The sequence below is a fragment of the Manis pentadactyla genome, chromosome 1 (genome assembly GCF_030020395.1).
Source record: "Manis pentadactyla isolate mManPen7 chromosome 1, mManPen7.hap1, whole genome shotgun sequence".
In the NCBI taxonomy this organism is placed as follows: domain Eukaryota; kingdom Metazoa; phylum Chordata; class Mammalia; order Pholidota; family Manidae; genus Manis; species Manis pentadactyla.
Window position 1 is genome coordinate 13,985,062 of NC_080019.1, and position 72,089 is coordinate 14,057,150.

Below are 72,089 nucleotides of genomic sequence, written 5' to 3' on the forward strand. Positions count from 1 at the left end.
CCGTTTCCGATTTCACACAGCTGCAGCCCCCACTCCTACCCCATCCCACCCACTGACTCAGCCCCTGCCAGAAACATCATCTTCTGAAACAGGCCCTGGAATGAAGGATGAAGAGGGGCACCTGCGTCTCCCTTGGTTAACATCCCTGGGTGTGTCTCAGGCAGGGGGATATAACTTATCTGTGAGGTTTCTTAAACCTGGCCAGAAAAACCTCTCTGTTTCAAGAGGCTTTTATAGATCGATAGGCTGTGCTTGCGGCTGTTTTATGTACCAAAGTGCTCTCAATGTGTGGTGTCTGAGAAAAGAGAGAGATCAATAAGGCAAGGGCAGCAAGAGCACATTAATTATCAGGAAACACTGTCCAACCAGTCACAGCGGTCACTGCAGGGCCAGGAACCGACTCCAGGGGAGTGAGGGTGACCTGCTTCCCTTGGGCACCTCCACCTGCCCCCTAATTAATCAGTCTGTGGCTAATTCAGATGTCTTCGGTTTTCAGTCCTGTAACGGCGTGTCATACCTGAGTGCACTGGTAGGGCAGGTGTCAACGCCAGGATGAGGAGACAGTGCAAGCGTACCTGCCCGTCAGCTTGACCTTTGCAGAAGGCCAAGGCTTTGGGATATCCTAAAAGTGGGGTTCCCTGAGCCCCAAGGAACCTGCGGGGCCAGAGGACAGAAGGGATACCTGCCACCCTCTAACAGTGCCCTGCCATGCTGTGTGACCATGTTACTTACAACACAAAACAGGATACTTTCAGGAGTGAAAGAGGGAACTATTAACAACTGCACTGAGATTTGTCCCAGGCTAGCCAGAATGTTGTCCTGTTGTCCTTTTTTTTTCCTTCTAAGACAAACCACTTCCTTCAGGTGCACACATATATACACATAAGCCTGCATATGCTTGTATCAGAAATTCCAGTTATCTTGCCAGGGGGTTTGTCTTGCCAGTGGGTTTCAGCCCCAGGCAAGTTCACTCTTAATTCAGTGCAACCAAATCATGACAATGGAATGTTCTTGAGGTGAAAGGGTTTATACCCAAATTTGTTCCCATGGGGCAGGTCAAACACTGAGGTAGGTCCATCTCAGAGCAAATCTGCCTGCAGCAAGCAGGTCTCTGCCTCCCAGCCTCTCTGCCCCTGCAGCTGTCTCAGTCTCTATCCTTGGCCTGCCACCACTCCAGCCTCTGCTCTCCTGCAGCTGTGCAGCCCAGAGCACTGCGTGGAGCTCTTTATATGAGTCAGTAATTAAGTGGTGCCCACACGTGTGTAGCAAGCAAGCCGACCAGGGTCAGGTGAGAATCCTGGCCATGGGAACTTTCATTTTCTCTACATCTATATTCAGGTAGGTGAAGTTTGGCTTGATAGAACTGGGAATAAATTGAGGGTCATCAGGACACTGAGCTCAATGTGATGTAATAGTGAAGAGCTACCCTCTGTACCCATGACATATTAGGAGGCAAGATACAACTGCCGCATGTGCCCCACTCCACACTCCGCTATCCTCCACCCTCTACCTGCCCCTCACCCTTGGCAGAGAATCTAGATTCCTACTTCACTGGGGCTTCCCAAGCCATAGAGGGGGTCTTTCCCAATTCCCATCTCAAAATTGAAAAGCCCGTCTTTATCTGGTCCTGCCCACTCCTGTCACCAGAGAAAGGATCCCCTTCCTCAGAGAAGAGGCCAGTTCCTGCAAGTAGGCTCAGGACCCAGCCCACCACCTCGTTAGGAGCCTTGCTGTCATCAGCTCCCCTGCATCTTCAACCTCTCCACCCTCTGAGATCGATCTCACTTGCACTGGGGCACACTCCAATCTCTGCCATTAATAATAGTAATGATACATTTTTAAAGAAATGTCTAGATCTTACACTGCCCTCTAGCTCTGTAATTCTCTTTCCTTTCAGAGCTAAATGTCTCAAAACACAATATTGTTTATACTCTGTGTCTCTGCTTCCTATTCATGCCTCAATACGCTCCAAGCTGACTTCTGCCCCCAACTCACCACCAAAACACCTCTCAGAAAGCCACCAACAGCCTCCAAGCCACTCAGTCCCTTGGACACTTACCAGATTTCCTGGCACTTGACCTCTGAGTAGCGTTCAACAACCCACTTGATCACTTCCTCCCTCCTTCTTAAAACACTCTTGTCTCTGGGCTTCTCCAGCACTACAGAAAATTTTCCTGAATTTCATCATACCTTTCTGCTCACCTCTGCAACTCCATCTCAGCCTCCTATCTCTCTACCCAACCTTTGCCTGTTGGCTTTTCTGGACTTCCCCATGCCCTTTTCCTCTTTTTTCTGTGATTCCATACCCACTATGGCCAACTTTGTGTAGCATCTACACATCAGCTTTGTACCTGTAAGATCCAGAGCCTGAGAACCACATGTCCAAGGCTGGCTTGGAATGTTCTGCCAGAACCCCACACTATGCCAGAACTATTCAGCACCTCAAACTCAGCCTTTCTCTGGCGGGCCCCATCTCAGGAAGCATCACTTTCCAATCTTTCCAGTGAATCATGATAAAAACACAGGATGCGTCCTTCAGATGCCATGTGAATGCTTATCAGCTAATCCAGACCTTGTCTAGCTGTTCTTTCTAAATTTCTCTTAAAACTATAAACTCTTTTCTAACCCCATGGCTTCTACTCCTGCAATTCTAATCCACCTTCATTACGATTCCTTGCCTGGATTTATGTAATAGCACCTTCCCTCCTTGTCTTCTGTATCTACACATCCCCAGAATAAAATAATGTATAAAATAATTGCTCTTTTTTGCTTAGAACTTTTCAAAAACTGTCATCCTGACTACAATCTACAAATTCCTACAGATCTATGACTCCTTGTCCATAGCTCTAAACTCATCCCACAGCCCTCTCCCCAAGTCGTTATTTTCCAGAAATGCTGCCTTTCAATATCCTCCACATTCAGACTTCTAACCTCAAGGCTACTTCGGACTCTAATCCTCTCCACTCCACTCTCCCTCCAGTCTTAGCTTAAACCCTTCACTTATCTACTCTTGATTAAGTGCCTTTGCATTTTGTTCTTATGATATCCCATAATCCCATTTTGTCACACACATAATAACCATGCTAAAACATTATTTGTTTATACGTGTCTTTCTTAGGAGACTATAAACTCCATGATTTATTTCACCTGCATATCCAATGTTTGTTACGTAGCAGATGCTCATGAAAAAGTTGATAAATGAATTAATGTTATACTTCAGTAATGATGGAAATAAACTGGAGTCTGTACAGAAGAGACAGACCATAGGGTGAAGAGGTCTTAAACAATGTCATGATAACAGAAAACACTTCAATAATACATACTATAATCTAGGTACTGTACTAAGAACTTTATTTATGTTGTCCTGACTAATCCTCAGAGCAATCATTTAGGAGGGTTGCTGTTATAATTCCCATTTCTTATATGGGGACATGGAAGCAAAGCAGGAGTAGGTTCCTCAGTGTCCCCCCCACCACACACCCAGTTAATAACCCAAGGGCAGGGCAGGGCGAAGGGGTGCAGCACAGACAGCTGACCCTGAGTCTGGGCTCTTACCAACCCCACTGCACATTCTGTAGGAACCAGTGGAGATGCCCCAGATGAGAGAAGGAAACTTTCTCTAAACACATGAAGTACTGACATGTGGAAGAGCACCATGTTCTATGTTAACCCAAAGGACAGAATTAGAACCAATGATTGACTGAATACAGGGAAACAAATTTGGGCTCACTATAATGGGGAAAAATGTATGATAACTAGATCTGTCCCAAAATAGAGTTCACTCTCTCAGGTGGAGGCACTTAAGTAAAGGCTAGAAATCAACTGGACATATAAAAGACAGACAGATACTAAGACGGCAAGTTGACAGAACACCTGATGCCTGCTGAAACCCTGACAGTCTGTACAATTGATCACCCACACTTGACATATCTCCACATATTGTGCTGAACAATGATAAATATTTTTAGCACCATGACCATGAATTTCAGTTATCAATAAAAATATTCATTTCCTTTTTAATAAGGTGACTTCCTCAGATTCTTTTTGAATGAGGCTGAGTCTGAAATTTTTAAGTAATGAATTAAATACTAATAGAGGTGAGCGGGCACTTTTCAGAGCAATGTGCAATAGGATAAAGGTTGTCTGGTTAACCTGCACCCAATCAGAAACTAAACTTACCCAAGGAAGCCTTCCCCCAGCATTTCAGTTAATCCAGAGCCTTTTTTCCCATCTCTCATCTTTTCGCCGCTATGTCTGGAAGGAGGTTAAATTCAATATCAATTTACATGTTTGTTTACAAAGTACATTGTAGACTAGAAAAAAATCTAGCCTGTCTGGCTTGTGGTTCCTCTGCTTCGGAGGTAATTTTGTGTTGGAGGTTGGAGTGTCAGGGAGAAGAAATAAAAAAGAAAGTGGGAAAAAAAACAAATAAAGGGGCTGGTGGGAGAGGCCTAAACACTGCAATTTCCCAACCATTTTCATCCAAATTGTCTGCAATTTCCTGGTGGCCCAGGCTCCAAATTGCAAGGGGATGCTGCAGCAGCCCCAGCCGGAGCCCCAGGGCCACCACCATGACGACAGCCGGACTCCCAACAGAACACACAGAGCCACACCCTGTAAAGGCAGAGTCTGTGTCTAAGGCCTGAGCAAGCCGAGGGAACATTGCCCGGATCCCTCCTCTCACCCTCGTGCTTTACAGACAGTCCTCATCTGGACCCTCAGGAAACCGCATCAGAAGAGCCCATTTCAAACACTATCAGCTCTCTTCCTCCATTCCCTCTCTTTCCTTCCCTTTCTGGATGAGAACACTGAGGCTCAGAGAGGTGAAGTGACTTCCCTGAGGCCACACACCGAGTCACGGCAGCAGCAAGGCGCAGACTGGGGGCTCCTGGGCTCTGCTTTCTCTGCCTCCTTCTGACTGACACAGGCAGAGATCTTGAGAGAACTCCCCTCTTTGCCAGAGCACCTTGCCTATTCATGTGGAAATAAAAGGAAAATAGGAACAGCATCTAGAAAATGTGGTGATCTGTATCTGTGAAGGTCAACTCCAGGACCCTAGAGAATGAAATATATCCATAAATGAGGAAGAAGACACACACCTAATGGGATGTGAGTGTCCTGAACCATTGAAAGTTCATTAAAATTCATAATGAAGCTGATAATTAAGCACATAAATACATAGTATGGCAGGCATTAAATCTAATTATGGCACCTCTGAAAATCAATTGGTGCATGCTGTTATTAATTTGTGCCTGTTGTTAATTACCAATGACAATTACCAATGACAAGATCAATATGCAGCTCCATCTTGGCTGATGCTGCACCCTGTCTGAAGAATGGGTCTGCACTAAAATAATGGTGATGCTGGGTTTCCTGGAGAGTTCTCTATCTCTGTCATGAATTTGGCCCAGCAGGAAGGGTTTGAACATTGGTTCAAGAGATCTAGCTTTTCCACCACTGAGGTGTGTCCCTGCGTGAAATGACCTTGGTGGTTCTGATTCTATGTGCAGCACCTGGAAACAATTTTAAGATTACCTGGGGATGCTGGAGTCAGTTAGATACGAGCTCCAGTCTCTAGCCATCCACCTCCTCCCTTGGGGTTCCTGGCTGGGTTGTTTAATCACTGTTTCCTCATGTGAAGCAAGAGGGTTGATGAGGGTGTCTGGAACACACATCCAGAACACAGCCAGGCACACAGCAACCACGAGTATGGTTCACCGGGTTTCCTCGGCCTGATCCTCTGCAAAGGTGAGGTTTCATTCATAATAATAACAATACAAAATAATATATACAATAAGTGGAAGTTATTATTATGCTGGTTCTTCTGACCTCTCAAGGTTGTTGGGTGGGTTGGGGGTCAAGGAAAGATCATGTGTAAAAAAAAGTTTGCAAACTGAAAAGCACTCTAGCAACTGAAACGGATGTTTCCTCCCGATACAGTGGGGAGGGGTACCTTGAGGATCCAGGCTCAGGACTGCCTCTCCTTCTCTGCCAAGTACTTGAGATGGGAAAGAACGGCTGGTCCAGCATCCCTGTGAAATCGCTAGGAGGACAACTTGAATCTCTAATGGTTAAGTGTTAGAACCAGACAGGGTGAGGCTGTTGCCTATGAAAAAAGACTTAGGTGATGGCAAAAGGCACTTTCACCCTTTACAGTACCTTTGCTAAGTATTTTCTGCTAGGGAATTTGTTTCCAGGACTAAAAGGGGAACCCAGATCTCCTGGTACTGAAAGGCACTGACAGTACGTGGCAGTAAGTGACTGCTCTCAATGCTGCAGAGAATTAAGGAAAAGGCAATGTGAGAAGAGATGATGAGTCTTCCAAGTGGCAGCAGGAGGACTCACAGAATAACTCTCCCATCGTCCAGGGTTTGCCTGGGTGACACAGTTAACAGACATCGGCCTGATCCACCCAAGACTCCCCTGCCTGCGTCCTTCGAATAGATCAAGAACACATCCCTCCCACTCCCAGGCCTTCCTCTCCCACCCAGCCCTGCACGTGGGCTGTTCTCCGCAGCGTGGAGTTTCTGGAGGGCACACATCCAAGCTAACAAGCAACAATACTCCCAGAGTGCTTGATACTGCACATGATCAAATTGGTTTTCCTGGAGAACCCAGAGATTAATGAAGCCACCCACTAGCTCCCATCACCCCCTGCCTGAAAAATGCCTTGTTTGATTTTTCACTTCAGGGGAGGAAAATGAGAGAAATATAACCTCAGATGGAGCTAAAACACTTGTCTTATATCATCTCCTCCGGACGCAGCTCACTGGGGCTGGCTGCACATGGCTTCTCCATCTGGGAACATGGAAGCTGAAATATCTCCGTGCACACAGTGGCTTGTTCCTGAATCTCTGGCTTGAGGATTCCAGAGGGCAACTCCTTCCACCAGGAGTAACATGTGAGTTAGCATGCTAGCCTTATTTTCTTATTTCCTTCAAAAGAGAGAGAGAGACCATCCTTGCAAAGCGCCCTGCTCTGTTAGAGGTGCCAGAGCCTCTAGATTTTTCTTTGTACCTGTTCATGGCTTGTTACAGTTTATGCGCTGGAAAGTGTTTCTCTTTTAATTGATACCAAGGGGATGCTTTCTCCTTTAAAATGATTCAGGACTGGCACTGCTCATTAAAGGAGAGAATAGAAGGTGGGGCTGAGATGTAGCTAATTATGTCAAGTTTGAAAAAGAGGGCAGGTGAAGGCTTCTCATCCAGGACCTTTGCAGATTGCTAAATTAAAAGAATGTCTTGTGCTGATAAACAGGTTGGAGCCAGGCAGTGGAGCACAGCTATGGGGAGGTCAAGGCCAGGGCTGCTGAAGAGGTTTTTACTGTCACTGTGAGCTCTAGGAGATGGTGAGGGGTGGGGGTGTAGGACAGGGGGCTCGGGGGAAGATACACTCCCTCAACTTCTCTGTCCCCCTTCCCATACACATACAAGCTTTAAAATCACGGGCAGATAAAAAAGAAGCCAGCCAACTACAGCCCACAGGCCAAACCCAGTCCGCAGCCTGTTTTTACATATTTTAGTGGTTGGAGGGAAGAAGGCTGAGGAATAAAAATGGGAAAAATATTTCACAACATGTGGAAATTATTTGAAATTCAGATTTCAGTGCCACAAATAAAGTTTTATCAGAACACATATTACTGACACAATGTCTGTGGCCACTTCCGTGCTATGACAGAAGAGTTGAGTAGTTGTAACAGAGACTATGTGGCCCATAAAGTCTGAAGTGTTTACTATCTGGCCCTTCACAAAACTCATGTGATGAACCTGCTCTAAACTCAAGGAGAACAGTGGGGGTAAGTGTTGGATGCTAGCTGTGAGGTGTGGAAACTGCTTTCTGCTTTGGACCTGGGGTAAGATCTGAGTTTGAATCCCATCTTCAACTCTGGAAAAAAAAATCATATACGTCCCTGAGCACAGTATCCCCATTTGTAAAATGGAAATAAATAATACATATTTGTGGATGTTACATAAGATACATAACATAGATGCTCAATAAATAAAAATAGGCAGCATTATTCACAGTAGTCAAAATATAGGAACAACCTAAGTGTCCATCAATGGATGAATGGATAAAGAAGATGTATATATACATATGTACACACACACATACATACACACACACAAAGGCACACAGGAATATTATTTAGCCATGACAAAGAATGAAATCCTGCCATTTGTAATAATGTGGATGGTCCTTGAAGACATTATGCTAAGTGAAATAAGTCACAGAAAGACAAATACTGTATATCACTTATACGTGTAATCTCAGAAAGTCAAACTCCTAGAAATAGAGAGTAGAATGGTGGCTACAAGGAGTTGGGGTGGGGGTGGGGTGGAATGGGGAGATATTGGTCAAAGGGTAGAAACTTCCAGTTATAAGATGCATAAGTTCTGAGGGTCTAATGTACAGCATTGTGATTATAGATAACCACACTGTATCATATACTTGAAAGTTGCTAAGACAGTAGACCTTAAGTGTTCTTGCTACAAAAAAGAAATAATAATTATATATATAAATATATCAAGTCAACACCTCACATACCTTAAAGTTACATAATGGTACATGTCAATTATATCTCAACAAAGTTGGGGAAAAGAGAACAGAATGAATAAAAGAATAAATTCACATGTAGCCTTGATCAAAACCCTGCACATCTTTAAAGGTCCCATTTTGGTTCCATTTCTTCAAGGAAGTTCCGTATCTTCCCAGCAAACTTCATTCCAAATGATCTCCCCTCCTGAATGTCTGCAATTGTCCCTGTCATTTTTATCCCTATATGACCTCTTGATGTTAGTTTCCACAGGCGTCTAGCTCCTCCCCTCCTTCAGATTGCCAGGTTAGGGTCAGGTTGACACATGTGCTGTGGTCCAGGAACTAGCTGAGAAGACATGCATGTGCAGCTCTAAGTGAGTACCACTCAATATGGCGCCCAGACCACACACTATAGAATTTCATACAGAGCTGGATGAGCAGCAGAGGGCTCACAGTGGAGGTCGGGCTGGAGCTGAGCATCGTCTCTCGTGATTTTGCTTGTGCAGAATTTCTCCCAGATGGAGAAGCATGGCACAGGCCTTCTATGCTGTGGCAGAAGCAGAAGCCAAGGCGTGAAGCCTTATTTCGGGAATGGCACAATTAGATTGCAGTGGACAGTGGGGACTGATGGCAAGTGACAGGATGTGTGGGGCTTCAAGCAGCAGAAAATCCAGCTCAAACTGGATTAAACCTAAGAAAAATGGATTCTCACATAAATAAAAATCTAGAGGTAGGACTCCGGTTTGGTTTCTCCACAGTCTCTCTTGTCTCTGCCCATCCTTACCTTAAATCTGATTTTCTGGCTAGTTTCCCACGTGGTGTCAGGATGGCTGCCAGCAGTATCTGACATCACAGGCTCTCACATCTAGTGAGATAGAGAGGAAAAAAATTTCTCTCCCTTCACCCTGGAATGAATCCCTTTCCTTCACTCTGATTGGGCCAGCTAGCACCACATGACTATTCCCAGCCCAATAGCAACCTGGCTCCCTGAACGAGTCTCTAGGGTCAAAAGTATTACTGTGACTGCTGTAGACCAATCAGGATCCCCCAGAGCCCAGCCTCCAACCCCTCACCACTAGCCCAGTCACATAGGCTGCGGGGAGAAGGGGTGAGGTGGAAGGCGGGCTAGACGCCAAGCAACTATCATTCTCCTCTACAGATCATAAATCACTGGAAAAGGCATATTGGAACCAGGTTGCAGGAAACAGTGACATCAAGCTCAAAACTTCAGATGATACCTTAAAGATACAAGTGGGTCCGTGTGACTGCTTCCTTCCGCCGCCAGCTCATGCATGGGTTTGTAACAGCTAAAGAAACCTGGGAAAGGCTGCACCAAAATACTGAGGAGAGGAGGACACTGAAATAAGTTTTTATGATCCACATTTCACGTTGACTTTCTGGCAGCATAGACAAAAATCATGTCAAACAGGCTTCTCGCAGCACCCTCGTTATTGGCCCGCAAGTTAGCATCAGTCTTGTTATTACTACTGTCCAGGAAAAAAAAAAACTCTGTTTGGCTTCCTCTCTTCTGGAGCTTACCGAGAATAACACATCTATATATTTTTTTAGAAATGACAGAAATATTCCTGGTGCTTGGGTTAAGTAATTAAGATTTGCTGCGGGAACACCAAGGAACCCCATAAAGTGGCTGCGTGGCTTGGTAAATGAATTACTTAGTGTTTAATTACTAAAAATTACTATCAATTACTAAATGTTACTGCAAATTACTTGCAGAATAGACACATTTGTTTGTAGCTATTAATGATTTCAATTACTCCTCTTAGGTAATTGTTTTCTGCTCGCAGATGGGCACCAACTGTCGAATAGGAGCTCAGCAATAAAAATGCTAAGCCTCTCTGGCTCAAAGCTGAAATCTTCAGCTCTGGAGCCACCTTTCCTCTGGGTTTCTTGGCTACTTGCACTGCCTGCCTTGGGACTCCTAGGGCTGGAGACCTTCTCTTTCCAGGTGCAGAGGAGAAAGCAGGACCCAAGAAGTCAATGGTCACTCAAAATCACATCCCTAATCCCACAACATAGATGAACATCAAAAACATTCTGCTAAGCTAAAGATCCCTGTCACAAAAGACCACAGATTACATGATTCCATGTGTATGAAATAACCATAATAGGCAAATTTATAGAAAGAGAAAGTAGATTAGTGGCTGCCTGCAGCTGGGAGAGAGGGGAGGAGATGGGGATGGGGAGGGGAGAGGAGTGACTGCTAATGGGTACAAGGTATATTGAGGGGCTGACAAAGATGTTTTAAAATTAGATTATGGTGATGGATGCACAACTCTATAAAAATAGGAAAAGCACTGCATTATGTACTTTAAATGGATGAGTTTCATGGTATATAAATTACATCTCAATAAAACTGCTAAATCGGATATGTTTAATCATACAATAAGATGGCAGGAGCGTGCTAGAGCAAGGAGCCAATATTCCTGACTCCCACTTTATTGGTCTTTCCAGTGGACCATCCTGCTCCAACACATGCCTAACTTGCTAGAAGCATAATTCACTGAAGATGGCTATTTAGACTCATCAGTGAAAGCATGGTCTTATTTATGAAGGGCTCACATCCAGCCATTTGTGTATTATTAAGAGGACATAAACTATGTTTATTAAAGTAGCACAAAATGCAACCAGAAAAATGCACTTAATAACAGAAAACCAAATAAAAGAATGTCTTTGCTCAGGTTCCCCCTGAAAAGCAGAGCTTATGACAAGGGCTTGCAGGGAAGTAGTTATTTTGAGAAGTGATCCTTAGGGAATATGGTGGAGAGGATGGGAAGAGTGAAAATGGAAAGAAGTCAATCCAAGGGTATATTATTGAGTGGACTCATAGCTGTGAACTGGGACTGAACCCCTAGGGATCTCTAAAGTATTGTGTACTCTGTGCTTCAGAACTGTGTGCCCAAGAGATGGAAAGCGAAATATTTGTTTGCTGGCTCCTAACCCATCTGTCAAGGATTTTTCCAGTGCAAAGATGTTAACTTCCTTGGTTGTCCAGATTGGCATATGATCCAGCACAATAGTACGTGATCTTACAGCATCTTCCGAGATAGAGACAGAGAAGCCCAAGGACAGAGAGTGAAGAGGTGAGCTGTGAAGCTCAGTCAGTCTCCAATCAGGCTACAGGTACATGCAACCTGTCGCCACAGCAATGACCAGAACCAAAAACTGGTCCATGGACTCCATTAAGATTAGCAGCTTCTGCTCTGTGAAAGACAAGGTCTAGAGAATGAGCCATAGACTGGAGAAAATATTTTCAAAAGACACATCTGATAAAGAACTGTTACATAGAGCCAAAATATACAAAGAACTCGCAAAACTTACAATATGAAAATAAAGAATCTAATTTAACAATGGGCCAAAGATTGAAGACATCTCATCAAAGAAGATACACAGATGGCAAGGAAGTATATGAAAAGATGCTCCACATGAGTCATTAGGGAATTGCAAGTTAAAACAACAATGAGAATCCACTGCACACTTATTAGAATGGCCAAAATCCAAAACACTGACACCAAATACTGGCAAGGATGTGGATAACAAGGATTTTCATTCATTGTTGGTACAGCCACTTTGGAAAATGTGGAAGTTCCTTAGAAAAGCAAACATACTCTTACCATACGATCCAGCAGTTGTTCTCCGTGGTTTTTAGCCAAAGGAGTTGAAAACTAATATACACACAAAAAGCTGCACAAGGATATTTCTGGCAGCTTATTCAAAGTTGTCAAAATGTAGAAGCGACTAAGATGTCCTTCAGTAAGTAGGTGAATTGGATAAATAAACTATGGTCCATCCAGACCAGACAATGGAATAGTATTCAGTGCTAAAAGGAAATGAGCTATCAAACCACAGGAAAACACAGGGTAACCTTAAAAGCATATTGCTAACTGAAAGAAGCCAGTCTGAAAAGGCTATATACAGTATGAGTCCAAAAATACGACAATCTGGAAAAGGCAGTGTGGAGACAGTAAAAAGATCAGTGTTTGCCAGAGGTTGGGGGGAAGAACTTTGGGTGATAATGATGTGTCAGTGTAAGTTCACTGATTGTTACAAACAACACACTGTGTTGCAGGGTGTCCAGAGTAAGGGAGGCTGTCTGTAATTGTGGTGGGGAACAGTGGGACAGAGTATATGGGACTCTCTGAGCTTTCCACTTAATTTTGCTGCAAACCTAAAACTGCTCTAAAAAATAAAGTTTAACTTAAAAAAACCAACAAGAAAGATGAGTCAAGAGGATGTGAGATGGGGCATCATATAATATCCCATATAAGAGAGATTATAATATCAGAATTATAATTATATATTGTGATAATAAAACCTCCATCAACAACTCCAGCAAGAACAACATGTTTAAAAAATTGAGTTGGTAATGAGGAACAAGAAGGAGAAAATCGAAGGAATAAATACCCTGACTTCACTCTCTGATCTCCTGTTGGTGTCTCCCACTGACTGAATGAACCCAAGTGCAAACCAGAGGGAAGAAGTATACATTGATGCAGTCCCTACAGGTCAGTGTCCCCAACACACAGCAGGCACGAGGGTGGAGAAAGGGTCTGGAGGACAAATGGAGAAGATGTGGCATCAAGTCTCAGTCTAGAAAGAATTCAGCTATGTCTGGAAGATTCCAGAGCTTTAATGGAATCCTATCCTTCCAGCATTTTTGGACATTGTTACATTGATCAAAGTCCTGCCTGCCTTCAGTGCTCAAATAATCACACTCAAAGACGAGGGCTTGCTCTATGCTTCCACTCCCCAGCCCCCTCTATATTCTTAGCTCCTGTTGGACTGATTTTATTCTCTGGAAACTTCGCTTTAGATGGGCTACCCAATACCAGGTCCACATCTCTCACCTCTGCACACATCTTCCACCTGCCTGCTCTGGGCCTCCATGTATGCTGTTATCTCTTCCTGGAATATCCTCCCCTCCTTCCCCTTCTCTCTCCCTAGACAGGGCTGCATGGAAGGGCTTTACACGTCTTATCTCATTTACTCCTCATCACAAGCCAATTAGGGAAGTACTCTATGGGTCTCATATTGCAGGAAATCAGGACACCTAGAGGTTAAGTAACTTCTCCAAGATCACACAGCTGGTTAAAGTCAAGTCAGGATGTGAATCCACAGTCTTGACTGCAGACTCTACACTCTTAACCACCATGCATACTGCTTCATAGGTGTCAGAGCGATAAAGGAATGCTTTAAGAAGTTTAATTCAGGAGTCATTTACAAAGTTATTATGAGCAAGGTTAAGGGAATCCAGCAAGGGACTGTGAAACATCCCGAGGCAGCACCAGCTGTTCCCACCCCTAAGCCATAAGGAGTGAGTGGTTCCTGGAACCTGAAGAGAGCTGTAGGGGAGGGCAGTCCTGTGGGAACTGTGGCCATGGACAGAGAAATCATCTACCAGTTTGCAGGGCAGGAAGGAGAAAATCAAAGGAATGAATACCCTGACTTCCCTCTCTAATCTCCTGTTGGTGCCACCAACTGACTGAACCCAAGTGCAAACCAGAGGGCAAAAATATGCATTGATGCAGTCCCTGGGGATAGTGTCCCCAACACAGAGCAGGGACAAGGGTGGAGAAAGGGTCTGGAGGACAAATGGAGAACATGTGGCATCAAGTCTCAGCTAAGATCCAAATACTAGTCCGATTCTAGTGCTCTAGTATTTTGCTAGAAAGACTAAAAGGGAACAGCTGCCCGGATCCTGCGTCCGACTGACCAAAGCCCAACCTAAAATCAGAGCAGGTGCGGCATCTGTCCAGCCACCTAACGGGCATCATCAGATACTCTCACCTCAGGTCGGTCCAGCTTGGCAGTAACGCCCCGGCTCTTTCTGCTAACAGACATGCCTGTGAAGGTTCTGCTCACTCTAAAGACCAGAAACATCTCTGATGCACAATCTCTTTAGAAAATGAGGCTGACCAGAATACCTGTGTGGGGTACATACAGCAGGTCTCAAGTTCTACTCTAATGAGCACAAGAGAGGACTTCTAAGTCTTGACTATGCAGAATTAATTTACATAGTTCCATGCCAGATGACTTGTAAGACATTATTCTAAAATTTGTCTTAGAATCAGACAATTTTTTCCTGTTCTAACTTGAATGAGTCAAACTATGGAAGAAATGAAAGGGTGACCTGACGCTGGTTTTCTCTAGGCCCTGGGAACTATGAGCAGGTCCTTAGCAAGCAATGGCTGCCCACGTTCACTGAGTCCCCACTGTGTGCCAGACACGGTGCTGGGCACTTTCCTGGCATTGATGGCCACAGCCCTCATGCCAGCTGAGCAGAAGGCATTAGTTTGAGTCCCATTTTGTGAACAGGAAAACTGAGGCTTATGGTGATTAAGTCAGAGACGTCATCTATGTGCTGCTCGCTGGGCAAAGATGAGGAGACAATGACCAGGTGAAAAATGGGAAATCAGTGAACTTCAACTCTGCTGAGAAGAGGAGACACAGTGGCGAAAGGGTGAGGTCTCCAAGGTTTCGGAAAGCAAGCGATTGGACGTGGACAGTCAGGAAGGTTTTGCTCAGGTGGCAGAACTGAGCTGAGGACCAGGAGAAAGGTGTGGGAGGAGCAGGCCTGGGAAGGAGCTGGACGTGGTGGGCATGACCAAGACGGCCAGGTGCTGGGCTTCTGGAGGAGCGGCATCAGGGCCAGGGGGAAGGCTAGGAGGGGCCCTCGGCGGCTTGTGGCCATTCTGCCCCCTCGCCTGCTTCCAGGCCTCTGTCCCTCAGCTTCACGCAGCCCAGAGCCAGCTCTGCTGCTCCCTGTCCTGCCTCTCTGAGTCCTGACCAGTCCAGCCTGCACGCTCACCACTCCCTGAAGACTCTGTCTGAAGGGCTGTAAATAGCCTGTTTGAAAAGTGACTGCATGTTCGGGACTGGTGTTTGCCATTTGTAACTGCTCATTCTTTCCCTAGCACTTTCTCTCTTCCGATTTCCCAGGCTTCTTTCCCAGGAAGCGCATCCAGGAGCTTTCTGGGCAAGTGACTCTAGAAGATAATGAGGCCCTCTGGGCCACATAATTCAACCAGACTTTGCTGACCAGGGAGCTGCTCTGGAACAACTACCTGCCTCAAGCCATAGGACAGAAAAACTGCATGGACTCCTTCCTTGCTAAAAGGTTCTCTGAGCAGCAGTGGGCCGGCTGCCGAGGTGCCTGCCCTGACCTAGGGGTCATTGCACCCTCCTTCCCCCAGCAAGGAGGGCAGCAGAGCCTGCTCTCTAATGCTGTCTGCCTACCACACCCCTCCCAGCCCCCTGCATCCCTCAGACACCTCAGAATCAGTGTTCATTCTGAACATCTGCTGCATTCAAGGCCACCCTAAGTGTTCCATTTGACACATTTTCCCCACAAAGTTAAGAACAGCACTATTGACCCCAGACTCTACACTGGGCTCTGATGGATCTGCATCTCCTCACCCCCATCAGCCTAATACTGAAGAAAGACGGCTGACCGATGGCGGAGCAAGCCCTATGGGTGACCCACCATTTTCAGCTGGGGCAATTTCCAACCATTAGCACCTGAAATTCTCTGGCTGCCGTAGCTCATTCTAGCTGGAAGTGTTAGGGAATTGGTGCCCCACCAAGGTAGGCCTTGACCAACAACTGATGGAAGTTGGTGGATAAATACCCCTCCTCCTGCACCACTCAGGCAGGATGACTTTGAGGTCCATATTCCACACTGGCTTCTACAACTACCCAGCCCAATCGTGCTGCAGTAGCCGAGAGGGCACCCTTGCTTGAAAACACAGTCTTCATTGGCTGCTCCTCTTCACTGTCTACTTCCCAGGCACCTGCCAGCATCTGGTGACTTCAAATAGCATATGTGAACTTATACCTTTGTCTCAGGGCTTCTCTCTTGGGAAATTTATACTAAGACCATTGGTACCAAAAATGCTATTAGGAAGGATATCTTCAGACTGGGATTCTGAAGTTAGATCCCTTGTTGGCCAGATGACAAGGACCCTGTTACTGGTAATAAGTGGGGTGAAATAAGACTTATGATGGTTGTATACAATTCAAAATCTATGAAAGCCCTTATCTTCTTCAGATGGAAAGAAGACTGCTAAAAATCAGGCCTTCAATCTGATTTTCAAATGTCACAGAATTATAGATATAACTGAATTCACAGGCTTGGTAATTCCTTTCCTATGCTGATGTCAGGAAAGGAATGGAATTCTAAGACCTGAAATAGGGACACCTGGGCAGATCCACTTGAATAGCATAGAAATCAGAGCTGCTGAAAAGTGACAAGGACTCTGGGTACCCTGGAAAGACATGTGCACTGGTTATCAGGAGGTCAGTCTGCAAAGGGTAAGGAGCCTATTACATCACTGAAGATGTAGGAGTCTAGTGGTCTGCAGCATGTCAAATCCTGTCCAAGGGAGAGTTTAAGTTACTGAATCTCACACGTCCTACCACTTAGAAAAATACCCGGCAATAGGTAGGCTTCGTTGGATTTTGGATGACAGCACACATCATTCTTAGGATTTCTGTTGTGACCCATTTACCCAGTGACTTAGAAGGCTGTCGATGTTGAGCAGTACCCAGAGAGAGAGAGGGCTCTGCAACACTTGTGTTCAAGTGGCCCTAATGAATCATATGATTCATTAGCTCCCATGGCTTCTGGAGATGTCCACGGTAGAGAAGGATGCTCTAGGGCATTTCCATATGCCTAAATTGCAGAGTTGAGGTACAGATCCCCAGGGCTCTGGAGCAAGACCACGCTGTCTGCAGCAAACATTACTTGCCATTTGAAAAGCAGCTCCTGGCATGCTACTAAGGCGCTTGACCATGGGACACCAATGACTGTTTTAGAGTAGGTGTCTTGGATAAGCTGAGTATGATCAGACCCACTAAGTGATAACCTTCAATGGGCACAGCAGCCATAATTATACAGTGGAGGCATCAGAACTCTCATTCAGCTCATTCCTCTGGCCTCTTCATCTGACTGGAGGGAAGACCACCCAGGCTTGGCTCGCAGAAGGGCAAGCTCACTGTTTCGCTCTGGGTGTGAAAGGGACTGGTGATGCCATAGAACAGCCCCCACGGGAATAGTCCTGAAAGATAGTGGTGAGTGGAAATCCCTCCGGTGGGCAGAACACCGAGCAGTAAACTGGATGGAGAGCAAAGCACCTGGGTTAAGGATTTACATAGGCTCCTAGGAGGTGGCGAACAGACTGAATGTTTGCTAGGGTCCTGGAAGGAGCCATTTTGAAAGGTCAGAGGCAGAAGCCTGGGAAAGACGCACATGTGTGGCCCCACAGGAGTGAGCAGAGCGTGCGGAGACAGGAACACTCATGTCAGGAGAAGCACTCAACAGGACAGGGGAGCTCGTCCCGCCGAAGTCCACAGCCCAGCCGCGGCTCTGATCGTGCACAGGCCCAGGCAAGAGGCAGTCGGGCAGCGGAGCTCCAGGCTACCTCACCAAGCCTGCTAGTTGCTGCGCTTCTGGATGTCTGCCCTGTTAGTGATAGAGATGGATGCTAAGCCCCAGGTATGGGCCCTCTTACAAGGAGACCAAACAGCCACCAGTGTAGACGTCGGTCAAGTCAGATTCCTTTGCCTGCAGGGGGTAGTGATTCCAGATAAGAGACTTCATACACACTTTGGGTGTTGCATTGCCTTTCCACCCACAGTAAATTTGCCAGCTCTACCATCTGAGACTTAACAGAACACCTGGTGTTTCATAAATCCCTCCGCTAACATTCCCTCAGACCCAGAGGTCCACTTTATGAAAAGGGGCCATGGCAATGCGCACAGGAGCCCTGAGGAAATAGGCTCAGAGTGCGCACAGTCAGAAGCGACATTCAGAGTCCTCCAGAGATGGTCTGGTAAGGATACCACACCCCACAGCGAAACCCCAGACCGCGCAGCTGGTCTGGCTCTGCTGGTGCTGTGCAGTGACTTTAACTGCAGCTGCACCCAGAATTGGGACATTTCCACAACCTCTATCACAGCCAGACGACAGCATACTGTCCCTGCTTCTGTATCTCACCACTCCTGACTCAAATCTGCAGCAGATGTGTCTGCGGACCACAGCTGCACTGGGAGGAGTCACCCAAGCTGCAAAGAAGCCTGGAAGAGCAAATATGTGGCACTTTCAGATTCTGTGACAGAAAATGTGCTCTCCTTTCCAAGATTCAATAAAATGTGTACTCCTTGAACACAAGAAGGGCTATTTGACCCTGGACAGGATCAAATCAATGGCAAATGTCCAAAACATATCCTCTTTCAACCTCAAAACAATTCAGTGTGCTAGCTGTTAGAGATCCCTCAGAGCCCCCACTTCCTCCCCTGCAGAGTGGGGGTATCTGCCTGGCTCAGGCTTACACAGGAAGACGGTAGCAGCTGCAAACTCAGCCTGCCGAGCACTAGTCCTGTGTGCATCCAAGACGCTCTGCTGCCTTTCCTGGGGGGTAGGGGAGGCTCCCCCCTTTGTCCCTCTTGCAAGCATAATGCCTGCCCCTGAAGGTATGTTCCCTATCTACTATCTTCCCATTGCTCCGGATGGGTGCCGTGGGGGGAGTCCACAGTAAGAACCAAAGCGGAGGACAGGTGACCTGCGTCCTGACAGTCCCAGGGAAGCTTCTCTGAGTCTCTGAGGTCGTGAGTCCATGGAAAAGTCTCTGGACTTCTTTACGGGGCTCCGCTCCCTTGCTGCTCTGGAAGGCTCTTCCCTCGCCACTCATCATGGTCTCTGCAGTCTGGAAGTTCTGTGACCAAGGTTCATGTAACTGGGAGTATATTTATGACAGTCTATATTCTTTCGTAGGAAAATATTGATTTTCTAACAACAGAATGACCGTGGAGTCATTAAATCAGACTAGCCTATCATAAACTCCAGGATTAACCAAAGAGCACTTGCACCTTTTCTTTTATTCTCTCATGAGCAATTGGGAATAGACACGTCCACATAGGCAGGATGGGCTCACAGCATTTGTTACCAGATTTGAATGAACCCTGCAGTTCCCCACCCCAATTGCTATGTAAGTAATTAACCATTCTGCTCTCATTTTAAAGACTGACTGACAGGAATGAGGAAGGCCAAGATGTACACACAAAACCCAAAAGCTCCTGATGGATGGGAGGTGCTAGGGGAGCGGATGGGTTAGCTGGCAGCAGGGCCGCTTGCCTGTCCCCGCTCTGACCGGAGGACGAGGGCTCATTATCCGCCTGTTAAACGCTTAGTTAGAAGAACAGTCAGGGAGGTGAGGATTTCTTTTTTTCCTTTTCTGGGAAGATCTCTATCTTTCTTCTTTATTGATTGCTTGCTTTTCATTTTATATCCTTTCTCCCTTGCCTGAAATGAGAAAAATGAGCTCTTGCCATGGGCTTTAAACTTTACACCCAGACAATATCTCCCCCTTATCTAATGCTGGGCAAGAAGCTTCAGCCCAGAGGACCCTGGGTAACGCTACAACAGATTATGTCATAAAATGGAGAGATAAGCAAAAGAACCAATCTAAAAGACGCAGCAAAATTTACCTTTCCACCACCCTCCGCTCCTCTTTTAGAAGAAGGCTTTAAATCAATCTGCCTTTGCCATAAATTCTCTTTCTAAAATTTGATAACAAGTGCAATATTTTCCTCGGAGATTGGGTTCTAATAAGATGGAAGTTGGGGGTGGTGAGCAAGCAGAGGTTAGCAAGGTAATAAAATGCCATGATTGATCCTGGTCCATGGGGTTGCTTGGAATTACTGCTATTCTTGGCTGGTAAGCATAATCCAGCCGAGTCATAAATTTTGTTTCTTCCAGTAGACAGTCGAGTCTCTGTATTGATTCCGATTTGTTGTTCTGTTCTCATGTAATTGCTCCCCATGATTAAGACTCCAGTTCAGGAAGGAAGTTTGGCCAGGCCAGGAGTGTAAAGGGAATAACCACAGGACTACAGTGCACTGTGCCAGCCTCACTGTAGATACTGAGGCTGAAGTGGAACCTGAGCAGTTCTGGGGACCCAGAGCACCCAGGGCTGGGCTAGGGGTCAGGACCCCGACTCCACCAGTCAGCCCTCCTCCACGTGCCCCACTAGTCAATGCCTGTCTGCATACTGGACACTTGCAGTGAGATTCCTTAAACACACATACAGTGTGGGGCTCCTGGCTGCCTCCGCACCCGGCATGTGAGACTTCATCCTCACCTCAGACAAAAAATAGAGGCGTGGGCCAGAGAGGAATGACTCCGCGGTCACACACTAAGCAGAGATGCTCCCACCCGATTACTTCACCAGCAAAGAAGCCTTCCAGGCTAAACTGGAACCTGGTACAAGAGAACCCACGAGCAGAGGGTCAGGCCCCTAAGTCAAGTTTGGAGCTTGAGTATCCTAGGTCACCTATTCTTAAACTAAAAAAGTTTATAGGCACATCATACACAATACAGATTGTGTACCCATCATCAGACGTGTGCTCACAGCATCACCATACAGACTGGCCAGAATGCAAGCATACCGTTTCTCCCTACTCACTAGCTGCAATGCTAATCACGTGGCCCAACATCTCTGATCTTCAGCGTCCTCATTTGCTAGCTGGGAATAATATTACTTGCCCCATAAGGTTTCTGTGAAGATTTCAGTGAGATAACATAGGAAAGTACTTGACAGAAAAAATAGTGATGATGATGGTAATGGTAATTCGCAGTTTAGATTGCGCAAACACCGTGCAGGTCCCAATAGACAAAGAAGTTTGTGGTACAGAGAGATTCGGAAACTTTCTGAGCAAAGGAAGCTGTTATAGTAGAAGAAACTGTGTAGTTTGATCCTTTGGAGTGGCTCAGCCAAACCCTGGGAAACTAACTTAAAGTAAGGTTATGTGCCTTTAAATAAAAACTCAAATAGATTTCCTAACACTGTGCTGTCAAAAGTCAGTTCAACTTTATTTAGTTCCAGTCTTCTTGGAGCTGGGAACGGGAATTCCTCACACCATGAACTCGACAACATTGCAGCTAAATCATCTGTATGTGATCTGCTTGTCTGGTGGAGGGGCCATTTGACTACGTGCTTTAAAGAAAATATTCCTCAAGCCCAGAGCAATTTCTGCCTTCTGCCTTCTTTTTCTTTAAAACGATGGGGGAGACTGGAGCTGTTGCCAGGACCGTCTGCTCCTGCTATTCTCTCACATCCCCAGGCTGAGGCACAGGGCTGCCGTTGAGAGGCTGGGCCCGTCCCAGCCCAGTATCAAGAGGGCCACCTTTGCCTCTGGGTCCCAGCACAACCCTTCTTTCTCCCCTTCTCCTACAGCCCTTAGATCCTCCCACCCATCAAACACTGCTTAGGTAAGAATGTGCTTATAGCCACAGGGTAGGGAAGTGGAGAAATCAGACCACTGGGAACAAAACCTGACACTGGGGCAGGTTGACTTAACTGTTCTGTGCTTCAGTTTCCTCTTCTACCAAACTGGGACTGTAATACCCATAATTCCTATTCCATAGGGCTGACGTAAAGCCTAAATATTTATTTTAAATGCTGGTATGAGCTGCTTTGGGGCAGTGGTGGGGAGCAGTCAGACCCACACCCCAAGGAGAGGACGGAGGTCAGTAGAGGTGGAGCACAGAGTCGGCTCTCGCGGAAGGGTGGCTGTGCAAAGATGAGAACGGCCATTGTCTGCCTCACCCAGGGAACCCAACTCTGTCATGAGATGCTTTTTCCATCTGGCCTTTTTGTCAGGTAAATCATCTCTAAATATTTTTGAAAAAGAAGAGATTTAGAGGAAATACCCCAGTTGTGTTTTGCCTTCTCTCAAAAGGGTTGTGAATTGTGTGGCATTTTTCTTATGGCCATGCCTGGATGGGGAGATAATGGGGCCGCACAAAGCTTCAGGATTCCATGGAATAAACATACTGGTCCTAAAAATGAAGGCACCTTCCTTTGCGTCTCGCTGTCCTCCGTCTCCTAGAGATAAGAGCAGGAATTGCCCAGGGGTCCTCTAGAACAGTATTCTCAAATTTGGGTGCTCATCAAAATCACTGGGGGAGTTGAAAAAATATAGATTCCAGGCTCCCCTCTGAAACTTCTCATTCTGTACATCTAAGGGGGTGGTCAGAATTCGACTTTTTTCAAAAGCTGTCAGAACTTTGTGACCAGGCAGTTTGGGGGGCTGTGTTGACGCAGTCCCTGCAAGCTGGTTGGGCAGGGCCTCTGTCTCACAGAGGTGAAGGCCCTGACTTTGCTCCCCTGCAGAATCAGGGTGCCTATTTCCTTCCTAGGAAGCCAAGCCCAGTCAGCAGCGGAGACCACTAAGGGGGAGAGAACACGGCGCCTTCCCCCCACCCTGCAAGTCCAGACGCCACCTCATCTGCTTGCTCATCCTCCGTGAGGGCAGTGGAGGTGCTGGGGACAGACGCCAGCCCAAACTAGGCACCGGTATCAAGCGAGGCATTGACGGGAAAAGAGCAGAGCCACTCTGCCCCGGACTCTGTGCAAAATCAATCAGTCATAGGCATTTATCTCAGAGAAATCATTTTTGTTCACACAAAAACTTGCAGATAAATATTCATAGCGGCTTTATTTGTAACAATCAAAACCTGGAAACAACCCCAGTGTTCTTCAACGTGTGTGTGGTTAAACAAACGGTGGTACATCCATACTGGGGAATACTGCTCGGTAATAAACAGGGAGGAGGTCTGATACAGGCGCCAGTTTGGATGGCTCTCAAGGGAATGGTTCAGAGTGAAAAGAAACCAGTCCCCAAAGGCTACACTGTATGGTTCCATTTATATGTCATTCTTGAGATGGTAAACTCATAGCGATGCAGAGAGAGGGCTGACTGAGGGGGCAGGGCAGGGGGACTTGTGGCGGCTCTGAGGAGGCAGCATGGGGGCTCACTTCTTGTCATGAAGACACTTTCCTGTGTCTTCCTCATAGTGCTGGTCACACAAATCTACCCACGCGATGAAACCATAAAACTGCATTGAACTAAACACGCATACACACGTGTGCACAAATGAGTACACATGAAATGGTGAAGTCTGAATAAGATAGGTGGATTATAGCAAGGTCAGTCTTCTGGTTATGAAACTGTACTATGGTGATGGAAGATGTTCCCTCGGGAAACCTGGGTGAAGAGTGCACAGGACATCTCTGCATCACCAGCAGACATGTCCACGATTATCTTAAAATAGAAACTCCATCAGCCCCAGCTTTGTTCCTTTCTCCTTGACTATGGGCTGGACTTAGTGGCTTTCTTCCAAATAATAGATTAGGAAAAGAAAAGAGATACTACCTTTCCAGTCAAGACATCTGGCAGACACCACCTTAAGCAGATGGTCAAGGTCAGCATTGCCACATCTTGTGGATCGTGTACCCCTTGCTATGAGTGATGGGAGGGCACTTCCCCTCAGTGGTGTTCTCCCCCAAAATCCATAAGCCCAGTGTAATTATGAGAAACTATCAGACACAGTTGAAGGGCATTCTACAAAATACCAAAACTCTTCCATGACCTTGAGTTTTCTGAAAACAAGGAGAGAAAGAGAAGTAATCACAGATCAGGAGAGAATAAGGCAACACGAGGACTAAATGCAATGTGGTCTCCCAAACTGGACCCTTAAACAGAAAAACAGCATCAGTGGGAAAACTGGGGAAATCTGAATACACTGAGTAATTTAGTTAACAATATTGAACCAATATAATATAATATTGTTCATCCTCCCAGGCCCAGCTTAAAGTCTCCCTCCTCCAGGAAGGCTCCCTGACCACTGATCTCTCCCGTCCCTGTAGTGAGGAAACACAAGCTGATGAGTTATTTTTGTCTCTTCCTCGGAGACCCTGGTGCTGGTTTGGCTGGGGCTTTTCTGCACTTTTAATCTGCTAGATTCAAGCTCAACTAAATATGTGAAGAACCTAGAGCTAGCCTACTGGATAATGAAAGAAACATGAACCATCTGCCACATCATCCCTGAAACAGCGTGCTGGCCACCAGCCCATGAGTGGGGCCATCCTAGATCATCCAGCCACTAGCCAACCCACCAGCTGACCACAGACATGCATGGAGATCCCAGCTGACAGGAGCCAAGAAGGACAGAAGAACTGTACATCGGAGTCTGGTCTGAATTACCAACTCACAGAATTGTGAGCTAAATAGATGGTTGCTTTAGGTCATTCCAAAAAAGTAACCATTATGTTCAGCCCCTGACATAGCTATATGTCTAGATTTTTATCTATATCTACCTATCAGATACAAAGTTGAATTTTACATTCATCCTATCTTTCATTTATTTCCCAAAATAATCCTGTGTGGTTTGAATTATCATTTCTGTAGTACAGAAATGTGAGGCTCAGAGAGGTTTAGTGACTTGCTCAAGATTGCACAGATAGTAACAGTGCTGTGAGTTGAATCTGGGTCTTCTGAGGACAAGTCCAATGTTTGATTGTTTCACGTTTTAATCCCTACTTATCTGCTACCTTATATTTTAATACAGTTTTATTAGTGTATCCTACTTCTCCAACTAGACAACAAGACCTTCCAAATGTTGTATCTTAATCTTTTTATTACCCTCCATAGTATCTAGCACATATAGACCTCAGCACACTCTAGTTAAATTGAATTAAATTGACCTCTCAAGATCTTCTGTTAGTCTCCTTTTTTCGTAGCCTATCCCAGTGCGTTGGCTGGAGTCTGTTACCATTTGCTGGAAATATTGATAATGTCTGTAATGTACTCTGACCTTTGATCCACTGGGTATAGAGAGGCTAGGGTGCAGCTGGTATTCAAAAAGAGGAGAGTACTATTGGACTTCTCTCCCTTCATAAAATATGAATGTAGCTAATTAGCCTGCATCTTTCTTTCATTGACCAAAGCTGTGCAGAACAGACAAGTGGCCACCGCAGTGAGAAGCTGGGGCAGGTGGACTGGAGGCTACAGTGTGGTCCCTGGAGGTGGGATTGACTTAATTTAGAAAAGTCTGGTTAACCCAGCTTAGGTTTGAGTGACAAACAACTTGGATACATATCTGGAAACTGCCACTGACTGCTGTGTGACCATATCCAGTCACTCAACCTCTCTGGGACTCAAAATCTCTAACTGTAAAGTGCTGTGAGAATGTAGATGAGACCCCCACACACCTGGAACATAGTCACCAGCCCCTTCTCAACTAAACTCTTGCAAGTGTGTCCACTTTTTGATAATGAACAATTTTTTCCCCATTTCATCTTTTGGGTACATTCAGATTTCCATTTGTAACAGCCAGGATTCTTAAAGTAAGGTTGATACCTTTTCCTTTCTGACTTTTCCCAGAATCAAGGGTTGCATGTGGCCAGGATCATAGACCCAAAGGCTGTAAGTGCACGTACTGAAAGCAGCACCATCATTCCTGAGCGGAGCCCCTCCAGTGGTCTGAGAAAGCAGCTGGTAAACTAAAAAGTCTCTGCCCGGTTATCAGAAGCCTGCCTGGTGCCCATACCTGCAGTAAGGACTGCTAACAGATGGCCACACCTGCATTATGGAGCCCTACCTGCTGCCCAGCGGCAGTGAGAGCACTAACTGGTGCCCATCCCTGCAGGAAGGTTTGACAGACCAGGGAGGACCCTCACCTCACTGCTTCTCCCTGAGCATCGATTGCTGTCACTGACTGAATTCTGCCACCAGGGTGGCCATTCTTTGGGGGATCAGAGCCATTATGTCCTCAAGAGTCTAAATGCAAACCACAGAGTGCTGGAAATGCAGCAGCTCCAGGAGCTTTGAGACGGCACCTGCACAGAGCAGGGTTGGCAAATTTCATTTGTCTGGAGGGGAAGGAGGATGCAAGACCAGGAAGGAAAGATCTTCCAAGGAGGAGGACCACTTACCTGTTTGACAGTTTTGCCAAGAGTGAGACTGGAGGGTGGGATGAGCTCAGTGAACTGTGAGACGGAGCCAGAGCCACATGTGCATTCCTAGTCCACTTGTGAAGAGCACAGCGTGTCAGAGCAATGATTTATTTCTCCATCTCTTTACTGTGTTAGGAGTCAGTAATAAGCCAGATCTTTCTTGATAGTTCTGAATTCTTGTCTTCTTTTCAACCACCTTGGCTTTTTCTGTTTGGAAAATATCAATGGAGGGACACCTATAAGTTTTCCACATTCAGCGACCTTCCACCTTGCTCCACTCTTTTCCTCCAGACCTGACTCTGTGCTCAGAGCACGGCAGGCACCTAGTTGGGTTTTGAACTGCACTGAACTATTAAACTGAACTTCTCTCGAAAAGAGCTGTTCCCAGGATGCATCACAGCCTCGGCATGCTGTTGTCCTCCAGAGATGCAAGCTGTGTCAACTGCAGGGCTTGGGAAGGAAAGCCCTCAGGCTTGGTCACAGATGAAGGAGAAGTTTCTCTGAGATCTGTTGCCCAGCCCATCTCTGCCCCAGACCCACAGTGTGGGCTGTGGCTGTCAGGAGAGAAACTGCTGGAACAGTGTTGAGATGGCTGGATGGCCGCCTGGGGCTGCTCTCTAAATCATCTCAGCCAATCAAGCACTTAATGTTCCCTGTTCCTCAAGAATGTTGCACCTCGGCGCTGCCCATGTATCTTTCAAGTTTTATCTTCAACATCTTATAAATCATCCATTAAATACCTCCCAACTAATGCACATGGCTGTTGTTCTCAGCTTGGACTGGAAAGTGCACAAATCAGTTTTATTGCATATTAGTCCTGCCCAGTGGGCTCTAAAAAAAAAAAATTCGAGAAAAGCTGGAGGGAAGGGCCATGCTCGGCAATCCCCATGCAGCTGCTGGTGTGGCCTGGACGCCAGTGATGGCGGGTGATAAAGCAAGGTGGCAGTAGTGACACCAATCACAAACAGCATCCCTTCTTAACACAGATGCCTGGGTCACTTGTCCTGTCATGCAGTGGCCTGTGGAGCAGAATGCATCCACACACATACTTGTTGGGCACCGTTTTGACCAAGGCAAAGAGGAAACGCTTTGCTGGAGCAAAGGGTGCTGGCACTGGACATGGGTGTGGGTTCAAACTTTCACAGCATCTCCAACTATCACCCTGCATTCCTACACCTGCTTCTGCATCATGCAAGTGGGAATACTTCGTATCTCACAAGGAACTTTGATTTTAATAGAATGATGTCTGTGATAACATAGCATCCGTAAGAGAGTAGGTGCTCAGTGCATGCAATGAAAGAAACACCAGTCTTGATGTAACCTATGAGCAAGCTAGACGCCCATCCCAACTGGACGGAGGTGCCAGCCTGGCCTCTAGCCACACTACACCCCGTGACAGCCTCCCCCCACCCCACCTCTGACTAGATCATGTGGCTTTAAGCAGGCTATAAATGTGTTACCTGACCTGTCAGTTGAGCATAACAACACTTTTGCCTCACTTCAGTGTTAGGGACAGATGATTCCTACTAATGGGTGCCTAATGTGTCCAGATCTCAGAAGGAGAGAGAAAAAGCCTGTGTGGAGCAGTAGAAGTGCTGAAATCCAGCCTAAAGCCCTGGGTTTGAGCCTGGCTTCCTCATGGGCGCCTAAGGTCCTGAGGCCGCCACCTCAGCTTTCTGAGGCTGCATTTCAACAACTATTCTATGACAGCATTTGGCTACATCACTAGTTTAAAGAGGATATTTAATCCCAGAATTCTTGTTACCAAACAGACTTTTGTGGAAGGTCAATAAATAGGACAGTAAAACTGAAGCCGCTCTGATGAATACTGCTTTGGGGATCCGAAGCCCCATATGCTTTCTTTCTCTGCCTTCCCCTTAGACACTCAACCTCCAAGGTCCCTCTGATGAATCCCGAAGACCCCCTCCAAACACACTTTGCAAACCACTAGTCCGTAAAGAGCCTGGATTCCTGTTACTATGGGAATTATTCAGGGCCCCTCACTGTACCTGCATGATGAACGACTGACTACTCAGCAATTGGCAAGACTAAGGCAGCTGTGGATAGAGCTGCTGGGAAGGTGCGCTACTAGGTGAGAAGAGCCAGGGGTGGGACAGGGCAGGCAGCAGCAGAACCCCACTGTATAGGACGCATGACACACACAGACACGCAGCTCCGAAGAGTACACACTGAAATTCTCACCACGCTTCCCTTTGCCTGGGGTGTGGGGGGCGCTTATGACGTCATGCTTTCATTTGGTCTCTAGTGTCTGAGGTTCTCTTTTTACCAAAAGAGAAAGAAGGAAGAAAAGAAGGACAGACAGAAAGAAAGGAAGGGTGGGGGAGAGAAAGAGAGAGAAAGAAGGAAAGAAAGGAAGAAGGAAGGAAGGGAGGGAGGGAGGAAGGACAGAAGAAAGGAGAAGAAACTATGTTCATATATTTTATGATTTTTTTTTTTAAATAGTACTGAAGGGCCTTTCGGTTCTATGGTTCATCTGGCTGAGTGAATTCTTGAACTCATTTTCCTTTTCACTATCACTTCTGAACTCACATAGCACTGTAGAAAGTCAGTAGCAGCTCAGGGAGCACCCAGGTGTCACTAACTGGAACCGTGAGGCACCCTGTCTCGGGCTGAACGGGCCTCTCCCTGGGCCGTGTGACTTAGGAGGTTCCAAGTGGCCCAAGGCTTGCAAACAGCTCCCCGCCAGCCTGCCATTGTGCCCCAGTGCCCGGTGACCCTGAGTACTATTCAGCCTCCACAAAAATGCACACAGCACCAGGACGCCAAGGAGACGCAAACTCCCATGAGCCAGCGTAGGTTCCCACGCTGTGTCACTGGAAAGGGCACAGCAGAGTTTTGGCATCAAACCCTTCTGCAAAATCATATCTGACTTAAGACTCAATGTGGCAGAAAACATCACAACCATGGTAATCTTCTAATTACTGTTACGTATGGTCCGTGTCTGTGCTGTGTCCTAGGGTGAGCCAGCATAGAATATTTAGGCTCTGGACAACCAGTATTTATATTAAAAAAAAAAAAAAAAAAAGAAATCCCCCAGAAGTAAAGCTGTAGAGATGGAGTTGTAAAGAAATGTGCCTCTTTCTGAGAATTCACTCATTCAAAAGAAAGGCAGACATTTACAATGGGAGAGAGGAGATGTGTCTGCACACGTCCAGGAGAGGCTGCCAGTGGGAACAAAATTCTTCAGGTTTGCCTCAAGTAACATTTATTCAGCAGCTATTATGAGACAAGCCCTGCACTAATCACTGTCACGTATGCTTTGTGCCTAAGTTTCTTCATCTCTAAACCCGACAAAAAGCCTTTTGCAGCAGAAATAACTCAGGTGTCTCACAGGCTTTGTGCCCAGAGGAGGCAAAGAATAGCTATGGACTAGGAACCTGTCAAGACTGAGTTCAGAGATGTTCAAACTGGGATCAGAGGATGCATTTTGAACCCAAAATGGAAAAAAAAAAAAACCTCTGTCCAATTTATCAGTGAAAGTGAAGTCCAGCAGCTGTGGGAGCCTTGGGACAATGGCACTGTACCTGGGGTCAAAATGTCATCTCAGGAATAGAACCACCCGGGGAGGTAGTCTGGCCTCCTACAGGTGCTCTGTGGTCATCAGGGGGCAAGTTTCCATCCGGCTTTCAGCTCACCAACCCTAGCTGTGGTCTGAACCAGTGATGCAGGGGTGCTGCTTGAGTGCCAGATTAAGCAGCAGATGGAGACAGAAGGAAGGAACCTTTCGAGAAGTCCCACACACTTCTGTTCTGATCTCGACCAGAACTCAGTCACATAACCACGCCTAGCTGCAGAAAGCTGTGGTCTTTGTGTTTCCTAGATATTTTCTCCTGGAAATGTGCCCAGTTAAGAAAGTACTATTTTGGGTTGAAGGAGAGGGTGAATATTGGGTAAATAAATAGCAGACTCAGCCATAGCTGGTGACCAGGAGTTGAGAGCAAGAGCTCTAACCTAGTGCAGAGGAAATGCTCAAACACTGTGCATTCCTGTGAATAGAAATGAATTGCCTAGAAATAGAGGAGCAAGGCCAGTGATCCCCAAAGTGCGACCTCTAGGGATGAAATCCAAGGCCAGTATCTTGGGGCACGAAGAGGTAACCCACTCCAAGATGAGACAAACTGCAAACTATCTGTTTGAGGTCTGCCTTGCCCTGTTGTCACGGGCTTTACCTGGACGTTTCAGGCCTCAAAATTAGATGGGGGTTGGGGGGTTTTGTTCTGATATCAGGGATGGTGTCTTTTTTTTTTTTCAACTCTTTTGTTTCTTAATTATTCCTGTGGTTGCCTACCCAGATCTGAATCATGTGCTTATACAGCTATACAGGTTGTACAGATATACAAAGTATCCGTTATAGTCTTTCTGTTATGATAGTTGAAAGTTTAGAAACATTCCAGTATCCTCTCCATCTTCCCTCCCAATATATGTACACAAGGGATGGTGTCTTTTACAGCCTTGGCTAGGATGCCCATCTTCTTGGAAAAAGCCTGTTATAAGATGCCCACCCCTCTTTATTGGTTATTACCTTTTAGTATGAATGGAGACACATGCTCCAACTCTACAGAACTCTTGAATCGTCCGTGGTCACCAGCAGCTCCCACTTCCTCCATCCTTCTCTAGACTCAAGGCACCATGAATCAGGGAGCTCATTGATCTAACTTTTGTGTGTCAGCATCTAGCACAGTGCTGGGCACCCAGTAAATAACTTTGATAAATGAAAAAAAAATTTTTTTTACCTACCAGCACATGGATCCTCCAAAATGTGTTTGTCACTATTCCACTCAAGAGTATCCAAGTGACTCCCTATTTTGCAAATAAAATCCAAACGCTTCATACCCATCTTCGCATGCCCGCTCATGCAGGTCTTTCTCCCCACCTGCTCCCAGCAGGCTGGATGCCTCTTTGCCCCTCCACATACCATGTTGAATGCAGAGCTGTCTTTATTCCCAACTCCACCTCATCTTTCCACCATGCCCCACCTCTGAGATCCATGCAAGATAATGTTACACACATTTCCATTCCTAAGTCCAGCCAATAGTAACTTCCCCTCACTTCAGATTAAAATCAGAATGTTTCTCATTTGCATTGTTGTTTACAGGCTATGTAAAGTCTCCTCACAATTAGTATTCCGTTATTCTACATTCTAGCTCTACTCTACAAAAGAGATTCAGAGAAGTTGGGTGACCTGCTCGAGGTCATAGCAGAGCTAAGACTCCAGATTTGGCCATTGACAACCAGAAGCTGTGCTTTCTACAGGGTCCCACGCTCCTCTGCTGCTGGACCTCCTGGTACATGACTCCATAGTCCAAGCAGCTGGATGACCTTAGGAAAGGCACCTCCCCACAGGACCTCAGTTCCTTAATCTGCAAATAGGGTGATTGAATTAAAGCTCTCTTAGCTCCCCTTTCAATTAAAAGATGCTCTCAGTGACTGAACTGTGTGCTTCTAGTGTCTCAGTGGCCCCTTCAGGGGACATTCCCAAAGCACCCTCACCACTGTGCTCATCACCCCCTGCATCCCATCCCTGCATCTCCAAGAATCTGGATGTGCAGTCATGTCCCAACGTCACCAACCTCCTTTACAAAACGTTTCTCTGGCTAGCTGCTGTGAATGCCAGAGCCTCCCATGTTCACAAGCCAGCCCTCTGAAAGGAGGCCCGAGGGGCATGTGAGATCTCAGGGTCATACTGTTTGCAAGTGCTGCCACCTCCTGGATTTTCATCTCTGGGCACTCTAGCTGGAGAGCATGCCCAGATGCTGGCCCCTGGAGCAACCTGGGACCAGCAGTGCATCACGGAAAATGCACTTGTTTGTTATTTACACTATCGTCCCCAGGACCCCATCTGTTACCCTGAACCCTCTTTCTGATGTAATTGAGATTTTTTAAAGTTAGATGCATGAAAGCCCCATGTCTAATCACTCACCCTGCATGCCCAAGCTCCAGGCTCCAGGCCAAGCTTCCACAAAGATAATAAATACCAGGCACTAAAACCAGCCCGTGAGTCCCTTGGATAAGTGTTCTGGGAGCCAGAGAAGCCTGCAGCTTGGATCTAGCAGGGTTTTCTCGTGTCTCATCCTGGAGCCAGGGCTGGGGCAGCTTCAGCTATTCAGTCCTGCTGGTGATGTCCTGGAAAGCCACAGAGAGAAGAACAAAAGGTGGCAGCCTCACCCAATCTAAGGCTGTCTTCAGCTCCACCATGATTAAATCTGTAATCAGCTTCTCACCTAGGGAGGCCCTGACCTAGATGCTTAAAAAAAAAATGGGTAGTGTAAGATGACAGTCTTAGAAGTATTAGAATCTCAGAATGTTAGAGCCGGAAGGAACAGCAGAGATCATGTGAGTTCAAAGAATGCAGATGACAAGTCCTCAAAGCTGTGAGTATCTTCCCAAGTTCAGTCGGCAGTCACTATCGAGCTGAAACAGGGCTTAGCATTGCCTGGTATGCAGCCCGGGATCCTTCCCCGTTCCCCAGTGAGAACTTGATGTCAACAGAGGCAAGAGCAGATGAAGCAGAATCGCATGTCGACTAGAATAAGAAAACCTGGACTCTGATCTTACCAAGTGATTTGGTGCTAAACTGAGCTTAGCTTCTACATATGCAAAATGTGCATGATGTGATCTTGTACACAAGGTTGTTGGGTCTACTAAATAAAATTTAAAAATATAAAACACTTAGCCTAATACCCTTTACACAATAAATGTTATATATATATATGTATATATATATATAAGCTTTTATTTATTTATACTAGTTTGTATTTTATTTACTATTTATTTATCATACTGTGGATAAAATGAGAGTTCCCGTGGCCAGGATTCTCACCTGGCCCTGGCTGACTAGCTCACTGCACACCTGTGGGCGATACATGGCTGTTGACTCTATATAAAGAGCCCCACCCAGTGCTCTGAGCGTGACACGGTGGCAGGGCTGCAAGGCGGCAGGAGAGCAGAGGCTGGAGTGGTGGCAGCGCCGAGGACAGAGGCCCAGAGGACGGCTGTGAGGGACGACTGTGCAGAGAGACCCAGAGGATGGCTGTGTGGACAGAGGGGCCCATAGGCAGAGACCGGCTTGCTGCATGCAGACTCGCTCTGAGTGAACGGGATTTTAGTGACTGACCTGCCACCGTGAGAATAAAGTTGGGTATAACGCTTTCACCCCAAGAACGTTCTACTGTCATTTTCTTTGGTCACACTGAATCCATAGTGAACTTGCCGGGGGCTGAAACCCATTGGCAAGACCAACTCTAATAATCCTGCCCATCTATTTAGTCAAAAACAACAGGTCGATGCCTCAAAAACACTCATCATTTAGATAAAAGGAAAAGCTCCCATTGTTCTATGAATAAGGAAGGTAGGAGCTACAGGGACCCACCCGTAACATTTACCCAAAAAGACCACAGCTCCTCCCAGGTAACACAGCAATAGCCCAACCTCAGGTGTCTGTTCTAGCCCAATACCTATGAGCTCAAACAACAAAGGTGAAAGTCTGTATTCAAGTCATTAATTCTATGATCAGATTTCTATGAAAACAGAAAAAGGCACTTCTTTAGCAAAGAATTACATAGCACTTACTATATGCCAGGCACTATTCAAAATGTTCTACAACAATTAACTCAATTAACCAACCCAGCTTAATTCAATGAGAAAATTAAAGCAATGAGAATAGAGAGCTGTGAGTTCCCACCACACTTCATCTATCCACCCGCGCCCGTCTGCATTTGCACTAAGGCCATTCCTTCCCTTGGCACCAGGTCCCACCCCCTCTCTCCTATGCAAAACCCCGGCTCCAGTAACTCCCCCCATCCCCATCACATGGATCAACTAGATCATTCAAAGCAGCATACATCTGCACGGTTCTTTTCTCCCATTGCAAAAAAACAAAACAAAAAGCACAAAAATATACCTTTTGATTTGACTGACCTCCAACCCTCCCTTCATGTCTCTCCGTTGAACAGAATTACCTGGAAGAGTTCTCTGTATTCACTTCCTCCAACTTGTCTTCTCAACACAGTCCAGTCTTTCACTCCCAATACCCCACCAAAACTCCTTGTCCATGCCACCAGGGAGCTCTTACTTCAAGGGTCGATTTCAGTTCATCTTCTTTGTCCTATAGGCAATGTGTGACACAGTAGATCACTCTAACTGGCACCCTCCTCTCAGCTTTCAGGATACCACACACCCGGTTCTCCTGATACCTCTCTGCCTCTTCCTTCTCGGATTGTATGCTGATTCCTCATCATCACTTTCACCACTAAATGTTATCATCATGGCTTGACTACCGCTAGCAATTTCAAATGCATGTGTTTATGAATGACCTTTCTCTGACTTATAGATTCATTTATTTAATAGCCTTAACATGTTCAAAAATTAAACTCCTAAAATTTGTTCTCTCTTACCCCATATTTGATCCATCAGCAGCCTCTGTGGGCTCTAACATCATTTAATTGCTTCTCATCTAACTCAGAGTAAAAGTCAAAATACTACAATGACTATAGCTCCAGAAAAAAAAAAAAAACTATTTGAACTAATAAGTGAATTGAGAAAGAATGTCTTATACAAGATCAATGTTCAAAAAATCAACTGTTTTTCTACATACTACTAATGAACAGTCAGAATGTTTTAAAAATCTAAGCACTTTTATGGTCGCTTCAAAGCCTGTGGCATACATGCATACATGGGGATAAGTTTAACAAAATATGTACACAGAAAACTACAGATCATTGCTGTAAGAAATTAAAGATGACTTAAATAAATGGAGAAGTATATTGCATTCATGGTTTGAGAGACTCAATACAATTAAGATGTTAATTCTCCCCTAAACTTATTTATTCAATGCAACCTCAGTTAAAAGCTGAGAAGTCTTTTGGTAGAAATTAACAAACTCCAAATAATCTAGAATAGTAAAACAATTTGAAAAAGAGAAAAACTTTGGAAGGCTTTAAGTACTGTATTTCAAGACTAACTATAAAGCAATAGTAATCAAGACAATGTGGTGCTGCTAAAAAATTGACTTTGAGGTGAATGGAATGGAATAGAGTTCAGAAATAGTTACACATTTATGGTAAATTGATTTTCAACAAAGGTGCCAAAGTAATTAAATCAGGAAAGAATAGTCTTTGTTACCAGTTGTGCTGGAGCAACTATTATCTGCAATGCAAAAAAAATTAATTCTAACCTTCAAAGCATACCAAGTGACAAGATTAACTCAAAACAGATCATAAATCTAAAGACACAATCCAGAAGTAAGAAAGTTCTAGAAGAAAACAGGAAATCCTTAAAACTCTGAAAACCTCCAAGATCTAAGAATAATTTATTAGGACACGAAAAGCATTAACCACAAAAAAGTGAGTACATTTTACTTCATCGAAATGAAAACACATACTCTTTGAAAGGCAGCATTAGGAAAAAGAGAAGGTAAACCACAGACTAGGGAGAAAATATCCACATGATGCAAATGCCTGACAAAGGCCTCATATCCAGAGTCAGCTTTCAACTCAGTAATAAGAAAAAGTCTAGTTTTAAAAACAGGCAGAAGATTTGAACAAACATTTCACAAGTGATGGTATATAAATGGACTGCAGCACGTGAAAAGATGTTCAACATGATCAGTCATTAGATTGATAAAAATTAAAACCTGAGGGCGATACAGCTACACACCCACTAGGAGGACTTAAATTTCAGACAGCCAGTCACAAGGGGTGATGAAGATACAGAGCGGCAGGAGTTCACACACAGCTGATGGAGGTGCAAAGGCACCACTGTGGAAAAGTCTGGCAGTTTCTTTGAAGTTACACATATATTCGCTCTATGGACCCAACAGCTCCACCCCTAGATATTTATACAATATAAATGAAAACACATGCCCGTGAAAAATGAATTGAACACAGTTGTTCACAGCAGGTTTACTACTTAATAGTCCCAAATTATCAACTACTCAATTGTCTATTGGTAGGTGGAATATTCAACAAATCGTGCCATATCCATTCAGTATGTTTAATTCCATTTATATAAAATCCTAGAAAAAGCAGACGAATCTGTGATGACAAGAAGCGTATCAGCTGCCTGGGGCCAGGAACAGGAAGAGACTGACCATAAGTAGGGGTGAGGGGACTTCTGGGGGTGAAGAAATGTTCTGTATCTTATCGCGGTGGGGGGTTACATGGGTGTTTGCGTGTATACATTCGTCAAACCACAGCAAGTAGTGCACTTAGAATGGGTGCATTTTATTTTATGTAAATTATTCCTCAATAAAGTTAATTACAGAAAAAAATACAAGATCATATTATAACCTAAATAGCCCAACACCATCTGGCCTGACCATTACCTCTCTGATCTCATCCCCTAGAATCCACCCAGCTTCAGGGTCTTTTATCTACTATTCCTTCTGCTGGGGATGCTTTTTATGTATTCATGTGGTCAGAGCCCTCTTGTTCTCCAATTCCTTACTCAAAATGTCACTTTTTTAGAGAGGCATTCTATGACATACTGTCTAATTGCAAACTCTACCCCGCTGTTTCCTATCCCTGTTCCCTGCTTTAGTTTTCCTCTTTAGTTCTCATCACTTTGGAGCATACTCGTTTATCTTATCTGTCTCATCCCATGGAGAATTCAAGAATTTCAAATTCAAGAATTTATGCCCCATGAGGACAGATATTTTTGTCTGTTCTGCTCACTGCTATATCCTTAGTGCTTGGAACAGTATCTAACAGGAATTTAGACTGTCGGCTATCCCCCAGAGATTCTCTTCAAATAGATCTGATACTGTGTCAGCTAGGGACTGCATTTCCCAGCCCACTTCCTCCAGGTTTGGCCACAGGACACTTCCTGACAATGGGGTGTTAATAGGAGTGATGTATGCCACTACTAGGTGGAGGTGATTAAGAAGTGGGTAGGAGATGCCCTTCATCACCCTCTCTTTCCTCAGTCACAGTAGAAATGAAGGAGTCTGAGAACCTAGTGGTGCCGAAGCCATAATTTAGAAAGACCCTGGATTCCTGAATCACTACATGAAAGGCCACCAGCTCAACCATAAACCACTTTTGCACTTTGGAGCAAAATATTAACTTCAATTGTTTGAAGCCACAAAATTCATTTACTACAGCAGCTATTATTACTCCAATAATAGGCACAGAAGTGGTACTCAGTAAATATTCTTTGAATGAATGAATAGATGACACTAAAGAACAATACATAAATTTGTCCTAACTACATTATCTGATGTCACACCACATAATATAAAATACCATAATGCATACTGATGAAACATTACCCACTGATGACTACACCTGGAAGAACAATTAGCAATTTCAAGAATTAGACTCTAGTGAAAAATAGTAATATATTCACCTAATTACAACTTTTTCCTCAATTACAATTGTTAGTACCTTGAAGTGTATAGCCTAATACCAAGAAACAGTGAAAAGAAAATGTAGTAATGATAACACTTTCCTTACTTTCATTATTCATGGAAAATAAGGCAGAAAACTATTTAAATTCAAAAAATTCAATATCAGATGGAAGTCTACACAGGATCCCCAATATTGTAACCATTAGTGATGAGGGGAGTTCTGTGGGTTCAACCACCTCTCATTCAAGCACACACCGTACAGATGTAATACACTGGGATCTGCCATATTTGAAACAATCCCTGCCTCCGCACCAGCATACTGTGGCAGGGAACTTCTTCGATTCCATTATAACTGTCAGGTGAAGTTTCAGGACTTTAGGATACAAAGATTAGTTAAAATGAGTTTACTGTTCCTTCATTCTCATTTGAGAAACAAGATAACCACCATTCAGATCATGTTTGCACTGATCCTAATCCTTGCTGAAACTGAGATGACTTTAAATCATGTCATCAAGTTGAAGTATTTCGAAGATACTTGCTCACACTCCAAAGCCAAGTTCCCTGGGAGTGAGACAATAGCTGTTTCAAAGGGGACAGTGTCTAAAAGCGTCAGGCCAGAGATGACGAGCAACCACTGACTCTTTGACCCTGTTTGGGGCACAATATCATCTCTGTTCTCCAACAGAAATATCAAAAAGGAAGTAAGAATAACCAGGACAGAAAGACTTTTCTCAAGGACGTTGCAAACCTTGAGTATTCTTTCTCTTTGTTTCATTTATATATACTGTATCTGCTTAAATGGAGTTGAATGATGCAGATTTGGTAGCTGGAAAATTCCTGAGATCATTGAAAAAATAACAAACTGTTTCTTGTCTCTGATTCATAAAATTATTCAAAGCATTTCCTCAATCATTAAAATTTACTGCCAGTTCTGAGTGGCTTTTTAGCTAACCTGACAGTTTTGATCTTCAGTCTGCCTTTGTTCACGGGGAGTAGGATTGGTAACATTTGAGGAGATGGTACCTGTCTGCTTTGTGTGGCTGTTTGAGGGACTGTCCCATCAGTGAGCACGCTTGATGGCTGTGGAGAAAGACTCTGGGCTCTCGCTCAGATGTGTCCATCATGTACCACTCTCGGAGCTATTGTGGGTCTAAGTGGCATGAGGTGGTCAAAATTCTAAACTGTGCAGAAACATTGTAGCAAATGCAATGTGCTATAAAAACTTAATACAAAAACTCAATTTAAATACAATCTCTACATTGTTGAAATATGTGTGTGTGTGTGTATACACACACATATATTTGGGAAAGAGCTCCACAGACCTTAATGAGACCAACTTGAGAAAAAGAGACAATAGTTAGAGTTCATTGATACTGTATCATTCCCATGAGAAAATAGGAATTATTATTTACATAGTAGGTGTCAGGTGTCTACACACTCATAGATAGGGATTTTTTTTTCTCAATAAAGTGAAGTTGTATTAGCAAATTGTGAGATCGGGGACAACACTTCACACCTTGTATGCTTTTCTGTAGAGCCTAGCGCAGTATTGGATACAGTAAATGCCTGGTACATACGTGTGGATGCATGCATGCACATTTATGACTACTCATGCTGTTAGACTTCCAACTGTAGCCATCTAATGTCCACAGCATGGGAAAATTTACCCACTCATTGGTAAGGCTTTGGTGTACATTTTCTTCTAATTGCTTGTTATTTAGTACAACCTGTTAATTAAGACCTTTGGTCCTGATCAGAGATGTTAGGGCGTGAAGACATTTGCCAAGTCAGCCTCCTGGGGTGATATATGGGGTGTGGGTACATGAAGCGCACACAGCATTCATGGCTAACAACCCATAACAAAAGCATAAACTCTTCCTTAGTCAAAAACTAACTTTGGAAAGAAAACTAACCTTGGAAATCAAGTGACAACTCGTGAAATTCTAGTAGTCTTGTTGGGTGAATGTGGCATTCAAATGTCACCAACATCTCATCAACTTGCAGAGAAAAATTAAGTCACAAAAAATCAATAGCTTGGAGTTCTTTCTCTCCTATTCCTACCAGTAGGAAGTTCAAAGATCCCCCATCACAACTAACCCCAGGAATTTCTAGAGATTGTCTGACGAAATAAAAGTTCTGTGGCTGATGTGGGCTAGGGAGGAAGAGCGAGTCTTTTCACTCCCAACGGTGGCCCTTCCGTTACATGTGCAAATGGAACAGTCACGTGGGAGATGTGCCTACAAGCGGTGACACCCAGGTACGATGAGAAACGTCCTAACCTCAGGATACTGGTCCCACCAGATCTTCCAAGGAAAAGCTAAAGGGAAGATTGACCAGTTTCTACACTTTTAACAACAAAGTCTTACCTTATGGTCATTGTGGAGAAGATAAGGAAACAGCCCACCCTTTTGGACTGGTTGATTCTTTCTTGTGACCACCTCGGCTGCTTGCGACCCAGGAGACAGGGGCAACCACTTCCTTCAGGCCATTTAAATCCCCTCTCGGCTGCCCCAGGATCTGTCACACTGTGTTTCACCTCAGCCCTGGTCCTGTGCCAGCCCTGCCGGAGCCCTGCGCTCCTTCCCCAGCTCTGAGGACTCCGTCTGCTCCCACGTGCTACAGAAGCCGCTCCTTCCAGCCTTGCCACCTGCTGCCGCCCCCACGGCTCTTTCCCATCAGCTCCAGCCAGAAAAGCTTCGTGTCTCTCCGTCTCGCTGGTTTCACAAGTACAGTTGGGTCTTTTCTTATTATTTACTAGAAACACTCAATAAATGTGCAATGCTTCAAAGAAACACCAGGTGCTAAACACCCTTTACAACCAGCATCCCTTTATATGCTGAACCTCTAGATAGAATAAAATGTCACTCCCCATCACTCTGTCTCACTCCTGCCGCCTCTCAGTTTCATCACTACAGGTTAGATTAAATTTTAGCAGCTTAAATGTTCCCCTCGCTGCTTCCTTTGAAAGTTAAGAGGGAGACTTTAGAGGACCACCTTTGACCAGAAATCTAGCATTCTGCTCAGGAATTTTCAGTACAATTAAATGTTACTGTAAGGAGGAAGGCGAGTTCCTGTGCATGCATGCACACACACATACACACATGCACACGCACACTTTGCAAAGCTAATATCTCCCTATGCTGGGCTGAGCGCCCAGTGAGAGGACCCATCTCTCATACCTGATGCCTGCAGTCAGTCCGTTACTACCTGCTCACACTCTGAGACAGGAAGAGACTGCAAAGAACTTCCCTCAGTCCTGTTGGGGGTGCATTTCTCCTGCCCTGATGCTTAGATCTCCCAAACTATGCAAGGAAGAAAACATGTGGTATGCAGTTTTAAAATGGTATCCAAGATGCTTTTCATTTGATACACATTCTAGCCCAGACCTTTTTAGTCAGAAAACAGAACTTTAGCTGGCAACTTTTTTTAGGCCACACTACTAATTCATTATGGTTACAAAGAAGGACTCAGAACCTGGCACCTAAGTGCCCACAGTCCCTGTCCAGAGCTCTTTCTAAGCACACACCTGGGACAGGTCACCCCCAAATCAGTGGTTCATTTGCCACCTCTCTGCCATAGCCACTTAGGAACTGAGGGAAGCTCCATTGACTACAGGAATGGCTCTATTCAAGCAAATCTGATTTATGAAAAGCCACATAGAAGAAGAAGAGAACTTGAGAATGGCTATTTGCCTTACAAAAGGATTCTCTATAAAATGATGCATTCAAATGCATTCACTCAAATATGATCCTCTTTACCAAAACTCAAATTTTACACAACTTTTCAAGAACATGTTATTACTTGGGGAGGTACAGAGCTGCCTAAATAGTGCCCAGGTAACATCCCTGGGGTACATTCTATTGTAGAACCAGTGAATTTGCATCTGTGTTGGTAAAAAGCACCTCAAAACATATTCAAAGGGTATTAACCTGATCTGAATCAATAGATACTTAAAAAAAAAAAAAAACTCTTGCTTGTAAATAACTTAGGTCAATTCCAGTATTGCTCCCTCCCTTTGCAACCAGCTGTTGTGTACTCCAGGAAGCAGTTATGAGGTCAGCTGGAGCCCCATGATGGAGGCACCCAAAGGGCAGTGCTTGTTCCAGACTGAATTCTTGTCCCATCCCTGTCTCCCAGTGTACGTGGGACACACTCTGCTAAAACAAGGGGTAGTGCCAGAGATCCCTGGTGGGCAGAGACGCTGTACCTCTCGAGGGACAGACCAGATGGGAAGTGTCAAAGCTCCTGGCACAGCTGGCCTCTGTGTCCTTCCCCCGATCTGACGGTGGGCAGAAGGCTGAGGGGCCAGCCCTCCTTCAGGCTGGGAAGCCACACGCCCTCCCTGCCCCTGAGCCTCCATGGCCATGGACAAAGCCTGAGGCAGATGACTCTGTGCACAGCTCACCTGCACATTCCCTCATCACCTCTGTGTCAACAGCAGCCCCTCCCTCCTGACCATCTTTGCAGTAAACACGACACCCAGAAAACACGACAGCCGAGAGGCTATGCGTCTCCCTGGGTACAGGGTGATGGTGCACACTACAGCCTGGCCACAGCCGCCTCGTCTGGCTGCCTCCACCAGCCATCGCTAGGGCTTTGCACTTAATTGTGCTTTTTCCCAGCTTTCTTCTGCTGGTGCAGTGGCTCCTCGGCAGTCTCAGTCCAGAAGAAATCTTTTCATTATGGCTCACAGCTGTGATCCTCGGGTTAAAAGAAATTACTCATGAAAGGGCAGCCTGGGGTAGAAAGCCGAAGCATCAGAAGAAACCCAGGCTTCCAAAGGAGAGGGAACTTCAAGGATTTATTGACATAAGGGAGATCACAGCTCTGGCTTCGGGCCTGGCTGCTGACATTTGTGATGGATTTAGGCACTGCAGTGTGGCTTGGAATCATTTTTTAACTCAAGCTAAGAGGTCGGAGGTGTTCTGATCTTGCTGGTGCCCAGGCAAAATTAGGAAAGAACAATGAGAACTGCCTCCTCTCTCCTCTCCCCCAGCTACTCCTTGTCCTCCCCCACCCTTCCCTCTCCCTCTTCCATTTGAACCCCTTATTGTAATTTGTCTTCTTGTTCTTCTCCACTCAACTCTCCTACCCTTACCTCCTCCTGCCCCCACAACAGGTTATCTGGAGTGGCCCCACAAGACGAGCAGGACAGAGCCACTCGCAGCTGTGAAACACCGAACCCTCAGCCCAACACCCTGCCCAGCGCCCAGCCCCAGGCAGCGAAAGCCTGCACACAGGAGACGGGGCGCCCACACTGACCCCTCTGTATGGTGCTTCTTATTTTCTTTAGAGTCTTCCCGAACATTGTTATGTCTTTAGAGCTTTACTGCCCCAAGTAAAGCACCAAGGTTGCTAATGCTCCCATTTCAGTGTGAAGCCTGAAGACTTCCTCGGAGGAGAATCTTCTCAGAGCCAGCGGGCGCCAGACCTCCCAAGAGCACTGCCGGTCAGGGTGCTGGATCTGATGTGTCTGATGTTGAAATCCTAAAGTCAGAGGTTAGATAGAGCATGGGAGACTTTCCAGGCTAGCTACTGCAGCCCCCTTGCTTTCCAGGCAAGGATGCTGAGGCTCAGAAAGGGAGAAAGGCTTCTCCAAGGTCACACAGCAATTCTAGGACAAGGCTAAACCAGAAACCGTGTCTGCTCTCTCCCACACCAGGAAGAGAATCACACATGGTGTTTCTATTCCCCGATACTCCTTAAGCGACACAAGAGGCCCCACTATTGGCGAACAATATGAAAAAGATCTTGTATATTGATGCTAATGCCAGGCATAGGGCGTGTTCAGGGACATCAAATGTTGTGTCCCTTCTCCTTCTCACTGTGCTGTGAACTCTGTTATCAAATTTTAACATCAAAGCTAGAAGCTGTTAAGTGATTTGTTCAAGATCTCACGTAATGAGTGGAGATCTGGGACCCAACCCCACCCTGCCTCTTTCCACAGCCTCAGGACTGTGGACACCACTAACTGCTGTCCGTAAAAGGGATGTTCCAGAAGAATGTTTGTCTCTCAGATCAAACCATTCACTCCTGAGGACAGCCAGGTGCAGCTGTGTTTAGAATCCAAGGCATTGTGCTTGATGGAGAGTGACAGCCTGCTCCAAACAAGTTTAACCCCCTATGCCTGGCCTCTTGCTTCTGGTCCTCGGGAGAGGGGAGCTGAGAGGGCCAGGGTATATGTCTTCTAGCTGCTAGTGAAAATGTCTTTTTGGGCTGTATTTTGATGGCTCTCAGTGGGATGATTTATGGGATGATGGAAAACGACTGTTCTGTTTTTCTAGTGGATCCTGAGAATTTGTCAAGAGCTGCTGTGGCTGCTACTCAAACGGCTTTTTCATCGATGTTCATGGCCATGGGTCACTTGAGCATGCTGTTGTGCCTCCTCTGTCCAGGGAAAGACACCCCATGACAGGACTGGGGCCACATCTACTGCAAGCCCTGGGCCCTGGAGCAGCCCCCTGCCTGGGCATTGCTGTCTGAAAGCTGGTGTCTTCTCAACAAGCAGGCTCACAGCATTTAGGAAGCCACAGAGAAGCGGTGACCATGTAGGGAAAAATAAAAGAAAATCTTTGCATCTTCTCCTCACTTCCTGTTTCAGTTTTCTCCAAATTGAACATGCCTCAGGATTGCCTGGGAAGCTTATTTTCTGGGTCCTGTCCTCCCAGTGACTCACTGAGGAGGTCTGGGGTAATGCCAGCACTCCCACGAAGGTCCCAGTTAATTCTGATCACTTGCCTGAGGGGCCACAGTTTGAAGGTCCACCCCTGAGGGCTTTAAAGTGGGACTCTGAGTGTGGCTGTGCTCAGAAATAGGAAGTGGAGAAAGTCCTGGCCTCGCTGGTAAGAGGTCTGGGCCTCCATCCAGCCAAGCTACTAAGGGATCTGGGAAGGGAAGCCCTGGGTCAGTTGTTTATCTTTCCTCCTAGTGTCTTGGTCTAGTCATCTATGAAGTGGAGTGCCTCCAGGGCCCTTCCAGCTCCAGCACCCACGCCAGACAGCCACAGAAGTCATTTCTGGAACTAGAGGTGTTATTGGCAAGCCAGGTTAGGGAGAGGGAGGGAACGGGAGCCGACGATAGGATGATCTTTATGTGACAGTGCTTTACACATATTATTTCCTCTGAAGTCACAACCCTACGCAGAACACTATGGACTGAATGCCTGTGTCCCCCTCACATTCACATGCTGGAGCCCGGTCCCCAGTGTGATGGTATCTGGAGATGCGGCCTTTGGGAGGTGATTAGGTCGTGAGCTGAGCCCCCATGAATGGGATTACTGCCAGAAGATCTCGCTGTCTCTCACCACCCTGTGAGGACATAGTAAGGAAGCTGTTTGCAAAGCAGCAAGAGGCTCTCACCAGACACCGAATCTGCTCGTATCTTGATCTTGGACTTTCCAGACTCCAGAACTGGATAAATAAATTTCCGTTGTTTAAGCCACCCAGTCTATGGTGTTGTGAGATAATGGAAGCTATATATGTTGATCTCTGTTCCCGGCTGCCTGGCACAGAAGTCCTGAAACCCTTGTAATTTCCTAAGTGATAAGAGCATCTTTTGTTCTATTCTTTTGTCTTTGAGCCTCATTTCTCACACGGTCCCTAAATCCCTTGGAACTTCCTGGGTGATAGCAGTGTTTTTTTTTCTGATGAGGTGCCTCTTGGTGAGCTCCTGGATGGGAGCGGGTCATCCAAAAGATCAAGCCATGATCAGAAACTTGGAATTTTCAGCTCCATCCTCTGTTCCAGAGGGGCTGGAAATGGAGCTAATGATCAGTCATGCCTACAAGATGAATCCTCCATAAAATTCCCCAAAGCATGGGGTTCAGAGAGCTTTCAGGGTGGTGAATGCACCCACAAAGGAGGGGAGGGACACCCCCCCAACTCCATGGGGACAGAAGCTCCCGTGTTTAGGACCCTCCCAGACCTTGCCCTATGTATGTCTTTAGCTGGCTGTTCATCTGTATCCTTTATCATATCCTTTAATAAACCGGTAAATATTAAGTAAGTATTTCCCCAAGTTCCATGATCTGTTCAAGCAAATAATTGTATCCAAGGGGGAGGAGGTCCTTGGGAAACTCCAATTTGTAACCAAGCCAGACATAAATGTGGGTCATCTGGGGACCTACTGCTTGCAGTTGGCATCTGAAGTGGGCAGAACTTTCATGGGGCTGAGCCCTTACCCCGTGGGATCTGATGTTATCTCCAGGTAGACAGGGTCAGAATTGAGCTAAGTTATAAGACATCCAGCTGGTTTCACAGAGAATTGTTTGGTGGTGTGAAAGCCCCCAGCCACCTGGTGTCAGAGGTGTTGTGAGTGTGGCGCCCGGTGAGAATAAAGGAAACACCCAGGAGGAAGACTGAGCTCTCTTCTTTCCAGGTGTTTTTGTTGTAACAGCCCAAAGTGACTAAGACAGAAAGACATTCTTGTCAGCATTTTCCTTACAAGCAAACTGAAATTCAAGAAACTTGCCAAGATCACATTAGTAAATGACAAAGCTGAAATCTAAAACCAGGTCTGATTTCTGGCTCAGATATTTTTTTCCCACAGCTTTTCTTTCATTCACATATTCAGAAATACTTACTGCACATCTACCCTGTGCCAGATGCTCTTCTAGGCATTGAAAATGCAGCATGGAATATAATAAAGTCCTTGCTCCAACAGGAATTAGCTTCTCATGTGGAAAGACAGATCATAAAGAGATAAACAAAATAGTTAGACAATGGCCGATAGTGATAGAGACCATGAAGAAAGCAAATGTTCTCAGTGTGGGTGAAATTTATTCTGAAATCTAAAGGGCAAGACAAACCAAGATCTGAGAGATCAGGGAGAGGGAACAGACATTACTAGAACCCTGAACCGTAAGTACTAGGATCCTTATGTCTTCACAGGGACGAAAAGGGCCAGCACAGCTGGAGCGAAGCCAGGAAGGAAGAGAGAACAAAGAAACGAGGTGGGAGATATGGGCAAAGACCAGGGAACAGAGGCCTGGAAGCTGGGATCTTAGTCTCTGTGGGATGGGGAGCCAGCAGAGGTTGGGAGCAAGGGAGTGATACAATGGGTGTTACCTCCAAAAAGCTCACCCAGGCTTCAGTGTGGAGGGTGCTTACAGAGGAAACAGAAATCAAGAGACAAGCTCGAGGCTAGAGAAGTACTCCAGGCAAAGGAAGCCCTGAGAGCTGAGAAGTGGCTACTTCTCTGCTGTGTAGACCATCTATACCCAAAACTGCTCAGGCACATGTCCCCCCACAGTAGGCCAGTGATTCTCAGCTCACTGAGACTCATTCAGGGGGGCCTGTGAGATTATCCTTTTCCCAAAAACATATCTGTGTGAGTCAGGACTTTCCTCGCATACATCAACCAAAACAACATTATCAGGACAGATTGCCTATGGAAGCAGATCTGAGAACCCAGCTGTCTTCCATTAAGCCAGACATTATAGAGACTTGCCAACATGTAAAACAAAGACATTTTTCCTGTGACATTTGTTGTTTGCTTTGGAAAAAACAGTTATTTTTCATGAAAAAAGTGCTATTTATGTTAACATACAAGAGATTTATTATTGCTATTTTAAAATGAATTAATAAATATCTTTCTGATTCCTAGAAGCCTTCATTTCTAACATAGAAAATACTGACAGATATCATCAGCATGAATCAAAGTCTTTCCTCAATAATTTCCAAGGATGAAAAGAGGTCCTGCGACATCAGAACCACTATCGTAATGACCCAAATGATCCAGGACAGAGAAGGGGGTGGCATCAGACACTGAGAGACTCTCTGGGCATTTTGGAGTTCTTCCCGATTGTCCATGATCTGTGTGAAGTCTCCTCTTTGGCCAAGGGGGCTGCTCACCCCCCAGCCACGGGGGTGGAATGAGTCAGTGCTGCTGGGCATGTGGAGGGCTGTGGAGCAGCAGCGGAGTGCTAAGGCGGGCGAGTTGTGTCTGTCCCTCTCACTGCAAAGCTGGCATATGTTTGGCCACATGGCTCAGCAAATGAGGAAGGGATCACTGCCTTCTGTAAAGAGCCCCATGCCCTGTGCAAGGACCGTCTGCGCTGCTAGATGGTAATGAAACTTCCGGGCATTTGTTATCACTTAAACATTTCTGAGGTGCATGCTGAGCATGTAATTGCTGTGCTGGGGAAGGAGAGAGACCAAATGCTAAGGGCAGCTGGATGCAGACTGGAGTAGCCAGTCTCCAGAGATCATTCCACTGCTATCCTTGCCTGGCAGGCTTACAAGAGGTAGGGCTGCTGAGGATGCTGTCTGCATGTGGCTTCTTACCTGGCCATGGTTGGGAGCAGAAACTGGGGTCTCTGAGGATGGGAGGAGGGGGTCATATGGCCAAGTCATCCTTCCAAAGCTCAGTCCAGGTTTCTGGACTATGAAGCACAATCCTCAAATGTTAGAGCCAGATGACCCTGGAAATCATCCTGCCCAACCTTTGCCAAAATGATTTCCTCATATCATTAATCCACCCAGATGCCCATGAAAAGAAAAGAAAAAAATAAAGAAGAGTTCTGTGGCCAGAGCAGTTTCAGAAAGGAGAAACTGTATCCATTCTGCAGTTGGAGCCTCTCTGTGCACATTGACACAGAAATATTTCTAAGAAATGCTGCAGTGAAGAAACCTGCTTAACTTTATTCTGATATGGATGCTTTAAGGAAGAAAATGACTTGTCTAAGGTCACGTAACAAAATTTAGAATTAGAACCCAGGCCCCCTTGAGTCCCAGCCAAGCCCCCTTTCTCTGCATCACAATGATTGATCTATTTGGCAGATTTTCCAAGAACTTCCACACCACTGAGATTAAAGAGAAAGGTCAAGGTCAAACCATCAGTTTAGCTCATCCAAGTACCCCAACCAGAGGCATCTTCCAGGTGCCCGTGTGCATGAAGGAGGCAGGATGGAGGGGAAGGGGTCGATGAGAAAAGTTCAGCCTGTACCATTGTCCTCTGGTCCATGTTGTGACTACATATGGTACAAACAAATTTTGTGTCTAAGGACAGATTTTTCCACCAACATACAACCATCAGAACCAGGCTGGGAAGAGACAATTTGATTATGTTGTGGATTAGAGTTTTGCAAACATGCATTTAATTCAGAATTAATGGGAGGCATTTTTTGTGAGTTAATTGAAAAAAATGATTATTAAACACAAATTCACTGATGTTTGACAAGTAGGTAGTAAATACCCATTTTGCACATGGCATTTAATTCCCAATAAATACGTTTCTTTCAATAACCAGCTGGTTTTAATTTAACAAATAGATTGCTGTCTGGTGAAATCGGAATGGAGCATCAGGGAACCTTCGTGAATAGCAGGGCTCAGCATCCTCACCATCTGCCCTGGAGACTCTGTGGGCGACAGAGGTCTCAGGATAGCCTCTGGAAGCCTGGCCCAGCCCCACCCCCACCCAGTTGCCAACAGCCAAGGGGCAGGCTGATGAAACAGCTAGATGTTGCGGTCTTTCTGCCAGGAGTTCCCATCCTTCACTGTTGCCCTGGCAAACCATGCAAATATCAAGCCTCACTTCAAACATCATTTCTGTGTAGCCACCTCAGAGTCCTTCCGACGGAGGGAGTCTCCCCTCCTGGGTACTGCCACATCACGGCGAGCATCTCACAACATTCGCAGAGCTGCCTGAAAATCTGCAAATTCCTAGGGGGCAGGGTCCTGGCAAAAAAACAAGAACAATCTGGTGGAGACTGCTATTTGTTTTCCCAATATCTATTTCTCCTTTATGTTTGCAACAGAGCCTGGATTTTACCAGGACAGCTGTAAGATGCCATTTCCCAGCTTCCCTTGCAGCCAGGTGTGACCGTGCAGGTAAGTTCTGGCCAATGAAGTGCATCCAAACTGCTGACTTGAGAGGCGGCCCTGCAGGGAGCTGACTTAGTGAGAGGTGGTCTTTCCTGTCTTCTCCCTACCCCCTTCCCCGCACCTCACATATGCACATGCTGGTCAGGATATGGATGTGATGTCTAGATCTCCAGCAATCATATTGGATGATGGGTGACCTGGAGGATGGAAGCCATGTATTGAGGATGTCAGGGCAGAAATAGAGGTAAAGTCTGGGTCCCTGGTGTCTTTTTGGCACTGCCGTATTATTCTTAAATGGTCTCCTTGCTCCTTTTACAGGAAAAAAAAACAAACCAGAGGATTGTAAGGCCACTATTATTTAGTTAGGTAGAGCTGAACTTACTTCTAACGAATATGAACAGGCAGGAATATTTATGAATGTTTAGTGTGTGGTTAAGGGTTTATAGTCGTTCTAATTTCAGCCATATGACAATGAGGGAAGCCAACATGCCTATTGTATTGGTGAAGAAAATGAGGCCCACAGATGTTAAGCAGCAAGTCTAGGGTCACACAGCTAGTAATTAATCAGCTTTGAAACTGCACTTATGTTTATCTGATTCCAGGGCTGGAACTCTTTTAATATGCTCAGCCTCTCAAATGGATGACCCGGTGACTGTTCTGAGAACCCATTAGTCTGAGAATGGTACCAGGCCCAGTCCAGCTTCCAGCTGTCTGTGGACAAATCATGACGTCTCTCTGTAACCTGGCTCCTCAACAGTCAAATGACAATATCACCTAGTCTTTACTGAGCACCTGCTGTTTTCCAGGAACTCTGATAAGCACCCTACAAGTGGTAACCCAGTCAGGGCTCCCAGTCACCCTGTGGGGTTAACGCCATTTCTGTTCTCACCTGATAGATGAGGACATTGAGCTGGCCCAGCATGCAGAAGGGTGGGTGAAAGGAGAAGTGATAGGCCTCATGTCCATGTCCATCTGTCTGTCTGACATTATGATTTACTAGGGGATCTTCCTCCCAGATTCCTCACAACATCTGAGTGTTCCTCTTGTACGTTCTAGGAAATGGAAGTTTCAACCACTAAGTGATGGAGTAGGGGTGCAAAGCTAGGTCTATTTAACACCCAAATTAAGACTTCCCTGGACTCGATGACTGAAGGGGAAGGTTGGAGACATCAGCATCTGAAGACAGACACTGCTGTGTCCAACCAACTCTAACCCCTGTGGCGGGGACGCACTTAGACTGTGGAGCCGAAGGAAAGGAAGTGAAGTGAAGCACCAGAGAGTGAGACCCTCCCACCCTCAGCAGAGCCCCCCTGAGCCCTCCAGGGAGACCTCGGTGAGCTCCGGAGCTCAGGTCACCCGTGCCTCGTCCACTGCTGCACCTGGAGGAGAGCCCTGCACCTGCTGAGAACTGAGGGACCATGTGATACGTCACCACAAGCCCAGTGGCTTACCAACAGAAATGTGTTCTCTCAGTTCTGTAGGCTGCAATTGGAAATCAAGGTGTCCGCAGGGCCCTCCTCCTTCTGGGAGCTCTGGGCACCTGCCTAGCCTCCTGAAATCTTCGGCGTCCCTTGGCTTGTAGATGCATCACTCTGATCTCTGCCTCTGTGGTCACATAGCCTTCTCCCCGTGTGTGTCTCTGTGTGTCCTCCCCTCTTCTCGTCAGGACACCAGTCACTGGGTAAGGACCCACCCCAGTCCAGTATGACCTCATCTCAGCTTGGTTATGTCTCAACGACCCTATTTCCAAGTAAGGTGATGGTCATAGGTACTTGGGTTAGCACCTCAACATATTGTTTTGGAAGATGTAATCCAACCTACTACAGGGACTCTGTGCAACTGAATTGAATTGAGTATGTTGACTCTTTGCAAGAGAATGATTTTCCTGAAAGGAATCATATCTGGAGTCAGCCTTCTTAGTGCTGAGATGTAAAAGCCTCCTACAAACTTGTATGTATGTCTGTATCTGTGTATCTGTGTGTGTACTTGGGCGTGTGTGTGTGTGTGTGTGCATGTCTGTTCCCTGCAGCTTGCCATAATGTGGAATTCTACCCAGTTTAATTCCTTGGGCAGCCCAGTAAGGGGCTGGGTATTAACAGTCACTCACATGGAGCGTGGATTGATCAGGGTGCATCTGTAGAGTGAAGGGCACTGACAGGATGGCAGGTGCGGTAGCAGAAGGCATGGGAAGATGCTGGTATGCAGAGGGCCGCCCTGGTGATGGAAGTCTGAGCGGGTCTGCATTGGTATCTAGGAGGCATTGACAGGAAGGAAGACTGAGGTCCAAGAGGAAGGGAGGCTGTTTGCCTGGGTGAGTGGCTGGGCTCCGTGCCATGTAAGATTCTCAAACCCCTGTGAAATGGGAAGTGCTCTAGCCCTGTCCTCCCAGCGGCACTGGGAGTGAGCACAGCTGGGCTGAGGTGATGTGCTCCAGGGAGAGGCAGGAGGGGGCGTGGCAGGGGTTCTGGTCCCAGCCCTTCTCCTGGCAGCAGGGAGACCTCACGGGGGTCACTGCCTTCCTGGACCTTCATCCCGTCGCGGAAACAAGAGCCCAGGCATGGTCAGTGAGGCCTTTCCCAAGTCTGGGCAGATGTCCAGACTGTGTCTCACACCCTCTGGCCAGGTGCAGGTCCCGTGGCTGCAGAGAGTATTAACTCTCCGGCACCCACTTAGGAAAGTGGCTCTTACGTAGCAGCTTCTCTGAGAGAGAGATAGAGAAAGAAGGAAAAGGGGGAGAATCAGAAAGAATGAGAACAGGGGAGGCCTTAGAAATTCGCTTCAAGTCGTGGAGAAGTGGAGCAGCAGAGGGGCTTCCGCCAGGAGAAGGGCTCTCGGCAGGCAGAGGGGAAGTGTCCCAAATTATCCCTGATAGAAAACTTAGCTCCGCGCTGCGGAGTGAGAATCCAGAGCGAGAGCCATTTGAGGATTCTCTGCCACCAAATCAAACCGTTCGCTTCCCATTAACAGCCCATCACAGTCAGTAGGTATTCTTGGCTCATGCTATTATGCCTCTGGGTTATTGTTTTAAATTTGAGTCATTACAACAAATTACTGTACTTAGCCCTTCTCAAGGAGCTCGGAGGACTTATTGTCACTCAGATGTCCTCCTCGCCTGCCTCTCCTAAAGCTGCACTGCCAAAAGCAGAGAAGAGCCGTCCCTGTCCGGATGCTCCTGGGCCTGCCAGGCCTTGGGGGGCCTCCGAGGGTGCCCCAGAACACCTACCACACTCCTTGCCTGGCAGAGGGTCTAAGCCAGACAGTCTTTAATTTGCCCTTTGGGACAGAAGGTACTAGTCACTGAAATAATAAAAAATCTGCCACATGCTGAGTCCACTCCATGTGCCAAGCACTGAGTTAAGCTAAGACAACACGGCACCTCCTGCAGGAATTTAAAAAGTGAGCAATAGTGTGTGTGTGTGTGTGTGTGTGTGTGTGTGTGTGTGTGTGTGTGTGACATCTGCACGGGGATGTTCCAGCTCTGTCTTTGAGCTTGGAAAGCAGTGAGCCCCAACATGTGGAATGGGGAGGCGGCGGGGAGGTAAGAGGAAGCGGTAGTCTGAAAGGAGACCTTGCCTCAGGGCTAAGGTTCTGCCTGAGGCCATGCACAAGGCGCAGCCGCCCAGGGCCCAAACGGACACGACAATGTTCCCAGACAGGCGACACTGCAGCGTGCGGGCAATTCTGTGTGTCTTGGGCTATTGTGAAGATGCTTTCCAGTCATCACGTTGAACCATCAAGTTTAATTACATATTTCCAAGTCCAAAACCCATCCCCTCAAATGGATTGAACACTAAACTTGTTGTCTCAACAAATGCTGTTTAAAAAGCACTTCCTAACTTCTGTAGAGGAATTTACTTTTTAATAGGGGGTCTTCCACTTTTTATCAGTCATTTACTTACCTGTTACTGTCAGGCATTCTGCTACACAGTATAAAAATATGTCATCATAAAGCTCCTAGAAGTTGTTATTGTGAGTATCCCCATCTTACATGTAAGGAAACAGAGGTACAGAGAGATTAAGTAGGTTGTCCCAGGCTGCGTATCTATGAGGTGTTAGCTGGGGCTTGAACCCAGGCCGTTTGCTTCCAGAGACCATGTGCTTAACTGCTGTTCTTTGTGCCACTTATTTTCATAAACTGCTAAAACCCAAATGATCATTATTTCCCCCACCCCCGTCCTGCTTGCATGGTGAGCTTTATCCACCGACGTCCCCTGAGCTCCCATCGTGCCGGGACCTCACTGAGCTGCAGCGTGTATGAAGCCACACAGGGTAAGTGCTCGGCAAACTGCACAGTGCAGGTGCCCGTCACTGCTCCTGCCAACGCGCACACTGCAGCATCACCCCCGTACCGAGGCTTTATCTCAGAAAAGGGTTCCTCATTCCTCCTTCTCTGTTTATAATCTAAATCCCCATAACTGGAGCGTGACTACCACCTTTTCTTTTCCCTAATCTCAGCCAAATGGCCCTAATACTCATTCTCTGGGGAGTGCTCAGAACTAACTCTCCACAGGCTCCACATCCCTTTTTTCCACACCCTTTTCCTTGGGGGGCAGTTTCTTCCACTCTGATGTTTTTTATACCCCCCGCCAGATAAGTATGCTCTTTGGGTCTCTCCGTTTGGCCATTCCCCCAGCACTCCCAGGAATCCAGTCTCAGAATCAGTACCCAAACATCCTTCGTCTATTCTACATCTTTCCTTTTGCATTGTTAATCTTCCTCCTTGTCCTGCTCGTTTCTGTACTATTGGGTTAGCACGGCGTCCAACAGCACCACGAGCAGGGGCCAGGAGGCAAGGGACTTAGTCGTGACCGTCCTGCTGCTCGCTTCAGTGCCTTGAGCAAGTCTCCTTTCCCTCGCCGAGCAGGCTGGGCGGTTGGGCTGAGTGCCGGGCCCTTCCCAAGCTTCATGGTCTATTCTCCCAGACTGATCTCAAAGCAAGAAGTACCTTGCTTTCCAGTCTTCTCCAAAATGGATAAACCTGGTTTCCAGGACCCTTTCCAGAAGATTCGTCTGTTTTTTTATCTTTTCTTCAGCGCTTCACATGATGTTCCAGGGCATGTTGCTACGCATGCAGCAAGAAATGTACTCCTTGTTGAAGTAACTTTGGGAAACATGGGTAAAAGGAAGGCAGTATTTCTACTTGCGGATCTGAAAAGCCTTCATCTATAAACAGACAGCCTGGTACCCTGAAAAGAAGCTAGGGGAGTGGCATGGCCCAAGCGTTCATGACCATAACTTTGGAGGATCTCTGTTAATATCCCCCACAAGGAGAGTCCTCAGATACAAGTTCAAGAAATCCTGTTAGGATAGCACCCCCACACCTGTGAGTCTCTCTCTTCTCTTTGCTCTCCTCAGTGAACACTTCAGTTCCAGCAACTGTGCACTCACCTATAAGCCCTGGGCCAAAACATATACCCACAGTATGCAGGGAAGACCATATCTTCTCCTGGATCACACAGATCCTGCAACCCACCACCAGAAGGAAGCAGGTAAGTCCAACAGAATAGGTACATGGCTCATTGAATAAGACATTCTCTTAAATATATTTTCATAGATATTATAGCTGCTTATTCTCCAGGCAGTGTGAGAGGGGAGGTTGACATTAAGCTGTGGACAAACTTTTCTGATTGTACAACACACAATGTATATACACACACACACTCAAATGAAACACACACACAACAGACTGGGCTTTCAGGATGCAGCTAGCCGCTTAGAGAAAGACAAAGAAATATTAAACAAGGCAGTGACCACCTTGGAGTTGCCTGAAAACTAGAACAACTTGACATCTGGAAAGAAAAAATAATGGCTTTTAGTCATGGAAATATGCGTGTGAATATTGAGCCGTTCACTTAAAAACACCTGCTTTAAAAACATCTCTTGGGGAGAACTTTCATCTTTATTAGAATTCTTAAAACAAAGCACTCTGAATGTGTTATTAAAATGTTAACATCAGAAACGGTATGAGAGAAGCCAGAGAGACTCTGGTTACCCAAAGAGGCTTCAGGAAGGGAAATCTCTGAGCAATTACAATCCTCAATACACTTTTATTTTTATATATAAAAATACAACAATGGTTGGAAGATCATAGATTCACAGTTTCAGATTGTTGGGAAGAATGACTGGCTCATTTGTATAATCGGCTGGTTTATAAAGCTGTAGGGGAAAGAATGGGGAAAGTAGAAATAGAATGAAGCTGAGCTGAGATTTCCTGAACAATGTCCCACGAAACTGGAAGCTCTAGTGTTGTGCCACCCCAGCCACAACCCTGAAAGACAGGAGGACCAGGTCCTGTTCCTAGGTGCAGGAATCAAGCCCAGAGAAGCCAGGTGGCTTGTTTCTACAATGAGTGTCTGACCCTGAAGTAAGTATGCTTCCTGCCTCTCTCATGTTCGCCAGTGGAAAGGACCGTCAGAAGCCAAGGCAATTTCTGCTCCATCCTGGCTTCCTGCCTGAGCTCAGCCTCATGACATGCTTGAAGCAGTGAAGCCCTGGGTCGATGGCCACTTTCCTGAACAAGAGTTAATGTGTGGGAAGTGAACAGTGAGTCCCGGGTTTCTTTAATGTGTGCTCAAGGTGATGCTAGATGAGTCAAAATTGAGAGAGAAGTAGACCCTCATCTCTGAAGCCCTTGAGAGCAGCAAAGAGTGCTTCAATGCTAGACGGGCTTCAATGCCAGATAAACCTGGGTTTGAATCCAAACTCTACCACTAGCTGGCTGGTAGCTGGCTAGGTGAGTTCAAGAAGACTACTTAAACCTCTCTGAGCCTCAGTTTTCCTATTTCTAAAGGCTATATGTGGTTAAGATTTAATCGTAGTTATAATAGGTAGCTTTTATTCAGCACTTATTATGTGTCCATTTCTGTTCTATGTCCTTTGCGTTTACAAATGCATTTAACTTCTGACAGTAACTCCATGATGAGGGTGTTCATATGCCCATTTTATAGCTCAGGAGACTGAAGTTCAGAGTAGATAACCTACATTGGAGCTGGGGTTTGAAGCCAGGCAGTCAGAACCCAGAGCTCGGGCTTCTATGCACTATGTGTCCTCAGCTGAGATGGTGCTGGAGTCAGTGCCCAGAACAGAGCAGAGCCCTGGTATTGGGTATATTTTAGTGGCCCTTTACCCTTTCCCTTAACTGTCCCTTTTCAGATTCTCCTGCTTTTATCTTAAGGGGCTGGGGCAGGAGTTAACTTCAATCCCAGAAAACCTGCATCAAATGGTTGCAAGAAGAAAACTGGTCTAAGAATCTTTATTGAAATTCTGTTAGAACCCAGTCATAGCCATCTGCTTCTGTCTGAGAAGCATGCCAGGCCATGGCAGGAAAAAAACTGGGAGGTGATCTAGCTCATCCTCACATTCATCAGTTAGGGAAACAAAGGCCCAGAGAGAGCAAGTAGCCTGTCCCACCCCACACAGCCTGTTTGGCACTGAAGCAAACCATAGCCACAGGGCGGGGGTGGGGGTAAGGGTTCTTAACAGCCCCTTTGGAGAGGGCACAGAAGACACAGGGGCAGTTAGAGGACGGGTCGTCTCTGGGATTTTAGGAGACAGACTCAAATAAATAGGCTATTTTAGGACATAGGGCCAAATTGCTGGGAGCACCCAGGAGTGGCTTCTGAGGGAGACAATGACCCTGTAGTTCATCAACCTGCCCTTCAATTGTGGCGGACAGCCTCCTCCAGCAGGTTAACCAGGGTGGCAGAAATTTGGGTTCCGGAAGCCCTGCTGACCCTTACCTTTCTGTCCTATGCCGCAGCTCCAAGGAGAGCCCCATTTATGACTCACTGTCCATGGCCTCAGAGCAGTCCAAGGTAAAAACACCAGGCCCTTTTGAAACCAAGTAAATACGTAAGGCATAAAAATATTCTCAGTAGCACCCGCTTGTTCCAACAGACCTGAAGTATGTAAGTTAAGTCAAAACCGTGAAAGCCCCTTGAAGCCCCGAGGCCCATCACACCCATAGCGCGCATGCACCTTTCCTCTGAAATGAATGTGAAAGACGAAGATACAGCAGTGTCTCGGCATGGCTGCAGGGTGGAGGGGCCAAACAGAGGTCAGCCACAAAAAGTCCTTTGACAAGGGCTTGAGAAGATAAGAGTTTTGTATATGGCTTTCATAAAAATATGATCATTTAGGGGGAAAAAAAAAGAGTTAATGAGATCATAATGTCCATACACACTGAAATACAAGAGACCAACCAGTGGGACTAAATCCACATGGGGTGTTTCCTGGCTTAATTTGCATCAGTCTTATCTTTCTCTAATGCATATGTGATGTTTTTTACTCTTATGACTCCAAGTTATTCATGTTAGACTGGTCATTTCTACCTTACACAAGTAGAATAGCACCCAGTAATGTCAGAGCAAGCACACATGAGTTGCATATCTACCCTTTTCCTATATTATCAGAGGATGCTATGAATCCGAGACAGAAATGACTCCTTCAAGATCACACAGCTGATGGCAGATCTACCTGGAGCCCACAGTGGAGGTTCTTCCCCTCTACCTCCCTGCCTTCCACAATTTCCCAAGTTATTGCTGTACTTTCCTGAATGCATGTACTCCTCTCTTTCTCTCCACCGCCCCACATCCCCGACATTCAAATGGATGTAATTCCACTGGACAGGTTCCCAATTGACAGCTTGAGCTGGTCAGCCCCAGTAATTCATGTGTCTACAACATTGCAAATGCACAAACCAGATATGTGGCAAAGGGCCCCAGATTTTAATTATATCTTATTTCACAGCTGCAGTCAATTCCTGCTACAGCTTAATAACCAGGTTGCACGAGCCGTGAACACTTTTTGTTGTTAATTTTGCTCAGGAAAATTGAGTTTTTACTACCATTTTGGCAGAAATGCTTATCATAACAATTATGATAAAGTGATGAGGATTGGGAACATCTGCAGGAACGAACTTAGAGACAGAAGGATGTCAGTGAGTCTGGTTGTGCAGGAACATGTGCTGTGCAAAATCCAGGTTATGGCTCTGTCACTGCTGAGAACGAGAGGAATAAGGCACCCAGACCTCTTCCCACCTCCCGCTGGGGTGCCAGGGAATACTGTGAGCCCTCAGTGACATGGACTGGCCCTCTGCCATGGCTTTGGGGGCCTTGAAGTGAGCAGGCAAAAGATGAGATAGAACCTTAGAGAACAGCTCGGAGCACAGATGAGGATGATGGGCCAGCAGACGGAGGTGTGACTCTCCCAAGGCTGTCCAGCTCTGAATAATAGCTGAGCCCTCCGCTCCTGTGTCAGAGCGCTCTCTCCTATGCCTAAAATAAATCCAGTCAAGGCTTAAGTAAGGGAATCAATGGATAGCCTTGGATCCCTGGGAAGAGGAATCAGGTGGTCTCTCTGATGGTCAGAGCCAGGACAGACATGCAAATCATAAGAAATGTGTGAGCATCTGGGGTATTGTTTGGGAAGCAAGGAATCTCTGGGCATGGGATGCAGGCCTTGGTGTCAGAGAGAAAGAGGATGATAAAGGGACCTGGAGTGTAACCAACCTGAAGGAGGAAAATAAATACAGAAATGCACAATCCTGAGGTTCCCAACAGCTCTTCCTAAAGAGAGCCCCGGGCTTCCGCATATTTCCCTGTTGATGCTGTTGAAGAGGTTCATGAAAAGGGAACCTACTTTTCTTCTTCTGGAAGGCATCTGATAGCTCTCACTAGAAGTTCTTTGGTGCTACACAGTCAAACTGAAGACTGAACTACCAGATTTCCTCAATTCATAGACACCGTCAATGGATAAGATGCACCATCAATTTAATAAGAGCTTTTAGGGAAGAAAACAAGCACTATGATGAATGTACATATCCATCACACAGCCCCATTTCATTTATGTGAAAATGAGAAAAATATATTCACCCAGAGAATCAAGGATATACAGTACATAGCAGTTACATGTCTAGCTATGGAATTGATGACCAGGAGATGAAGCAGGGAGAGGAAGAAAGAGTGGCTCCAAAGAGACCAGGGAAATATTCCAGGTAAAAGAATAAAGAAGACACTGGTTGAAATTCAGCAGTGGAAATAGGAAAAAAAAGGAATAAATGGGTGTACTAATTTTTGTATTGCAGTATAACAAATGCTTGCAAACTTAGCAGCTTAATACAACACCTATCATCTCACAGTTCAGCAGGTCCGAAGTTCGAACAGAACTTAGGCTGAAAGCAAGGTGTCGGCCTGGGCAGGGGTCCCATCTGAGACTCAGGTCTCCTTGCCGGCTCGTGGGGTTGTTGTCCAATTTCAGCTGTAGAACTCAAGGCAGCTGCATCTTCAAGGCCAGTGGGAGCTTTCACCCAGGCTATTATGAGGGAGTGTTGCATAAGCCCACATGGACACAGCAATGACCATCTCATTATAATCACAAAATGCCCTGCACTCACCCAAGGGGAGAGGCTCACACCAGGGGCAGGGTCCCAGGGGCCACTCATAGCTCTGCCAGGCACAGTGAGCAGTTACAGAGAGGAAGAATCAACAGAACTTTGCTGGCTGAATGGGGGATGTGTACGCTATGGACATACAGGGCTATGAATACTTCAAAGCAATTGTACACACATGAGCTCTTTTGGTCCTTGAAGTAATCTCATGAGACAGGTAGATCGGGTCATTATTTCCATTTCACAGATAGGAAAATGGAGGTCCAGACAAGTCAAGTCCTAAGTTAGGTCACATGGTGTGTGATGAGCTCAGCCACAGCCAGGATTGTAAAGTTACTTTCCTGCCTTTGAGTTCAAAACCACTTCTCCGACTCTATCCTGAATCACCCCTGCTGATTTTACTGAGAAGCATTCCTATCCACGAAGCTGATTTTTCCCTGTGGGAACTGTAGTCCTCGGAAGGCTAGACCACCAAGACCTTACCCTCTGGAGCTCGTGAGAGGAATCTGGGCTCTGCAAAGTGGCTTGGCTCCAGGTTTCCCCATTACTGTCATACTCTTCATGCTGGAAAGCACAACTCCCTTTCTGCATTAGGAGTTCCTGGCTTGATGACACATAGCAAAATCTTATCTCCAAATGCCAGCTTTAGACAGCAAGTGCAAAGAGTGTGACTTGACTCAGAAGATGTTATGACAAGAATGATGAGGCCACAACCCTAGTATCCTCTTGATAGAGTTACTGTTACCATTTCCAATACAGAGAGCTCAGCTGGGGGCTTAGGGGATGATTTATGGACCACTAACTTCTTCAAGCTTCCTGGGATGTGCAAGGTAGTCCAGCTGGCAGAAATCGATTGATGAGCACAAAGGAAAAACAAATCACTCGAGCCTGGTTTCTGAACATTCACACACACGTTCAGACACACACACACACACACACACACACACACACACCTGCATGGGTCCCAGTCAAGGCTCCTGCATATTTGCCGGCATGCTGAGCAATGAGTCACTGGAAGATGCTTGCCCTCCCTACTTTTGGGTAACCATCTAAACTGCAACCAAGTTTCAATAACTTTATCAGCTTGTTAAATGTACACCATTTAAAGGAACCTGTCATGAGGGGGATTCAAACTACACTAACAGCAAAATCTCTATGGTGATCGAAACACATCATTAAAGACACGAAGGGCAGAGGAAGAAGATGAAAGGATTCCTCTCTTCTCCTCTGTGGCTTCCTGCTGCTGTGGACTGAGAAATGAGAGAAAGATGATTTTCCTGGATCTAAGATTGCTCACCTTTAAATCAGGAGGGTGTAAAGGGGGAGGCACAAGACAGACTAGTGAGAGGAGTTTGGGAATGAGACTAATTTATTCTACTGTATTAATACTGAGACTTCAGAAAAATTACTTGATCTCTAAGCTTTGCTTTCTTCAACTAACTGTAATATGTAATGCATGCTTAAATTGTAAGACTGTGGACATTAATTGTGTTAATGTATGCGAAAGTACCAGTACAGCATGGCATGTGGCAGGCATTCATTAGATGTTAGTTTCTCCTTTCCAGCCCCAGGGACCTTTCCCACCCCTACCTTTTTATTTTCTTAAGATTCTATAATCATCAGTTTTTGTTTCTGTGGTTAAGCCATTTGAAGTATTAAATCATAATGAAAAACTTTGTCTTAGCGTTTCTGACAGCCTCTATGTGGCACCCTGACATTCTCCCCCATCCCACCCTCTCTCTTGGAATTATCTGAGAAAAAATATAAAAATGCAAAGTCATGCACTGAGCAAGAGTAAACAACATGCTGTCATGCAAATCAAGGCAAACAGCTTCCAGAGGATGAACAGGTAGCAACTTAAATGCACACGTCTAACCTGGCTATTGAGCATGAAGATGCTCCAGGGTGAGTGGACAGGCAGAGTCCCATCCTCCTTCCCAGCCTAAGGGACAGCAATAGAGAAGAAAACATTTACCTGTGATCAGATGTGCTGAAAAGGAATTAAATTAAATAAAATACAGAATTGTCATGCCTTATTTACTACTGGATATGCAGAAAAATTGAGATAGCAGAAGCTCTAGAAGTGCTAGCAGGGATATCAGAGAGATCTCTTCAGGGGTCTGACATCCCTGACTCCTGGCACACTTTCCCCATTCCCAAACTCCTAATGACATTAAAATTATAAAGGGACATTATTATAGTGGGACTTCCATTTTCTCTTCAGTTTCAAGATCCATGTACAATTCCTCTATCTATCAAAATTCCTACAAGTACAAATGCCACTCACTAGAACCTGGAAACCAAATTCTTCAGGCTTAACATGCATCCATTGTCAATGTTCTCATTACACAAAACCTTCCTATGAGAGATTTATTCTTTGGGATTAAAGAGTAACATATATAAATTAGTATCAGTCATTACCATTTTAGTATGATTTGTTTATTAGATCACTTCCCAGCATCCAGTAGCCAAGAACAGGATTTGTGTGTTCAGGATGAGACAAAGCATGTTCTGTATAAAATGGTCAGCCCTGAAAATTGTTCTGGAGCAAATGTACAGCTATATGCAAAGAACAGACCATAATCAGCAACTGTGGAGAGGAAGAGGTGCTGAAAGCCTATCACTCAGTTCTACAGGACAGTGTCACAATAACCCATTCTAAAAGGGAAGGCCTAGTGCCCCAAACCAATACTTTACTCATGAACAGTCCCTGGTGCTGTCCAAGGTCCTGAAGCCTTCTTTTTTTTTTTTTTTTTCCCCAAATATTTACCTCATTTTTTCTTCCTTTCATTCTGTCTGTTGCACAGTAACTATCAACACTTCACGACCACTCACAAAGTGAATGGTGTTGTATGCTGCATTGTTAGCTGACCCATGAATAAATACACTGAATCCAAAAACATATCCAGTCTGAACTCACATACCAACAGGGCCTGAATTCAGGAACTCAGCGTTTCCTTCATCCTTTTATCCACTCTTTTGTTCATCCATTTAACAAGAATGAAGCTCCCAGCATTAGGCAAATATATGGGAAGCAGCAGAGCAGATGGACACCTTACCTCTGACTCTACAGCAGTCATGAAATGGCAGAAAAATCATTTTGTGACTTTCTTCCATGTACAGTTGAACAGATGTTGGAGAGGAAACCAAGGGCCCAAATTGCACTGGAAAAATTCAAATTCAATTCAAGGAATGAAAAAAAACATGTTTGAAAGATTTAAAATCTAACTATGTAAAAAGCAAAATCATCCTCCTGGGGAAAAAAACACAATATGCAAAATTAAAAGATAAAATGACAAACTGGGAAATATAATTGAAGCACACATAAAATATATATAAACAATATATTTTGTTTATCATAAAACAGAAGAAAAGAGGATAAAGTCCACAAGGGACATTTTCCAGGAAAGAAAATATAATAACTCTTGAGCATGGGAATAGATGCTCGACCTCCCTCATAATAGATGTTTAAATTACACTGAGATGCCATTTTCACCTATCAGATTGGTAAAAATCTGCAATTTTTGTAAAAACTTTAGGATGGAAGAGCTGTAAGGAAATAAACACTCTAGTAAGATATTAGGAGGAGGGTAAATTACAACCTCTACGGAGCGGAGGGTAACTTGGCGATATCTATCAATTGTAACAAAATGCAAATCCCAGATTTACAAATGCACAAGATCTTTGACCTAGAAACCCATTTCTAGGAATTTGCCTTATAGTTTCCCACATATGTGAAATGATATATACATACAATTATTCAATGTAGCATTTTTACTAGTGGAAAAGATTGGAAATAAAATAAATGTGGGATTTAGTAAATTATAATGCATGTATACAATAGAATGTTATGATGGTATAAAAATAAAAAGAAACTGTGTATATACTGATAAACAATCATCTCTAACATATCTTTTAAGTGAAATAATGGTGTAAATAATAGTCCAGAAAGAATATAACAAGAGGAACAAGAGATTATTCATATGCATTTGCATATAAACACACAATATTTCTGCTAGGATAAAAGCTGGTATCATGGTTGTCTCTGGGGAGGAATATTGGAGAACTAAAATTTAGGGATGTGGGGAAAATTTCCACTTAGGGATTTTTAAACTTTTTTATATTCGAGCCATGTGAATGTTCTACTTATTTAAAAAAAAGACTTTTTAAATCAAAGCTATCTTGAGAGAAGGGATTGTCATTCCTTACCACTTCAGTATCGATCTCTCCCTCATCTATTGCCTCTTGCTTTAGCGTTTGCACTGTGTATTGCCTTAATGATAAGCTTTTCTACCAAGTGCTATATATGCCACACTATTTAAATGAATATAATGTCAATAAATGATGGACTGAAATTTAGTGCTTTTATGCTCCCATTATTTTCACATGAGTGTATCTTGTCTTCCTTTGTGAGATTTTTTGTTTTCTCCCTGAGTAGCATAAGTAAAAAGGAAAGAATTGCTGTAACAGTCATTGAGTACCTTCCTTGTGCCCCAGGCTGTTATGATGTCTAATTTAATCTCATAACAATCCTACAGCTGAACAGCATCTCTCTCCTTGTTATACAGATGATAAATTTTGGGCACAGAGGGGATAAATGGTTTTCCAATGGTAACTCGGCTAACAGGTGGCAGGGCCAAGACCTGAGTTCATTTTTCTCAGTCTGCTCAATACTGCCTCCTTGTGCAATAGAGAAGTAATTGCGTTTGTAGTTGAAATCTTGGACTGTTTTCTGAATCTATCAATGCTTCAGTTTTCACAATTGTAAAACTAGGTTTCACGCCTGTTTTGCAGGACTGAACTGAGAATTAACATTAATGCACGTAGCACTGTAACTGGCTAGTGATAGAGGTTTCATGAATGATGGCTTCCTCTGCTTTCATATTCCAGTTCCTGGAAGACTACTATACATTTCGTTTTGCTTAAGTACACGCTTGTAATTTTCTTTTTTCTGAATCAAAGCAATTGGAATAATAGTTCTATGGTGAGATAAGCACCTCAGATGAGGCATGCCACAAATGATCTGAAGATGTCTGCCCCAGGGTCTCTAGGGATAGAAAGGGCAAGTTTGTTATGCTCTGAGATGCCCGGTTCCCCTCATGGTTTATGAATTGAAAGGATCCCTTAAAGGGATCTGTCAAGTCTGACTTTATGGTTTCAACTAGGTTGGGCATGAGCCAGTTTATTTAGCCAAAGGCGGAGGCTCATTGTGCCAGCTAAAATTTCACTGCTTCCATCTAGAAACAGGCAGAAGTCAAGTAATGTTTGAAATATAAATCCACTCCAGCCCACTGCTTCAAAAAGTGGTAAATGGTTGGCAGAGGGCACCTACAGAGCACCTGTAATTGACATAATTAACCAAAGGACTTCACTGCTCCATGATGCAAATGAAAGATCATTAATGAGCAATGAAAGAGGGTGGAGGATGGAGAGAATGCGAAACAGAAGATGGCTTAATGCTTTCAGGGGAGATTGGCTTACCAGAGCTCTGCTGTAAAATGCAGTTGGCTAATTTCACTGAGCTGTTGAACAAATGATAGATGGGGATAGTTAACAGGCACCATGGCAGCAATAACGAAGGTGCTCCCAGCCAGCAGAAGACCTCTGTGTCCCCTCCCCTTTTAAATGACTTTTCATACTGTTGAATACCTGATTGTCAAGAGTACCTGATACCTATTCCCTCAAGGCTCAGGGTGAGATGCTCTCGCTCCAGAGGACTGTCTGGATATCTACCACCAATTTCCCCAAGTCCACCTTCTCCATTAATGTGATTTACCCAGGAAAGTGCAAAGCTAGGAAATTGAGCTACAAGGAAAATTGAACATAAGAGCAGCACTGCAATTTCTACCCAGTCTGATGCTTTCCATAGTTTCTAAGTGGCTAGCAGCCTGCACCATTTTCAGGGCTCCACAATGTCAGGACAGACAGCTTTTTATTTAATTGACTGTCGTTAAAGTGCTGTGTTTATGCCTCAGGAAGTTCCGATGAGATGTACAAGGCCTCTGCAAGGTGTTCCAGAGACAGAGACCAAAGGCCTAGGAGAATGGAGCCGTGGCTTGGTCCTGGGACGGAGGGGATGGCAGGCAGTTGTGTTGGGGCTTGGGGGCATAGAGACTGATTGGTAGGGAGGAGAATGCCTTTCCTAATGAATTTAAAGCCAAGAAGACTTCATGAAATTTACACATAGCATGACTTTAGAATCAGTTTTAAGTGTCATTCAGTTTGAGACCAGAACTAATAGGCTGACTGTGCTTGTTAAACTCACCACCATTTTAATTTTGTCTCTCAAATATGCAAGCAGAATCTCATGATTTGACCTAGATAGTAACTACAGGCGGAGAAAGTATTTGCATATTACCATAGCACAAATTATACTGAATTAAGAATCCTTATGTTATCAAAAGAGGCTGTAAGTGGCAGTTTGCTGTATGACAAAGAGATTAAAGGGACGTTTTAGACCTTTTCAAGCATAAGTAACTAAAAAAGGCTCAGAAATGAAAGGAAAGAAATGACCAAATAGATTAATAATGACACAGCCTTCCATTTGGGAAGCACAAAGTTCAATGTTGACTTAAATGTGAGTGAAATAGGGTTGAGAGGTCAACATTCAGATGTCAGGGGAGTTAGTTAATAATACAGAGAAGAATACTAAAAATCTGAAAGAAAAGGAGGAATCCTAAAATTCCTATTCGGTGCTTTCCCACCTGGTCAAAGGACAATCACATCCATAAACCCCTGCTTTTTACGGAGTGTCTGCAACGGGCCAGGGTTTTGAGTCATTATTTGGGAGCTCCAAGAAACTTTGGGAGGCAGGTATTAGTAACCCTACTTGGCGCTTGAGAATCCTAGAGTTTAAAGAGGTAAGGTGACCTGCTGATGGCCACTCAACCAGTGGATGCTTCAGCTTGGATTTGCATCCAGTTTTGTCTATCTCCAAGATTTCTCCATGCCACATCGCACTGCTACACACAAAACAGTGCCAACTTGTTTCACGAAGCCCAGATACCTCTCTCCAATGTGGCTGATAATTCTGCCTACCTAACCTTCAAGGATCCTTGACAGACTAGCTGTGCTCCAGGTGGACCACTCACATGAGCTTTCTCTCCCACGCCCACAGCCACCACTCACATCTTCCTGGGTTCCTCTTCCAAGACCACATGATTTCCAGCCCATCTCTCTCTGTCCTCTTATGTCCCTGCCAGTTCATACAGTTAATAAAAATTCATAAACGTTTTCTCACAGTGTGAAAACCCCGTTGTGCATTCAATTTTGCCAAGGTCAGTTGTCCCAGTTATTGGGGTGCAGACCAGGATAGAGCAGTGGCTTTTACATTCACACCCAGTTTACCTCTGCTTCATGAGCAGGATCAGCTGGCTGCATACTCCTGAAGCCCAACATTTGTTCATGGACCCCTCGCTTTGCAGTATCCATGGAGAGCCCCACAGACAGACCATGGGTGCCCCCAGAGCCAGGGACAGATCTGTAACTACCAGGCTAGTGTCCTTTCTTGTGAAGGGCTTACTACCTGGGACCAGATCTTTACTCTCTCTGGTCCTGGGTCCTCCTTTCAGGCCCTTGCAAATCACTCTCTTCAGAGTTGTTCCAGAATTTCTCCTCTCCAGGTTCCCTCTGCTCTTTAGCTTTGGTCTTGGGCAAGTGGGAGGTGGTGGTGCACAGCAGCAGTTAAGAATGCTAGTTGGCATCTATGTTGGCCAAGCAACCAGGGACAAGTTATTTAAATCCCTCTAAACCTCAGTTTTCTCTTCTTTAAAATAAGGAAAACAATTTCTCATCTTTAAATAAGGAATACCCATTCATGAGCTTGTTGTGAAGATAAAATGACAGACATTTAAGACACATTTTGCCTACCACATAGAAAGCACATGATAAGGGACACCTGGCACTATGAATATGACAAGCAGCACCCAGAAGCTCTTCCACTTCCTGTCCCCCTTGCTCCTCTCTCTTACTTCTCTGGAACCTTCTGCTTTCCTTCCAACTTCATGCCCCTTATCCCTGTCCCCAACTGCCTCCTCTAGGACTCCTAATCTCTCTGGCAGGACTGAAAATTCCCCACCTTGTAGAGAGCACCTCTACTAGGTGCTTATCTCCTTTCAAGACCCCATTTGCATAAATGTTATTATATCTAAAATCTAATAAATTTCAGTGACTGTGGCCCCAGACAGATTCCCAGTGCTCTCAACTTATGGAAAAGTCTAGGAAGTGAGGGTTGCCTCTCACTTCTTCAATGGCACATGACTGTGGACCAGGGAAAACAGAGATAGCTAGATAATGACCCACTTGAAACCCCCCTGACCCAGTCACCCCAACTTTCTCAATGTGTAGCTGTTTACAGAGTGAAGACTTTCACGTATCTGGTTTTAACTGGTCTTTAAGTAGACGTTGTTATAGGTTGTAAACAAATAAAGTGGGTAAAAAGGGGCAGGAATATAAGCAGCAAGACAGATGCTAGGTGAAAGTTAAGAAGTATGTGCAAACCAAGGAAGGAATAATCAAGACCTGATTACACACGCACATGGCTTTAAGATCCTAAAATTGCAATTTTAGCTGACATATTCAATATCAAATATTTGTATCTTGATTCACCTCATCTGATCTACTTTATGAACCCACTCATCATCTGCCCATTCAACAGATGTCTCCTGTGCACCTTCCATGTGACAGCCACTCTGGTCCTGGGACCACAGGAGAGAAGAGGGCCAATGAAGTCACTCTCAAGCTTTTACTTAGTGGAGGAGTTGAGCAGTATACAAGACATTGTGGCTGATTTATCTTGAATTATCAATACCTCTGCTCCCTTTTATCAACAGTGATAACTGAGAAGATACAATAGGATAAGCACATTTTGTTCCCATGGATCATCTGATATCTCAATGCAGTGGGCAGCTCCTGGGCTGAGGAGAGCTTGGGCTGTCTGTGAACAGGTTTGGGTTATGTTAAAAACAAGACAGCAGGTCCAAAATGGAGTCACTTATGTTAAGCCCCACATGACCAAACCAATACTTAATTTAATGACAGCTTGGCCTCTTCCAGAAATAGTCAATCAGGAAATAGCCTGATCAGCACTAGTTAGGTAATCTGCCTGGTAGACCTCTGTCATTCCCTAAAGGAAAGTAAACCCCCCATTTCCTTTAGGGCTTCCTTAAAGACCAACCATGTGCCCCCAGTTAAATGGTTCTCTCTGAAAATGTTCTAAGAACAAGAGCATCAGCTTCAATTCACAAAAGGCCTAATGGCTGCATGGCTAATTGGGTTGGAATCTCCAACGGCACTTCTAAAATGCATGTAACGGCTCTAACTGCAAGTTGCTGGAGCAGGTGAGTCCTGCACTTCATGAGGGCACCTGGAGTGTCCTGGCAGCTCAGAGATGAGCTGCTCCCCCATTATGCACCCCAAGGGCTTTTCCAGGTTTCAGAGGATAAGCGTAAGTTTTTCAACCCATGGTCTGAGGCCTCTCAAGGGACTTTCAGAATTAGAAATGCAGACACCAAATTCCCCAGTTTTGGTGTATTCTGGTCAAGAGAGCAAGCCCCACCTTCCCACCTCCAGGCTTGTTTTAGCAATCTCCCCCAGCAGCCAGCTCATCAGCATATAAAGTGATTTTGATAGAACCCCTGTAATGCTTTCTCTCTAAAGAAGGATTTTAAAACCCTTCTGAGTGACATTTAATATGATAACAGTATGTAAGTTTGACATGAAGCTGTTTTCCAAGAGTTAAAGTCCTAGCGGTCCCACAGATCAAACTGACAATGGCTTTCCTGATTATTATTAAATTCCCTGTGATTAGAAAATGGGCCAGGCTATTGATTTAAGCTCTTTGAGTTAAGCTAAGCTTCAGAGGCCTTTCACAAGGCACAAAAAAAGGCATTTGATATTGTATTTTACCTTCCCAATTAAAGCACTTTTCAGAGTACAAATAGCAGACAGCCAGGCATTAGGCTGTGGTTCAGGAAAAAAGTTTAGGGGACAATCGTACAGAATAAAGCACCAGGATACACGCCCCACCCCTGCAGACTTAGGAAGAGGTGCTACCCTGGCCTGAGGTGGACATTCTCACAGGATGAAGCTTCCTGTTCCTGAAGGTGCCTGGACCAAGACATTGTGACTTCCAGCTCCTATGGATGGTGATGTCCTCCGTCCTAGAATTTCCAGTGTAATTTCAATTTCAAGGATGTTGTCCTACGGTCCCCTCAAAAATTGTCAAGCTATGTGCACACATTTTACCTCAAGAGATTATCACTACATCTCCAAAGGTTAATGATTCTGGCCACCTTTTCAGATTACAAAGCGGGGAGAGACTGGAGGCAACTGTGTTTCTAAAACAATCTAAAGCTCTAAAGAAAACAGGTGTCCCCAGAGGAAAATCATGAGGGGCTGTAGGGTAAAAGCGTTTTGTGTCTTGCTGGAGGAAGGGCACTGGCAGTTTCCAGGCGTGCCTGCTTGTTGCCCAGACAGTGAGCAGTCCGAGAAACGGCGTCTGGCCCCTTATTATGCCCTCTCCCGACTTCCAGGCTTCCATAGTCCTCACAGCCCCAGGGGCGCTTCTCTGGACCCAGTCGCTGCCTCTCCTGCTCAGGCTCAGCCTCCCCACTGGGAACCTCGTGATTGGCATTCTGTCGGCATTTCTCGGACATTTCTGTGGTTGTTTAGCAGGGCCCACAGTAAGAAATAGACTTTTCCACCACAGCTTAGCCCCTGACATGTATTCAGGACTGAAGAACTTAGGCACATGCTCCTTGTGCCTGTTGGATGCGTTTTTAGGTCACAGCCTACAAAGCTGACGTCAGGACTCTAACAGGTACCACCTGCAAAGTGGAAACTGCTCTGTGTTATCAAGAATCATAAACACTCATTTATTACTTTATTTAATAAAAACCTAGGGTGCCCAGGGCATGTGCCTGGTACTGCACTAGGTGTTGTATGGGGAGAAAGAGGAATAGGGAGTGTCTCTCCCCAAGCGGCTCATTTGGAGAACCACAGCTCACATGCTGCGGCAAACGTAAGGAGCAATGCCGAGGAGATCGGCGTTCCGGTTCTAAGTGAGTGTTTCAATGAGGGAGAGGTGGAGAGTGGAGATGTGTACAGGAGCAGTTAGGGAAAGCTTCTGGGAAATGCTCACCCACCTGGGGGGAGAACCTGCTGCTCCTGCAGCTCCTGGGCCCTGCAGGCGCCCGCATGTTGGGGCTTGGGGTAATTGTGCATCAAATGACACCATGTTTAGCTGACACTAGGATTGCTATGAAGTCCAATAGCTACTGTTTATCGAACAACTAAAGCGTGTCTGGCACACTGCTGGGAGTTTAACCTAGTGAGCACATTTAATCATCATGACAGGTTAGTAGAGCCAGTGCTATTATCCCCAATGTTTTGGTGAGGAAACTGATCCTCAGACACAGCCAATGGCTTACCCAAGGTCACACGGCCCAAGTAAGTGGAGGATCTAAGAATTAAACCTAGACTTATTGAGTCAAAGCATATGCTCCTTCACTCCTTCAAAGGATGGATGGATGTAGGAGCTTTATAGGAGGTCAGTGAGGGCAGAGAGTCTAGGAAGGGAGGTGGTGTAGCATGGTGCAAGGCACTTTTCAAGAGCAAGACAGGAAAGCAGCAAGATAGAAGTGGAAATTCCTTTGCAGGAGAAAACCAGCAAAGGACCAGATTAAAGGGTCCTGGGGAGGGAATATAGCTGGAAAATAAATTTAGATTGCAGAGAAATAACAGCAACAACATTGCTTTGAGTATTTACAATATGCTAGGCACCATTTCAAGGTCCTTGCTAATTAGTAATCCCCTTCTATAGTTGAAGAAACTTAGATGCAAAAAGGCTGAATAACATGTCCAAGATCAAGCAAAATATGTCTGATAGTCCTAGACAGGTGTGAAAGTGATGTCACCATGGCCAAAGCATGATCTTTGCTCCTCCCATGTTTCCTGAGTCCAGCCCTTTTCTTGTTGCTCAGTGGGACGCACTGAGCGCACCTGCAGTGGACACGTTGGTGTTCCCAGTGCCTCATCGGATTCACCCGACCCCCAGCTGCTGAGAGCATTGGCTGCTGAGAGTTCACAGCTGCATCCTTCGCTGTGTGTTGCCTCGGCTACAAGGAATTGCTTTCCCCTGTTTACGCCCATCCTGAGAGACAGGCTGT